This window comes from Achroia grisella, unplaced genomic scaffold (assembly GCF_030625045.1).
Source record: "Achroia grisella isolate CSIRO2021 unplaced genomic scaffold, CSIRO_AGI_Agris_v1 utg1455, whole genome shotgun sequence".
NCBI classification, from domain to species: Eukaryota; Metazoa; Arthropoda; class Insecta; order Lepidoptera; family Pyralidae; genus Achroia; species Achroia grisella.
In genome coordinates, this window is record NW_026712634.1 from 256,285 (window position 1) to 328,373 (window position 72,089).

The window sequence follows — 72,089 nt, forward strand, 5'->3', positions numbered from 1 at the left end:
GCTGCCAGAATGGATAAGGAGTGCGAGTCCGCGCCAAAGCCGGAGTTGAGCAGACGGAAGCGCGGGGTATGGGACGATATAGTCGGGGAATGGCAGGAGCGATGGCACTCCTCCGCGGATGGAAGAGAGCTCTATCGATACTTTCCGGATGTGGCTATTAGGTTGGCGTCTCCGTGGGTTGAACCCGATTACGAGACGTCACAGATCCTGACTGGACACGGCTGCTTCGGTAAGCGACTGCACGCCATGAGACTCTACGAGTCGAGCTGCTGCGGTTGCGGGGAGTCGGAAGAGGACCTCCACCACGTTGTGTGGGAGTGCTCGCTGTATTCCGACCTTAGGGGGAAGCTGCTGGAGGGGATACGTCGCGGTGAAGGAGAAGGAGAGGATCCGGTGTACCCGGACTTGGTGTCTACTGCGGAGAATTTTAGGAGGCTGCGGGAGTTCGCGCATCAGTGGCACCGGAGGCGGAGCGAGTACGAGAGGACTGCTGGTGGTACGCGTTCAAGAAGGAAGGACACCGCTGAAGACGGAGAGCTGCCCGGCACCGAAGCCGTTTTTGTTTCGTCCGCTGCCCCAGAAGGGGGAGAGTGCGAAAGAAGGGACAGGAGAAGAAATAATTTGTAGGGGTCAAGAGAATGCGTGCTTTTCAGCGCGCATTCCCCGCAGATTCGGCCAGTATAACCGAGAGGTTGGAATGGCCATGGGTTGGTGGAAGGTTGTCCAAGATGTGGGGCTCAAAGATGTGAGCCGACTACATGTCCTGCGTTGAATATTCAGTGTTACGTTTGTCATAATTATGGTCATTTTGCTAGAATGTGTCAAGTGAAAAATGTTAAAAAAATGTATGATATTGAAACATTTGAAAATCAATCGGACGATGATGAGTCATTTTTTGTTTCTGTAATTTCGAATTCAACTAATTCCAAATGCTATCCATCAGTGGCTGAGGATTGGTACGAATACTTGAGATGTGATGGTGGGGTTGAAAAGTTTAAATTAGACACCGGTGCGGACATTAATGTGTTATCTTATCGGAAGTTTTCTATTTTAGGTTTTAATGAAAGCATGATAAATAAAAAAGGAAATATTAAGTTGCAGTCCTATAGCGGTAATATAATTCCAATAAAAGGTATGTGTAATTTAAGTTTCTATTATAAAAACCAGTTATATTGTTTACCTTTTGCTATTTCTTATCTTAACTGTGAAAGTATTTTAGGACGTCAAACATGTACCGAATTAGGTTTAATAAGGCGTGTTCATGGTATAGACATATCCACCTATAACGATATATTTCAGGGTTTGGGTTGCCTTCCAGGTAAATATCATATAGTTGTAAATCCGCCTGTGATGCCCGTAATTAGTGCATCTCGTAAAGTTCCATTAGGTATACGTGACAAATTAAAAAGTGAGTTAAATAAAATGATGGATATGGGTGTCATACGAAAGGTATCCCACCCCACTCCATGGGTTAATTCGTTAGTAATAGTTGCAAAAAAAAATGGTGGTATCCGTTTATGTCTAGACCCACGACCTTTAAATACGGCTATACAACGAGCGCATTTTCAACTACCTACAGTAACTGAACTGGCTACTAAACTCAAAGGTGCCAAATATTTTTCTGTGTTAGATGCTAATTCTGGGTTCTGGGCCATACAACTGGACTCTTCCAGTTCTGACCTTTGCACATTTAATACTCCGTTTGGAAGGTTCCAATTTTTAAGATTACCGTTTGGTTTAAATTGTGCCGCCGAAGTATTCCATGCAAAAATTAAACAGTTATTTGAGGATTTAGAAGGAGTGGAATCTTTCATAGATGACCTTATTTGCTGGGGTCGCACAAAGCTGAACATGACACACGCTTAAAAGCTTTACTGCAAAGAGCACGTGAAGTAAATTTAAAATTTAATATTGAAAAATGTAAATTGTGTGTAGAAGAGGTATCATATTTGGGTCATGTATTTAATATCCATGGTATGAAGCCAGATCTGAATAAAGTTAAAGCTGTAAAGAATATGCCAGCCCCTACTGATAGAAAATCATTAGAGAGATTTTTAGGTGCTATTAATTATTTATCAAAATTTATACCAAATTATTCAACATGTATCACTCCTTTGACTAGTCTATTAAAAAAAAATATAATATGGCAATGGAGTCAGGAGCAACAAAATGCATTTGAAAAGTTGAAAGAATTAGTATGTAATGCGCCCGTTTTAGCTTTGTTTGATGTGTCACGCCCGGTAGTATTATCAGTGGATGCTAGCAGTACCGCTTTAGGAGCGGTGCTTATGCAGGATGGTCGTCCAGTAGAATATGCGTCACGAACATTAACTGATACACAACGTAGGTACGCACAGATCGAAAAGGAACTACTTGCTATAGTGTTTGCTTGTGAAAGGTTTAATCAGTATATATTTGGCAAGAAAAATATTATGGTGGAAACAGACCATAAGCCGTTAGAATCTATTTTCAAAAAAGCATTAGAATCGGTTCCCGTTCGATTACAACGTATGTTATTAAGATTACAAGGCTATGAATTAGTTGTAAATTATAAACCTGGAAAATTAATGTATATTGCTGACACCTTATCCCGCGCGCCTCTTGCCGATTTATGTAATAATGACATTAGTAGCCAGATAATATGTCAAGTTAATCTCCTTATGAGTAATGTGAAAATGTCAATCATGTTAAAATGTGTTCAACTTGTCGAGAGTACTCAAATTATCCTAGTAAAGAACCCATGATCCCTATTAAAATACCTAACTTACCATGGAATAAAATTGGTACAGATATTTTTGAATACCAACGAAAATATTACTTAATTTTAGTTGACTATTATTCGGGTTTCATTGAAGTGGGAAAACTAAACAACATAACCACAAACTCAGTAATAAACATAATGAAGGAAAGTTTTGCAAGATATGGTATACCGGAATCAGTCATAAGTGATAATGGTACACAATTTACAAGTCGTGATTTTAAACTATTTGCACATCAATGGGGTTTTACATATATAACGTCATCCCCTAATTATCCACAATCAAACGGGAAAAGTGAGAGAGCCGTCCAAACTGTAAAAAAAATTATAAAAAAATCAGTTCATAGTAATGAAGATTTCTATTTGAGTCTATTGAGTTATAGAAATACTCCCCGGGATAATTTGGGTTCTCCAGCACAGCTGCTGATGGGGAGACGCCTAAATTGTAAATTACCTGTACATCCAAAGTTGTTAAGGCATGATTGTAAAATATCTTATAATTTTGTTCATAAGAGTTTATTAAATAAACAATTGAAAAGTAAAATGTATTATGACTCGCATACAAAAACATTGCCAGAGTTAAATGTGGGTGATAACGTCATGATATTGGATCATAATAACAAAATGTATGGACAAGTTATTTCTAAGTGCACAACTCCACGTTCTTATATAGTGAAAAATAGACGAGGTGCAACATATCGACGTAACCGCCGACATTTAATAAAATGCGAGCCCAAGTGCAGTGCGACAAGCGACGGGGATAATACTCAGCAGGATACTTTAAAAAAAAATCATTTTGCCGTTCCATGTTCAAGTAATACTAATTATTTATCTAATTCATCTAATATCCATAAAAAACAAATTGAGGGCAAAAAACCCATATCCATATCCCCATCGCTTACTCGTAGTAAAGCTAAGGAAATGAAAATGAATATTGATAATATTAATTTACACTGTAACTAACTGTAAGAATAGGGGTGGTAGTGTATAAGTAGTTTTAATCAATAGTTTTTCTTTATTGTTTATTTCCATACGTAGACTTATACATACCAGTGTTAGAAAGTATATTTTGTTTATTTGTTTAAGGGAAAGATGTTGTAGGTAGGTCAACATTAATTATTGTATTCCCTACCTACTTATTTAGAATAAAGCAGTTATCGTCGTAACATAATGTTTCATTGACACAACAACTATCATCCCCTATTTTATTTTACCCCCTTAAGGGTATTTTTTTACAAACAATGAATGTCATATTTATTTATATTTAATCAACAGCCTCAAAAATAAGTTTCAAGCTTCTAGCTTCAAAAATGACGATTTTACATAAAAACTTGCATCCCCTATTTTATTTTGCCCCTAAAGGGTAATTTTTTTAAAAACAATGAATGTCATATTTATTTATATTTAATCAACAGCCTCAAAAATAAGTTTCAAGCTTCTAGCTTCAAAAATGACGATTTTACATAAAAACTTGCATCCCCTATTTTATTTTACCCCCTTAAGGGTATTTTTTTTAAAAACAATGAATGTCATATTTATTTATATTTAATCAACAGCTTCAAAAATAAGTTTCAAGCCTCTAGCTTAAAAAATGACGATTTTACATAAAAACTTGCATCCCCTATTTTATTTTACCCCCTTAAGGGTAATTTTTTTACAAACAATGAATGTCATATTCATATGTATTTATATTTATATTCAACAGCCTCAACATATAAGTTTCAAGCTTCTAGCTTCAAAAATGACGATTTTACATAAAAACTTGCATCCCCTATTTTATTTTGGCCCCCTTAAGGGTAATTTTTTTACAAACAATGAATGTCATATTTATTTATATTTAATTAACAGTCTCAAAAATAAGTTTCAATCTTCTAGCTTAAAAAATGACGATTATACATAAAAACTTGCATCCCCTATTTTATTTTACCCCCTTAAGGGTAATTTTTTACAAACAATGAATGTCATATGTATTTATACTTAATCAACAGTCTCAACAATAAGTTTCAAGCTTCTAGCTTAAAAAATGACGATTTTACATAACAACTTGCATCCCCTATTTTATTTTACCCCCTTAAGGGTAATTTTTTACAAACAATGAATGTCATATGTATTTATATTTAATCAACAGTCTCAACAATAAGTTTCAAGCTTCTAGCTTCAAAAATGACGAATTTACATAAAAACTTGCATCCCCTATTTTATTTTACCCCCTTAAGGGTAATTTTTTTACAAACAATGAATGTCATATGTATTTATATTTAATCAACAGTCTCAACAATAAGTTTCAAGCTTCTAGCTTCAAAAATGACAAATTTACATAAAAACTTGCATCCTCTATTTTATTTTACCCCCTTAAGGGTAATTTTTTTACAAACAATGAATGTCATATGTATTTATATTTAATCAACAGTCTCAACAATAAGTTTAAGCTTCTAGCTTCAAATATGACGAATTTACATAAAAACTTGCATCCCCTATTTTACTTTACCCCTTAAGGGTTATTTTTTACAAACATTGAATGTCATTTTTATTTATATTTAATCAACAGCCTCAAAAATAAGTTTCAAGCTTCTAGCTTCTTTCATCCCCCCTTTTAACCCCTTACAACCCTTTTTTCGCATTAAAAAGTAGCCTATGTCCGTTCTCAGGGTCTAGACTATCTGTATACCAAATTTCATTCAAATCGGTTCAGTAGTTTTGGCGTGAAAGCGAGACAGACAGACAGAATTACTTTCGCATTTATAATATTAGTTTTTGTCGCAGCACAAAAATATATTTTTATCGTTTCCGTACAAATAGTAATTTTACAGTATTAATCTACAAACCAACATTTTGTTTCTTACAATCAGCTAAATAATTTAAATAGTTTCATAATATATGACACAATGAAAAAGTCATTTATTTTATAAAAAAGGCAGTTAGTTTTTATTTTAGTGAAAAATCTATTTTGATATAACAACCATATATTTATTAATACCTATACTTTATTATTTTTGTGTTAATGCTTTTTAAATAAACACCAACACATTATTTCTGTATAACCTACAAAAATAGGTAAATAATTTAATTTCTGATAGTGCCACACCACAACACTCTTTAAAAAATGTAAATAATAAAATGTGAAGAAATTGTGATTGTTATTAAGTTTTTTTTTAATAAGTTCGTCAGAACAGAGAAACAACATTTGACATTTATTATTATTTGACATTTGACATTGACTTTAATTTTTGTAATTTATTTTGTAAAACTTTAATTGGGCTAAACAGGACTTGTATCCCAGAGCCGTAAAACAAATTAATAAAAAAAATCTCCAAATTTGACTCGCAATCGGCCAATTTCAGGTTTAAAGAAAAACACATACACACGATATACGATTTTATCATAAAAAAGTGTCAAAAAACAATATTTTCGCTAAACGTCAACGTCACGTTTTCGGCAAGATCTTTCGTTTTACATTATGTTTTCTGTGGTTTTGTTCTCTGTGATGGATACCTTATTGGCACAAACGCACGCGATATGTTGATTGGTTGTTGAAATGAAACGAAACGAAACGAAACGAAAAACGAAACGAAACGAAACGAAACGAAACGAAACGAAACGAAACGAAACGAAACGAAACGAAACGAAACGAAACGAAACGAAACGAAACGAAACGAAACGAAACGAAACGAAACGAAACGAAACGAAACGAAACGAAACGAAACGAAACGAAACGAAACGAAACGAAACGAAACGAAACGAAACGAAACGAAACGAAACGAAACGAAACGAAACGAAACGAAACGAAACGAAACGAAACGAAACGAAACGAAACGAAACGAAACGAAACGAAACGAAACGAAACGAAACGAAACGAAACGAAACGAAACGAAACGAAACGAAACGAAACGAAACGAAACGAAACGAAACGAAACGAAACGAAACGAAACGAAACGAAACGAAACGAAACGAAACGAAATGAAATGACATGCAAATACATATTTGAATTAATCTATTATTATTCTTTACACAATTCAATTAAATTACATCTTATACATTTATTATTATTATGAAAGTAATAAAATATTTTTTATAAAACTGTTATATATTCATTAGGAATGTTAAAGTTATGTCAAGTTCGAATTGTCAATATATTATGTTTTCTAATAATTAGTTAACATCGTTTATATAATCATTAACTGTGTAATAACTTTTGTCAACTAATAAATTAAATAATTGTATTTTAAATTGCGTCGATGGCAATTCGTTAGTTTGTTATATATCCAGATAGCCTTTGGATAACAACTTCTTTTATATAGGTCCGTTAACATTATAGGCAATATTAGCTTATTTGGATATCTTCCACGATAATTGTCAACATTATTACAATACTTTTCAAATAAATAAGTATGTGTTTTCACAAAGTTACATGTTTCATAAATATATAAGCAAGGTAGAGTTAGCAGTTTCAGCTTTTTAAAATACGGTACACAGCTAGTTCTGGGTGTGAGTTTGTTTATGGCACGAATACATTGCTTCTGTGCTATAAATGCACTTTCCAGTTCTGTTGAATTTCCCCATACTAAAATGCCGTATCTAAGATTGGAAGCATCATGTCCATGATACGCCAATAAAGCGGTTCTTTCATCAGCTATATTTACAAGACGCCATAAGACATAGGAAAAACTATTAATTTTACTGTTTAGATTTTTTATGTGTGGTTTCCACGTACAATGATTATCCAACATGATTCCTAGAAATTTCACAATGTCACATTCATTAATTAATTGATCATTGTGTTTAATCATTAAGTCAAATGTTTTGTTATTTCGTTGATTATGAAATTGAATATATTTAGTTTTGTCTACATTAACTTTTAGATTATTTTCTTCTAGCCAATTAATAACATCAGATACGGTTTTATTAATTTCTTCATTATATACATTCTCAGAGTCATAAATATTTGGTATCACAATGGCTATATCGTCCGCAAATAGAGTGCAAAAATGTCTGGTTATAGTCGGTAGGTCATTTATGAATAAAATAAATAATAATGGACCCAAAATACTTCCTTGTGGTGTCCCAATGTCATTTACTTTATCGTCAGATTTATACAATACTTCATTTAACTGTGGATCAAGATTTGCTACTTCAACTCGTTGGACTCTATGACTTAAATAAGTTCTTAACCAGTTATAAGCATTACCTCTAAGTCCGTATCTATCACATTTAGACAGTAATAGCTCATGTGGAACGAAATCAAACGCCTTGCTCATATCATAGAATACAGCTGTAACTTCAATAGATTTATCAACATTACTCAAAATGGTACTGACGAGTCTAAAAGCTGCTAGCGAAGTAGATTTTCCCTTTTGGAAACCGTTTTGATTTTCATTCAATATATTATGTTTATTTATAAATTTTGTCATTCTATTATGCATTGCTCTTTCAAAGATTTTAGATATAACTGATAGTTGTGCAATTGGTCTATAGTTATAGATGTGCTCAGTATTATGCTGCTTATGTATAGGTTTCACAATTGTAATTTTTAATCTGTCTGGGAATATACCGTGAAGGAATGATAGATTTATTAAGTAACTTAAAACGGGTGCTATAATAGTTTTGGTAGCTTTGATTATATTTATAGGTAGATCATCATTTCCTACTGATTTTGTGTTTTTTTGATTTTGTATTATATCTCTCATATCTCATTTTGATCTGTTGGAAATAAAAATATGCTGTCATTTATACGTTGAATATTTCGTAAATTATTATTTTTTATACAATAGTAATTTTTTGGTACATTTATGAAGTGCTCATTAAAGACATTAGCTATATCTTCTGGCTTGTCAATTACTTTGCAATTGTGTACTATCTGTTTTATGTATTGTTTTTTTATGGTATTATTATTCTTTATGAGTTTCCAAGATGTTTTACATATATTACTAGATTTACTGATGATTTTTTTATTCTGAAGTTTTTGCGCTACATATATACATTTTTTTTTACAGCTAAATAGTTCTTGTACTTTATCTTATTTCTTAAATTTCGTTTTTTATAATATTTAAATCTAAGGTAACGTTTTGTTGTACATGCCAAACGTATACCTTTTGTAATCCAAAAATTACTTTTCTGCTTTGAAACAATTTTTATTCTTTTGATAGGGATGCATAAATTATAAAACAATATTATCAAGTCTAAGAATATGTTAAAAGCTTCATTTACATCCTTTTTATTATAAACTTCAGTCCAAGATAGACTATTCAAACAGTTAATTAACTTTGTAATGTTTTCGTTACAAAAATCTCTTTTTTCAATAAAATAATGTTTTGATTTGTTAACAGTCTTATTTATTGGAACCTCTAGAGATTGTGCCGTATTATGATCTGATAAACCTAAGTGGTGCATCTTACTAATAGCGTCCGGAACATTGCTAATTATGAGGTCAATGCATGAATTTTGTCTCGTCGGTTCAGTTATATGGGATTTGAAACCATAGTTCTGAAGTAATCTGACAAAGTCCTTACATACATTATTTTCTTTCAACATATTAATATTGAAATCTCCCGTTATTATAATTTTCTTATTTATTTTTGATTTAATTTTATCTAATAATTCTTCCAGTTTCTGTATAAATGTAAAGGGATTAGATTTATTGCAATCAGGAATTCTATATAAGCAGATTACTAAACAATTATGTTTGGGTATTTCTATTCCACAACATTCGAAATATTTCTCACAAGTCATATCTTTTAAATATTGTATTTTTTGGTACTCCAAATTATACCTACATAGAATACATACTCCACCCCGCTTTTGATTTCTAGAATACGAATCAGCAAGCTCAAAGTTATTCAAGTAAAGATTTCGTTCATTACCAGATTTTATAAATGTTTCCGATAAGCAAATGACATCTATATCTCTATAGTCTTTTGATAATTCATCTAGAGTTATTGAAAATGTCTCTTGTTTATTGATAATGCCTGCAATATTTTGGTGTAATATTGCTAAACTACTCGTATTGTTTGAGGTCTCGAAATAAATGTAACTTTTCTATGTCATCAAGAGAAGTATGTTTTCTTTCGACCGATTTACTATTATTTATTGGGAAAAAGTCCATTATGGATTGGGTATGTGTTTTTTAAAGCAAGATTTTCCTGGAGTAAATTACAAATTTCGTTGTCCGCTATTTCTAGTTTTTTTCGTAAAATATCGATTTCACTTTCCATATGTTCTATTTCACTACAATCCATGACTCCTATAGCTTCTATTCATTATGTTTGTTGAATTAAGGGTGTGTCCTCCAAGTTCTTCACTATCATCAGACAATGTTTGGTATGAGTTTTCAGTTGTTACGTTTATTTTATATTTCTTATTCCGTAGTGTGACATTATCGTTATTTTCTGTATGTGGTGAGCTGAAGTATTTTATAAGAGGCGATGCTTTACAAGGATGATTGATGATTGATTTCTTCTGCAGTTTGCTTACACATTCATAACATTTCCAATTTGCCTTGTTTTCTGTCGTCATAATACGAAAACGTCCAAAAGAGACATCAGTGCAATCCAAGTGATATAGTGTTCTGCATACAGAACATGTCAATTTTTGTTTATTGTCTATTTCATTACAACATTTTCCGCATAGCAAATCCATCTTGAGGTTAGTTTTTGATTTTGTGAATAGTGTAATCTGTTTATGGTTCTTTTATAATAGTCTATTAGATAAATCAGTTCCGCTATTATACATTAGATGGAGTTATACTTCAAATGTACTAACATATCAAGTAGTTTTTGTAACAAAATATCAATCGTTTGTTGAGGATCGAACCACGGACCTCTTTGTCATCAACTGTTAAAAAGATTTCTAGTAGCAGTTGCGCTATCGGATATCTATTTTTAATTGTGAATTTATAAGTCTCTTAGGGTCAGTGTTGCATGAGTAACAGTGACGGTTAAAGATGACTTGCTATTTTCAATAGTTGAAACAGTAGGTGACTCACCAGGGCCACTGAATACGCCAATGCAACTTACTTTTTTCAAACTGTTTTTATAATATTTTTACTTTAAATCTTGTTTATGTTGCTTTTAATTTTATAATTATTTATGGCTTTGAATATTCTGCAACTATTGATATAAATTTCACTTCCAATTATTTATTATTTCTAATTTACCATTTATTTTAAGTTTTTTAAACTCTATTCGTCGAGACCTATCTAATGAGTCCAAACACGATATTTCTGCTGTAAGTTTTCGAAGAGTATGTTCATCATCTGATAATACTGGTGCCAGCATGAAGTCAAGGTTAACAGATAACTAATTACTTTTATTTCGTCAAAATCTTTAGATTACGTATGATAAATTCATAATATCGCTACCTATTCAAATCAAAACAAGTATTAGGTACTTCATGTACTAGTATATAAATTCATCACCACACAAGTAAACGATTTTTAAATATCTTCAGAGCCAAAAAATCATTGTGCATTTAAAAAATTTTGCCGATACGGATTCACTATTGCAGTAAATTGTTGAAAAAATATATATCGAGTATAGGTATCTACTACTATCGACGAATACATTTGGCAACAACGCATGGTCTCGGCCGGAACGGCAACATCGCATATTAGAATACAAAGATAGTGACAGAAAGAGAGAGACAGTGGAATCAGCAATATCTACGGATCATGGCTGGATCAACTAAGTGTGCAAGTGTATATAAATATATATATATATATATACATTTGTCTTTAATTCAAAGGAAATATAAATAATGAACGCATCACATTTAAAACAGTAATAAGTACGTACGTAATATTATCACATGGTAACAGCACGTATTATGGCAAAAATAAACATCGGCTGATTTGAAAAGATTTATTATAGTAATAATAGTAATCTCAGGACAATTCACACAGCTTCATCTAGACCAAAGTTAAGCTAGCTGAAGATTATGTTATGGGTACTAGACAACTGATATAAATACAAAGATTTTTTTTCGTAAATACATATATATTATCTATACATAGAAAACACCCAGACCGATACAAACAATCATACTCATGAATACAAATGTTTGTGCCGTGCGAGGAATCGAACCCTCGACCACCAAGCAGGAATCAAAGCGGTGTGCTAGATAAATCGCTAGACTACCGACAACTAGCTGTACACGCGACTTCGTCCGCGTGGAATTTAACTTCTTATATTTTAGAAAAATAAAGTGAAATTCCACACGGACGAAATCCCGTGTACAGCTACTCATCACTAAAAAAACACGTAGGTATCTCTAACATATTATACACTAGCTGTTCCCGCGACTTCGTCCACGTGGTTTTTAACTTTATTTTTCTAAAATAAAAGTAGCCTAAGTTACTCCTTGTTACATCAGCTACCTGCCAAAAAAAGTCCCGTCAAAATCGGTCCAGCCATTTCAGAGATTAGCCGGAACAAACAGACAGACAGACAAAAATTGAAAAATATGTTATTTTGGTGTATGTACCGTATTTATATTCATATGCAAGTAGTAAAAAACGGTTATTTCAATATTACAAACAACAGGCTTCAACATTCTCAAGTACCACAAAAAAGATGTTTTTTCTATCAAATAAACCGTTTTTATTAAAAACAAGCTGTTCCCGCGACTTCGTCCGCGTGGAATTTAACTTTATTTTTCTAAAATAAAAGTAGCCTAAGTTACTCCTTATAAATCAGCTACCTGCCAAAAAAAGTACCGTCAAAATCGGTCCAGCCATTTCAGAGATTAGCCGGAACAAACAGACCGACAGACAGACAGACAAAAATTATAAAAATTGTTATTTTGGTATATGTACCTTATATATATTCATATGCATGTAGTAAAAAACGGTTATTTCAATATTACAAACAGACACTCCAATTTTATTTATATGTATAGATTATTATTTATTTATTTATTTATTCATCCAAAATAATACAAATTGTGTAGAATAACGTAATAGTAACATTACAGTAAAATTTTGTCAACAACATAATAGCAACTTAAACATTAAATCTCGGTATATCTATAGACTAGTTGGCCCCAGCGACTTCGTCCGCGTGAAATTTTATTTTATTTTTCTAAAATAATAGTAGCGTAAGTTACTCCTTATTACATCAGCTACTTGCCAAAAAAAGTCCCGTCAAACTCGGTCCAGCTATTTCAGAGATTAGCCGGAACAAACAGACAGACAGACAGACAAAACTTGTAAAATATGTTATTTTGGTGTATGTACCGTATTTATATTCATATGCAAGTAGTAAAAAACGGTTATTTCAATATTACAAACAGACACTCCAATTTTATATACATGTGTATAGATGTATAGATTAAAAAAAAAAGTAACAGTTACAAGGCTAGCCGTATGCCTAATATATATAATAATGTAATAAATTCATTTAAACAGAAATTGCGGGAATATTATTTAAATTTGTAACTTTTTTACTGTGCTTGTCCTTTTTTGACATCTTTCTGTTATATGCCTATAATTCTCTCTATATTTTCTGCTTTTCTTACTTTCAATTTGAGACTGTACTTATAATTTGATTATCGGATCATTATGTATTTATTTATATAGAATATTTATACATTTATGGGTTATATTTACATATATATTTATGTATGTATATTGTTATTTTTTTATAAAAATTTATATTTTGCTTTGTATTTATATATCTTTTTTTGACATTTCTTATTTATATTAGTGCACCGCCAATAATCTTTCTCTGCACCACTCATAGTTACCTGGTAATTAACGCGGCAAGATATTAAGTCCACCACATGTACAAATTTTTTTGTGCATTAAAGTTAAATAAATAAATAAAAATACAATACTGTTTAATGAAAATGCGTATTGTCAAGTGCTTTGAGATGTATCAATATAAGGTCAACAAAAAAGTCCGTGATGGTATATGTCTATCTCTTAAGGATAACCAACAATAACCATTTTTTATCTTTTACATTTTACGGGAATTTTTTTTATCGTATGTTTCCCTTAAAATCATGTAAACTATGTTATTATGTCATAATCTAAAGAAATAATAATATTTTATAGTGAAATATCCACTATAAAATACCAAAAAGTAGCAATGTAATTCGTTACGCGCGAATCAGGTGTTATAAGGTCAAAGGTCGGTGCACCCCGCGTATTTGATAAATAGTGCTTCTCTGGATGTCTTTAAGAGAAAATGGCAGTATGTACGTGTATATGTACAAGTCATTAAGTGTTAAGTTTTTCAAATGTACAATAAAGAATAAATATTTTTAAGTACAGTACTTACGTACATTAATATAATACCTACTTTTTAATTGTATCTATTGATATCAAAATTAAATTATAAGTTCTTAACTTGACCACGACTATGTGACCCTCTTTTGGCGCCAAAACGAGTGAAAAAATGAACAGCATACGACGACGACGCAGTACCTATAGAGTGGAGCAACTGCTTATTCAGTTTTATTCAACTATTTAGTCCCTCCACCGTTACAATGAATGGAGGCGGATATTACAATGTATGTAGCATTGCGAATATAAAATATCTAGATTAGTAAATTAATAAATTCATAATTGATAGACCGTTACGGTATCAGAGTCAAAAAGTCTTCTTTCTTTATTTATGTACTGTTAGATGCGACAGCGATTTTGTTTTACAATACACTATGTAATGATTGATATATCTAAAATAAATAAAATATCTGAGGTTTGGACAAAAAGGTTAATCAAAAGGTACTTTATTTTAAAAAAGTATTTTGAAAATACCTATTTTGCATTTAGTATTTGAAATACAAAACACAAAACTATTTTTGTTTTTAGAGTGACATTTCTATGAATTCACTGTCGATAGCGAGCGGTGCGATGGAAAAAGATAACCGTTTATAAAAATATAATAAATAGCCCTGGACAATTAACACAGACTGATACTGAACTGATATAAATAGATCCCCCCGCTACCCTCGCGGTGAATAGACGGCTTAAAGAACGCTCCCTAGTTTTTAATTTTTATTCCTATTAAAAATGTCGAAATTGTCTATTTCGGACATTGAAGAAGTAGTGAGGCGATGTCTACGACCATTGGAGACGAAAGTGAGCGAGATGTCGGACAAATTGGATGAGCTACAAGCGAAAATTTGTGTCTTAGAAAAAGTACAGTGCGCCATGACACCATCTGTACTGGAGGGTATACCACCTAAGAAAAACGGAATGGAGGTACATTTAAAACATTCTTCAGCTCCATCAACGTCTCGAGGTATAACATCAACAAATCAGCGACCAATGGCAGACATTGAGCGACCAATGATGACGCGCAAGCAGCGGGCAAAGACTCCGGCTACAGCGTCACTGTTACCCCCCAACAGCGCGCAGCCACCGCGGACGTCCTCTGACTCATTGCTCGTGCGCCCCACCACAGGTACCGATCACACGGTTAATGTACAACGCGTTGGGGAAACAATATCGTCGCAACGTACACTGGCCGTAGAAGCCGCTATAGATGTTGAGTCAAATGAGTGGAACACGGTACAACGGCGACAACGCCGAAGGCGACCGGTGATCAGAGGCACTGGAGATGTAGATATGGAAGTATCTGCCGTAGAGAGATCGAGGCAAATACATTTATGGTCAATGAGATATAGCATAACGGTTGAGCAGATCAAAAACTATATGGATAAAAAAAATAAAATGCAGGATTTAAATGAATATAGGGTGGAGAAACTCGAACTGAAACACAGGGATTACGCATCATTTGTTGTCACTGTTCCAGAAAGCAAATTCGACTTTTTCATGTCTCCAGAAAATTGGCCTCCAAACACGGAGTTCAATGAGTGGTTTCGACGGCGAGAGAGTAAACGGAAGGTACAAGCGGAAATATAAAATATTTCCAAAATTAAAGAATAATACAAGATTATTATCGTTTTATTACCAGAATGTTCGAGGATTACGTACCAAACTGCATGCTATTTCGTCAACCATGGTAGCAGTGATAGCGGATGTATTCCTGATCACCGAAACTTGGTTAACACCGAGCATTCACGACTCTGAAGTTGTGCCAATTGGTTTTACGTTATTGCGAGCGGATCGTGCAGATGGGCGGCGAGGCGGCGGAGTGGCCGTCGCGGCCGGACCACGGTACCTACTACGTAGAATCAACGTGACGACATCACTAACAGACTCGGGTTGTGAACTCGTTTGCGGCGGACTGTATAATGACAATAATTTATTATTAGTAGTTTTATGTGTATACATTCCACCCAATGCAAAGGACGAAATGTATGAAATGGTATTTCAACAAATAGAATGTGTGTTACCGAAATACGATAAGTTTTTAATATGTGGGGATTTTAACTTAAATTCTGCAAGTGTTAATACACGTATTAGATTTGAATGTTTATTGTCATTCTGTGATCTTCAGCAAATAAACTGTGTGGGTAATAGTGCAGGCGGGATATTGGATTTGGTACTTGTGAGTGCATCGTTGGGTGAGGTCTCGGTGCGGAGAGAGGACGACTGGTTGGTACCACCAGATATTTACCATCCACCATTGAACATACAGGTAAGTGACACATTTGTTTATAGTAATTGTATGGGTTCGAATATGGATGTTGATGTTTTTACCGGTTGGAATTTCAAAAAGGCAGACTTCTACAAGTTGTATCATTCTTTGGAGAATATAAACTGGGATCCGATATATAAATTAAGTGACCCCGATGCAGGCGTGTCTTTTTTGTATGAAGTTATTAATAAGTGTATAAATAATTGCGTGCCGATTAAATCGCGTTTATCAGAACCACCTCGATATGTATTTCCTGTGTGGTACTCTGATCGTACAAAACGCAAAATTAAGTTAAAGGCTTATCATCATTGTCGTTATAAAAAAAAACGGTTCTGTAGACAATAGGCAAGAGTTTATGAGGCTTAGGGCATTGGTGAAATTGAACATCAAGGAGGATTTCGAACATTATAAAATAAAAATTGAACGCGACTTAAGACGGGATCCATCGACTTTTTGGAACCATATAACATCAAAACGTCAAGTAAAAAAGTCAGAAGTTTTATTGTCTAATGGAAAACCCATATCTAATACTGATGGAGCACAATTATTAGCTGAGTACTTCCGATCTGTTTACGCAAAGTATCCACCTATATTGAATGCGGATGAAGCGATTGCGGCGGCAGGATCGGAGAGCTTACGTATTCATATTGACGCTGTTACTCTCGATGATGTGGAGCTTGCATTCAGACGTCTCAAGCCAAAATGTTCAGCCGGTCCTGACGGCATTCCTCCTTACATCATAAAAGACTGCAGGTCGATTTTCTTAAAACCTATGCGTTATATTTTTAATTTGTGCCTCAATAAATCTGTTTACCCGGAAGTGTGGAAAATTTCACGCGTGGTTCCCATCCCTAAGGGTAATTCTAAGTCGGACGTAAGCGATTTTAGACCAGTGGCAGTATTGTCTGCCTTCGGTAAATTATTCGAGAGTATATTACATTTTCGAATAAGTAAGCAACTACAGAACCGACTTACTGACTGTCAACATGGTTTCCGGCCTGGCCGTTCCACGGCTACCAACTTACTGTCCTTTTGGACATATGTCACGGATGCAGTGGATTGTAGCAGCCAGGTTGACGCAGCATATTTCGACATAAAAAAAGCATTCGATAGTGTAGACAACGACGTACTTCTTCACAAACTTTCAGCTGCCGGATTTTCTCCATTGTTAATTAAATTCTTCTCCAACTACCTTCGCAATCGAAGGCAGTTTGTGCAGTATAATGGAAGCTATTCTGAGCCATATTACACGTACTCCGGGGTGAGTCAGGGAAGTAATTTAGGGCCCCTGGAATTTTTGATATTTATCAATGATTTGCCGGAGGTAGTCACTACGGCGTCCTGTCTGTTGTTTGCAGACGACTTAAAATTATTTTTTAAAATTAATAATTTCTCTGATTGCGAGCTCCTTCAGAAAGATATAAACAATATCTATGAGTGGTGTAAAACAAACCGCTTGATGTTTAATGACGCCAAATGTTCACTAGTAACTTTTAGTCGGAATGTGGACACCTATATGCATAATTACCAGTTAGGTAATACACCGATAAATAGGGTAAGGTCTATAAGAGATTTGGGGGTTTTGATGAGTGATGATCTTACTTTCCGAAGTCATATTATTACAATATGCACTCAGGCGTTCAGGACCCTTGGGTTTGTATTACGACAGGCAAACCAGTTAGATAATATACTGAGTATCAAAATACTATATAATGTCTTCGTACGCAGTAAATTAGAAAGCAACGCAATTATATGGAACCCTCATGAGTCAAAATACATACTCATGGTGGAGAAACTCCAAAAGAAATTTATACGATATATATATCAAAGGCAGTATGGTTATAGGGTAACATACCCTAATATATATCCTACTATGTTTTTGTTGGGGATGGTGGCATTTGACACACTCGAAGTAAGACGGAAGATTGCATTAATGGAATATGTAGTCAATGTCATGAGAGGTGAAAAATGTAACCAAGCGGTATTAACATCGGTGTCCATAAGAGCGCCCAATAATTACGTACAAGCACGAAGACGAAACTTGTTTGATGTTCCATGGAGAAGGACGGAGCTGGCCAAACAGGCTCCTATTTCTCTGGCATTGAGTCTACTCAACGGTGTTGTTAGTCGTTTTCCGGATCTGGACATATTTACTAGTAATTTGCTGGAGTTTCGTAGGATGGCAGTAGATTATTTAAGTAGTATGGAAAAGTAAGATTATTATTATTGTTATTATTTTTTATTTTATTTTTTTCTTGTGTAATTAGTGTATGTATTAGTAACTAGTATGTGTTTTATAAGTGTGTGTATATATATACAATCTTCCTAAGTGGGCATATTGGGAAACTGTAAAGCTCACTTAGTGTGACGTAAATAAATAAATAAATAAATATTTTTTATTTTGTAAATACATATATAATATACATATAAAACACCCAGATCGATGAAAACAATCGATGACCGATGAGTACAATTGTTTGCACCGTGCGAGAAATCGAACCCGCGACCATCGGATGTAAAGCGGTGTGACCACCGAGGCAGTCGAAATATATAACTAATCTTATGAATTTAATTTATTCTAATTTGTTTGTGTGCGTGGGGTGCGATGTACGGTGCTCCCCCTGCCTCTACCGTTGCTGGAGCTTGCATGTATGGAGCATTGCGAATATAAAATATCTAGATTAGTAAATTAATAAATTCATAATTGATAGACCGTTACGGTATCTATATATATTCGGATGAAAATAAGTATCGCAGTAAGGACGAGTATATAAAGTGATCAACACAATTAATTGATTTTTGAAATATATTCAGAACCAAAAAGTCTTTGTGTATTCAAAAAATATCTAATTTGTTTGTGTGCGCGGGGTGCGGTGTACGGTGCTCCCCCTGCAACGGTGGAGTTACTATGTATGGAGCATTGCGAATATAAAATATCTAGATTAGTAAATGAATAATTGATAGACCGTTACGGTACCTATATATATTCGGATCAAAATAAGTATATATATATATATATATATATATATACATACACATATGCACACACACACTCATATACATATATACATACATACATACACACTTAGAACAATTACAATAATTCATCTTATATTATTTCTACATATGGTTGGCAACATGGCTGACACTCAGCATATGCCGTAACAGCTATCTGTTACGGCGCTGGTATTCTATGCCTGCCATTAGTGACAACACGTACAGCTCGATGTCAGTTATTTTGATCTTTGATATCTGTCAGATGTCATTATTGTTACTAACAGCAAAATTTTTACAACGTGTTCGAGACCTGCCACGTACACAATTACAATTTTAAAATTAGTATCAAGGAAGGGAAAACAGAAAAAAATACAGTTACTAAAATACTACAAGCACAACAGAAAAACACAACACAGAGGGATTATTCTCCGCTACATCAAGCCACCATCCACCGCCGTGCCCATCGTGCAGATCCAAAAGATGATTTAATTAGACAATTTTTGACTATTAATGAGATGTTCTCTAAGATATTTACTAAAACTATATTTTGTGTTTTAGCACGTAATGGAGGCGGAATATTATTCCAGCAAGATATAGCGGAGTATCTGAAAGAGCCCCTGAAAGACGCAATTCTATGTGTTTGAGTAGTAAGCAGATGAGCGGAGGCCCTTGTGCGATAGTTATGACTATCACGAGACCACGACAACTTTTCAACAAGATATGAAGGTTCATTTGTTTTAATGATTCCAAATAAGAGAGTAGCAAAATGTAACTGTCTTCTAAAATTCATCTTCAACATATTTCCTTTGTTGAGATAAGGTGTGACATGTGCACGTGGAGGAACATGATAACAAAAACGTGCGCAAGCATTACACGCTGTATTAAGCGCTCTGATCTTGCAAGAAGACAAGGTCCAAATGTTGCATCTGCATAATTCAACTTTGATAATACAAGAGACTCACACAACTTTATCCTCAATTCCACCGAAAGATATTGTCTAATTTGGTACAAAAGCTTAAGTCGATAAAAACTATTCCTGGTGGCCTCAATTATACGTTTCTCAAAATTCATGTTAGAATCAAAGAGAACTCCTATATTCCTTGCCTCCGTTACTCTTTCAATAGATTTCTCATTTATAGAAACAGACAATGTCATATGTTCTATAATACCATTCACCTGTTTCTTTGTACCAAGAATTATATATTTTGATTTGGTTGGATTAAGCACCAGGCAGTTCTTATTTGACCACAGACTAACTCTCTCTAGATCTTCATTTAATTTTCTAATACTGTCCAGTGTATTCTTCGGGTGACAATCAATATACAATTGCAGATCATCTGCATAAAGATGATATTTGCAATGCTGCATGCAATCAATGATATCAGCACTGAATAATTTCTTGTTCCACAATTTGATTGAATCTCCACTAACTGCATTCGTCCAGTGAGATAACTATGGAACCAGGAGACTGCGCAAGAGTCAAATCCATAGTATGACAGTTTTGATAGCAACAATGATGAATTTATTGTTTTGAAAGCGCGAGAAAAATCTAACAAAGCCAAGACTGTCCCCCTACCCTGATCCTGCTCATTTATTGTATTGTCAATAACATCAAGTAAAGCGGTAGTGGTGCTGTGTGACTTACGGAAACCTGACTGAAATTTTGGGAGTATATTTTCTTTATCTAAATAAGTAGTAAGTTGACGACTTATAGCCCTTTCCAATAACTTGGAAATACAAGGGAGAATATTTATTGGACGAAGATCTTTATATTCAATTGAATTTGAAGATTTCGGTATTGGTTTTATTAGAAAACACTACCATAAGTCTGGGAAGATGCCTGAGGTAATTGATTTATTTACTATAGTAGTTATGACACTAAGTGTATATGGTAAAGTAAGCTTGATCATGTCAAGTGAAATAAGATCAGTACCCTGAGCATTCGAATTAAGTGTCCTAATAATATTTATGATATCCTGTTCTGAAACCGTGCTAAACTGAAATACAGATTTACTAAATCGGTTGAATTCATAATATGTAAGTTCAGACAATTCTACAGAATCTCTACCCGGTAAATTCAGGAAATGGCTGTTCAAGGCATCTGGGTTGTCAAATGACTCAGGAATACAGTCCCCATGCATTTTCTTTGGGAGAACAGATGTTTTAAGGTTGGACCATAACTTTTTAGGATTATGAATGTGATTGTTAATGTATTTGTTATAATAGGCAAATTTCTCTGAAACAATGGCTGCCTTTACTACTTTCCTTTCCTTTGGCTTTCATGTCTTTATAAAAAAGTTTATGCATTTCTAATTTTGTTCTTTTATACCTTTTATGGCTGTCGTCTCTGATCTTCATCATTTGTTGCAGTGTGTCTGTGAACCATGGAGGAGAAGGATGCTTAAATGTCAGTGTTTTCACTGGAGCATGGAGATCAAATAATCCAAGCATAAAATTATTGAAGGCTACAACCATTTCATTGACATCAGCTAGTCCCTCTATATACTTCCTATCTATGCTGTTGCAATCTTTTTTGAATTTTTCTATTATTATGTTCTTTAGAGGTCTGTATGTAGTACAGTATGGTTTAACTCTGTTTAAAGATAGCTCTGCTGATATCAATGCATGAGCACCTATTTCAGGTATATGATTAACTGTCACATTCTTAATTGTAGGAATATCAGAACAAATTACGTCAATCAATGTTTCACTGTGGTCTGTGAAGTGTGTTGGTTCATTTACATATTGATTAAGAGATGTGCACTGAAGAAAATTTTGAAAAAGCCTTACTTTGTTGTCATTGTTTAACAAATTTATATTAAAATCTCCCAACAGAAACAAATGGTCAAATCCAGTAAATGCAGTTATGGACTCCGTCAGTGCATCCAGAACAAGATTGATGTCTTGCCATGGTGGACGGTATGCAGTGCCAATTATGACTGTGGCCGTATTTATTTTAAAACGAATCCACAACTGCTCGACATTCCCATCACCCGGGTGGGGACACACCCTGGCATCTATGTTATTTCGTATAAAAATCCTACCCCCCACCACGTCCTCCGCGCACTGCGTCGGGTCGCGGGGCATGGCGCAAGCGATAATCTGGTACCAACGGCGCACGGGCCTCCTCCCCCTTCCTAATCCACGTCTCATTTATTGCCACAATGTCTAAAGAATATCGGCCCATGGCGGCAAATTCGTCCTGTCGAGTACACAAAGAACCTGCATTGAAAAGTCCCAACTTAATATGACGCGATTTGAACTCTATTTTAAGTTTTGTAGCAATCTATATATACATTGTCCGATATCTATATAATATGTTGCACAAATGCTATGACTTATTATAAAATGCAGGTAAATATATACTAGATACATTAGACGTAACAACCACATGACGTCAATCAACACAGCCGCACATCTACTCCACCAATTGACTAAAAAAATTAACATTATATAAGCCGACATTCCATAGTAATAATTCAGTACACTAAAATATATTTTTCCCCACCCATTCTTCATTATATTACTATACATATTACTACACATACAAAGAATTGTCCATATACTATATTTCATGGTGGTTATTCCTAACTGTTCTTTTACTAACAAATATAAGAGCCAATATATATTTCTACATTCCATGTACATACACATATAAACATTAATAAAATTAACCAAATTACAAGAGCAATGTACACATACTACTTGTGCAAACAATTTATAATTATAGCTTAAACCAAAAAAATAAAGAGAATTTGTTAAATAAATGTGATCCCTACTAATATTATAAATGCGAAAGTAACTCTGTCTGTCTGTCTGTCTGTCTCGCTTTCACGCCAAAACTACTGAACCGATTTAAATGAAATTTAGTACGCAGATAGTCTAGACGCCGAGGAAGGACATAGGCTACTTTTAATGCGTAAAAAGGGTTGTAAGGGATTCAAAACGGAAATACAAGGTTATCTTTATGCGGTTGAATACTTATTCGTCATCTTTACATTTCACTAGCTAACAACCAATCAACACATCGCGTGCGTTTGCGCCATTCGCCATCTTTTCATTTCACTAGCTAACAACCAATCAACACATCGCGTGCGTTTGCGCCAATAAGGTATCCATCACAGAGAACAAAACCACAGATAACATAATGTAAAACGAAAGATCTTGCCGGAAACATGACGTTGACGTTTCGCGAAAATATTATTTTTTGACACTTTTTTTATGATAAAATCGTGTATCGTATATCGTGTGTATGTGTTTTTTCTTTAAACCTGAAATTGGCCGATTGCGAGACAAATTTGGAGATTTTTTTTACGGCTCTGGGATACAAGTCCTGCTTAGCCCAATTAAAGTTTTACAATATAAATTACAAAAATTAAAGTCAATGTCAAATGTCAAATAATAATAAATGTCAAATGTTGTTTCTCTGTTCTGACGAACTTATTAAAAAAAACTTAATAACAATCACAATTTCTTCACATTTTATTATTTACATTTTTTAAAGAGTGTTGTGGTGTGGCACTATCCGAAATTAAATTATTTACCCATTTTTGTAGGTTATACAGTAATAATGTGTGGGTGTTTATTTAAAAAGCATTAACACAAAAATAATAAAGTATAGGTATTAATAAATATATGGTTGTTGTATCAAAATAGAATTTTCTTATTTTTCACTAAAATAAAAACTAACTGCCTTTTTTATAAAATAAATGACTATTTCATTGTGTCATATATTATGAAACTATTTAAATTATTTAGCTGATTGTAAGAAACAAAATGTTGGTTTGTAGATTAATACTGTAAAATTACTATTTGTACGGAAACGATAAAAATATATTTTTGTGCTGCGACAAAAACTAATATTATAAATGCGAAAGTAATTCTGTCTGTCTGTCTCGCTTTCACGCCAAAACTACTGAACCGATTTGAATGAAATTTGGTATACAGATAGTCTAGACCCTGAGAATGGACATAGGCTAATTTTTAATGCGATAAAAGGGTTGTAAGGGGGGATGAAAGAAGCTAGAAGCTTGAAACTTATTTATGAGGCTGTTGATTAAATATAAATAAATATGACATTCAATGTTTGTAAAAAATTACCCTTAAGGGGGTAAAGTAAAATAGGGGATGCAAGTTTTTATGTAAATTCGTGTTAAAGTTGATATCGATGCGAAATAAAAATACAGCGCTTTGTAGGAAGGTGTGTAATGGAATGAAATGATGGATGCAATTACAGAGATCGCAATATGCACGTAACACAAAAACTAGACGACGCGCGCCCCGCTCCCCGCCTCACCGCATCAGGAACCAGTTATTATTTATATTGTATTACGGTGAGGCGTTAACATACTGGGCCCCCTTGAAAGCTGGTCTTTCAAGGACTCAAGTGTCGCATCTTGATTCTTCCAGGCAACATACTTTAGAAACGGCTCTTCTCAGGATGCCCTTTTTTGTGATTACATCAATCACTCTCGTGATGCCATCTGATCCAGGATAGAGTTTTACAACACGACCAAGCAGCCATTTCATAGGTGGAAGTTGTTCATCTTTAATTATAACCAAGTCATCTGGTTTTATTTCTTGACATTTTGTACGCCACTTCACTCGTTCTTGTAATTCAGACAGGAATTCCTTGGACCACCTTTGCCAGAAGTGTTGTCGCAATTTTTCAATAAGCTGGTATCGTGTGACATTGTTCCTTTCTATAACTGGTGAAGGTAATGAAGTCAACGGACGACCAATTAGAAAATGCCCAGGAGTTAAAGGAGATAAATCTGATGGGTCCGATGATAGTGCAGTCAACGGACGAGAATTTAATATTGCCTCAATTTGTGCGAAAACGGTAGTAATTTCCTCAAAGGTTAAATTTGCATTGCCTATTACACGCTTTAGGTGAAATTTTGCCATTTTTACGCTGGACTCCCATATACCCCCAAAGTTAGGCGAGTAAGGCGGTGAAAATTTGAAATTAATGCCTTCTTTACATGAGAATTCGCTTACATCATTATTTGCCCTTGCTAAAAGTCTAACTAACTCTCCATTCGCTCCTACAAAATTTTTACCATTGTCGCAGTATATTGTATGTGGTTTTCCGCGACGTGATATGAATCGCCGCAAACAAAGTAAAAATGCCTGAGTGCTTAAGTCGGTAACAACTTCTAAATGCAAAGCTTTAGTGGCGAAGCATACAAATATACACAAGTATCCCTTCGTAGTTTTTGCGCCTCTACCCTTGCGGTTCAATATATAAAATGGCCCTGCAAAATCTGTACCACAGGTTTCAAATGGGAGCGCTGGAGTAACTCGTGAGCTTGGTAAACTTCCCATGAGAGGCTGTAAGGATTGTGCCTTGAAGCGTTTACAAGTCATGCATTTATTTACTGTCTTTGTAGCTAATTTTCGTCCGCCTAACGGCCAAAATTGTTCGCGGATCGAGCTTAATAAAAGTTGAGGACCGCAATGAAGCAATCGAAGATGCTCCCTTTCAAAAAGTAACTTTGTAAATTGATGATGAGGGTCAATTAATATGGGGTGTCTTTTTCCGTAGGTACATTGTAACGCATTTTGTATCCGTCCACCAACACGTAAAATGCCGGAAGAATCCATAAAAGGATTTAACGAAATAATGTTGGACGTTTTTGAAAGTGTTTTGTCTTTAGAAAGAATATTTATTTCATTAAAAAAGGAATCCTTTTGAGAGTGTTTGGCAATGGTAAGTAAAGATTCATATACTTCTTTATTAGTTAGTACCCCTGTCAACTTATTTTCAATATTTTTACAATTGTATAAAAATCTATGAATATATGCAACAACTCTCTGTAATTTGTATAACTTTGAAAATTTATTAAAAGGTATTATATTTTCGATAATTTCTTCATTTTGTACTAATAAAATTCTTTTTGTTTCAGGTACCGACGTGAGATTATTTGTACTATCTACTGGCCAATTTGTTTCAGGTTCATACAAGAATGAAGGACCCTTCCACCACAACGAAGATGTAATAAGCTGCTGTGGCGAGACTCCTCTAGAAGCTAAATCGGCGGGATTTAAATGGGTAGGTACATGCCTCCATGCATTTTGATCAGTAAGTTTTCTTATCTCTTCGATACGATTACAGACGTATGTTTTTAGTGTTTTAGGTGGCGATTTTAGCCAAGTCAAAACAATAGTGGAGTCACACCAAAAAAATGACTTAGATATTTTTGCTTTCAGAGAACTTATAACTTTAGAATATAAACGTGCGCCTAGAAGAGCTCCTAGTAGTTCAAGCCGAGGGATAGTAAGTTCGGGTTTAATTGGAGCTACTTTAGCCTTAGCGCAAAGTAATTTGATATCAGTAATGCCAGTTGTATTATTGTTTGACTTTAAATATATGCAAGCACCGTATGATGTTTGTGATGCGTCAGTAAAACAATGAAGTGTAATGTTTGTAGGCTGTTCGCACATTACGTATCTTGGTATTTCAAAATCATAAAATGTTGACAAATTGTGAGAAAATTCTAACCATTTTTCTTTTATTTCATCTGGAACAGGTTCATCCCACTCCAATTTCGAAAGCCATAACTTTTGTAAAAGTATTTTAGGTATTATTGTACATGCAGAAAGTAGACCTAAGGGATCAAAAACCTTACATGATGTAGATAAAATAGTTCGTTTAGTTACATTTGTATCAATATTTAACTGTGTATAAAATTTTAATTTGTCGGTACTTGGTTGCCATTTTAATCCTAGTATGGAGCTTTCCTTACAAAAATCCTGTGTTTGATCAATTGGAGTAATTTCTTTTAATAAATCAGGGACATTGGACCGAAATTTGTGTAATGAGAAACAGCCCTCATTTAATTTTTGCACTACTGCCTGCACCGATTTAGCTAATATTGATTTTGATGAGCTTCCCGTAATCAAATCGTCGACATAAAAATCATGTTTTATAACATCGGCAACAACTGGGTCAGTGCATTCTTCAGCTAGCTGAAGTAAGCATCTGGTACTAAGAAATGACACAGCGGCTGTTCCATATGTTACAGTATTAAGTTGTAAAGTTTTTAAAGGAATTCGATCATTATCTCTCCACAAAATTAATTGTAAATGTCGCTGCGAGTGGTCAATTTCGATTTGACGATACATTTTTGTAATATCTGCCGTAACGACATATTTATTGTATCTAAATCGCAATAAAATAGACAATAAGTGGTCTTGCACAACTGGACCTATCATCATTAAATCTTTTAGCGATTTACCTGTATCTGTTTTAAACGATGCATTAAATACTACTCTAAGTCGAGTTGTCTCACTGTTTTCACGTATAACCGCGTGATGTGGAATAAAATATCCGAACTTAGGTCGTTCTATCTGTGACAAGTGTCCCAAACTCTCATATTCCTGTATGAAGTTGGAATAGTCTATTTTGTGACCATTTCTTGCCAATCTTTTTTCTAAATTGTAAAAGCGTTTTCTAGCTATACTGTGTGATCCACCTAAAACGTTTTCGGGTGGTTCGCGAAAGGGAATTGTAACCGAGAACCTACCTGAAGGCAAACGTTTAGTATATTGTATAAAGTGGTTTTCACAATATTCTTCTTCCTTCGATAATATTTTTGTATTAGATTGTAATTCTTCTACTTCCCAGAATTTAGCTAAAGATTCTTTTATTTCTTTTGTAAAATGGCAATGAACTTTTGGAGTTGAAGAGTATGGATTACCACCAGTGGGGCCAGCAACAAGCCAACCAAATTTCGACTCCTGTAAAGTAGGATTATTTTTACCCAACTTAATTTGATTTGGCATAATTAAGTCCCAATAAATGTCTGCTCCTAATAAGAGGTCGATTTCAGATGGACAGAAAAATTTTGTGTCAGCTAATTGTATATTGGATGGCATATTTAGTTTAGCAACATCTACTAATACACTAGGCAATTTATTTGTAATATGTGGGATTACTAAACAGTCCACTTTTACTTGAAATGAATTTACGCAAGATTTCAGAAGCAAGTTACAACATTCAACTGAGTTAGTTATGCAGTTGTTTACGCCTAAAATCGGTATATTAGTTTTTCTACAGAGAATATTAATTTTGTTTTTTATTTTTTCAGATACGAAGGAAGACTGACTACCGCTGTCGAGGAGAGCCTTCACTGGGTGAGTTTTGTTATTTATCGTGTCTACTACCTCTATTTCAGCTGTGCATAATAACACCTGACCTGAAACAGAGGCAGAAAGAGAGACTTGCGACTCACGTGGCAAGAAGGAAGAACTAGTCGTTGATTCCGCAGGTAAGTTATTTTTGTTAGTATTTTCATTGCGATGTAATAATGAATTGTGTTTTCTGTTACAGATTTTGCAAGCACTTAAGCGGCAACGAGAATGGTGATGGCCAGGACGCAGACAGTTTTTACAGAGTTTGTATTTACTAATTGTAGTTGTTTTACTATCCATAGACATATTTTTGAACTGTTCACACTCGTATAATAAATGATTACTATTGCAAACAACACAATTTCTTTTATTTGTAGCTACTGAGGACGTAACAAAGGACCTTGACCTTAGGTTTGTTTTCTTTGTAAGTATTATGTTTTTCAAGTTTAATTGAATCAGTACGACCGTGTTGTATGGTTTCTAAAATATTAGCTCGACTACGTAAAAATTCAAAGAAATCAGCTAACGTAGGTGACAGATCCAATGAATTACGATGCTCCTCCCATTTGCGACCCGTGGCAGGATCCAGCTTCGAAGTCATAATATAAATAACCAAAGTATCCCAAAATTGAACAGGTTCTTTTAATTCCTCCAAGGATCTCAAGTTTTTTGTGTAATAATCTACCATATAACGTAGGGATTTGTGTGATTCTTTTCCTAATGCATCAAAACTAAATAAACATTTAATATGATTGTTTATTAATATAACTTTATTATTGAATCTATCACAAAGAATATTCCATGCTAAATCATAATTGCTAGAGGTGAAATTGATGGACTTAATAACAATACTTGCACTACCCTCTAGTGTCGAACGCAAGTAATGAAATTTATTGATTTTCGGGATGGAGTCGTTGTTGTGAATGAGAGATTCGAAGGTATCTCTGTATTCTAGCCATTTCAGGTTATTTCCGTCAAAGGAGGGTAGCTTGATGGTCGGAAGTCTAATATTACACAGGCTGTACTCATTGTTAGTTTTTATAGAATTATCTGAGCCTTGAGAGGGAGGTCTATCGGATTTACAAGCTGACTCCAAGATGTCCTGTGCTATAGCGATTGATTTACAGAATGAGCTTTCGATAGTGTCGCGTTCCTCTAATTGAGGGGATATATTGTCAGACGTGAGAAGCTCAATTTTATTTTGTATGTCGTCAAAAGAAGAGAATAATTCCTGTAACCGAGATAATTTTAACTGAAGCTCGTTTATTTGTAGCTTTGCTAAAGTTTTTGGTTCGACAAGTTTTACAATGTCTATATATTTTTGAAATATAGTAATTCTAGCTTTTATATTACTTCGTAGTTGTGTATATTCTTTTAACTCCTTGCCGTCTGCCATTATAAATTGTAAATTTAGCAGATTTGCAAAAAAAAATGGGCGATTGGAGAGTTAGCAAAAACAAACAAAAAAAAAAAAAAACAAATAATAATAAATGAAATTAAAAAGAAAATAGATGTAAATTTCAAACCGTAAGTCACTAAGTATGAGTGCACTGGCAAATACTCAGATATGATGCAAGCGAAGTCAAACGGCCGCGTCAGCACTCAACCAACAGCGCGGCAGGTGGCGCAGGGAATTTGTCAACAATATCAGGTAGTTCGTCTTACTGCGCCCATACAATGATTGTCGCCGATTACAAAAACCTGGAATTTACCATAGTACTAGCTTATATAATTGTATTGAAATGTTTTGTATTTATTGTAAATTAATTTTAGTAAAATTTACACTATATATACTATATAGGTAATAAACCAATTACACACAAATCTTGTATATTGTAAGGCCTGTATGAGTAGGTATTTGCTTGATTTTAAGGTAGATTAATATTTATGTATTGTATTTACAATACAATAAATGGTTATCGTTATTTATTTTACTAATATACCTATTGCTTATTACGTAGCAATATCCTATTTTAGTTATATTTCGCAATTTTGTAATGATATACTATAATTTTAATGAATTTTAATTGTAACTTTTGAAAATATAAATATGTATTTTAGAAATATATTCAATTCTACCCAAATAACACGATTGTTACTTAATTTTATCTTAAATAGTCACAAAGCTAAAAAAAATGTAGTTTTTAATGCTAAAATATGTGGGTGTTAATATTAACAAAATGGTGCAAGCGCGTTCGGTTTTACACTATAGTGATATTAAATACAAATAACTAAGTACGTACCTATTGAGGCAATATTAACTTGTACTGAAATTTAGAACACTAATTATGTAAATATAAATACTCAAACTGGACATAACTTCCCTTTTGATGGCGTCGATAACCACAAATTTCGTTCAATGCACACAATAGGCCGGTAATTGCGTAGTTGATTATTGCAATTTCTTATTTTTCAAATCTCCGTCAGCTCGTCGCGTCGTAATTGTTTATTTAGATGCTTGATTGAATATTAAAACCTTCGTCAGCCTGCACCGAGTCCAGAATATCACGTCGGGGTCACCAATGTTAAAGTTGATATCGATGCGAAATAAAAATACAGCGCTTTGTAGGAAGGTGTGTAATGGAATGAAATGATGGATGCAATTACAGAGATCGCAATATGCACGTAACACAAAAACTAGACGACGCGCGCCCCGCTCCCCGCCTCACCGCATCAGGAACCAGTTATTATTTATATTGTATTACGGTGAGGCGTTAACAATTCGTCATATTTGAAGCTAGAAGCTTGAAACTTATTGTTGAGACTGTTGATTAAATATAAATACATATGACATTCATTGTTTGTAAAAAAATTACCCTTAAGGGGGTAAAATAAAATAGGGGATGCAAGATATTATGTAAAATCGTCACTTTTTAAGCTAGAGACTTGAAACTTATTTTTGAGGCTGTTGATTAAATATAAATAAATATGACATAAATTGTTTGTAAAAAAATTACCCTTAAGGGGGCAAAATAAAATAGGGGATGCAAGTTTTTATGTAAAATCGTCATTTTTGAAGCTAGAAGCTTGAAACTTATTTTTGAGGCTGTTGATTAAATATACATACTTATGACATTCATTGTTTGTATAAAATTTCCCTTAAGGGGGTAAAATAAAATAGGGGATGCAAGTTTTTATGTAAAACCGTCATTTTTTAAGCTAGAGGCTTGAAACTTATTTTTGAGGCTGTTGATTAAATATAAAAAAATATGACATTCATTGTTTTTAAAAAAATTATCCTTAAGGGTGTAAAATAAAATAGGGGATGCAAGTTTTTATGTAAAATCGTCATTTTTGAAGCTAGAAGCTTGAAACTTATTTTTGAGGCTGTTGATTAAATATAAATAAATATTAAATTAATTGTTTTTAAAAAAATTAACCTTAAAGGGGCAAAATAAAATAGGGGATGATAGTTATTATGTAAATTCGTAATTTTTGAAACTAGAACGATGAAACTATTTTCATTGGTTCTTTTGGGGTAGATTTTTAAATACCCCACTAATGTTATAACTGTGAAAGTAACTCTGTGTGTCTTTCTGTCAGTCTTAGCAAAACAAAATAAAAATTTAAATGAAATTTGGTACACAGTTAGTTTACACCCGGAATAAAATATAGGGTACTTTTGAATGTGAAAAAAGGATTGTAAGGGGGTTGCAATTAATTTAATTTATTTTTTAGCCTATTGATTAAATATTTATTTTTATTTTTTATCATTTTTTAAGCTAAAATGATGAAACTTATTTATTTGATTTATATTGTGTTAATTGAGTTAAATATTTTTTCATTATTTACGCGGACGAAGTCGCGGGTACAGCTAGTACTGATATATACTTATCATTATTATTTGTACACAAATACAGGGATCACAGCACCCATTGCCTAACACTATGTAATTATTCCTACATTTGCTAATTCTTTGATTATAAATAACAAATATATTAAAATGCAACCTATACATTATTATTAGGACCAACCACTTCATTGCCAAAAAACTTAATAATGTCTGTTTCAAGCTTTATTCTATGCGCTATACTGTCCTGGTCCTGCGTGCAAAAATCTTTCCATTTCTTGTCCATATATATGTACCTCCAGCCCTTTTCACGACCAGCTCCTCGGGACTTGTAGAACAGATTTCTATTGTATCGAGTAAGTCTTTCATTCATATAGACTCTATGTGCCTCTCTCGATACTTCCAGGTCTAGTGTCGTAATTCCTCGTCTTACTCGAGCGCTTTGGAGCAGTCGGTCCCGCAATGAGCGTCGGGCGAACGTAACAACTAGAGGGCGCGGGCGGCCGGACGCCTGCTCGCCCACCGCCGCGCGGCGCCCCCCACTCGGGACACGGATACTATGTTGCGCTCCTCCAGCGGCACACCCAGCTTGGCTGCTACCACCGATGCTATGTGATACAGATTTTCTCCCTGTATCTCCGGTATGTTCACTATCTCAACATCGTTTGAGAGTAACTCCTGGTCTCGTTCATTTAACTGGGATTACAACGAATGTACCACTTCCTCTAGCTCAGCTGTGCGGCCCACACCAGCCTCCGAAACCTTTTGCTCGACGACGTCTAGCCTTCGCTCCATGTTGTCTATTTGCGTGTTACAGGCGGCGACCGAAGCTCTGTATTCTGCCATTTCCTGACGAAGAACCTTCATTTCTTCTCGCACACATTTCAGCTCACTTCTAAAATCTTTAATTTCCAGTGCCAGCTCTATTTTAAACTCCTCCGTGGTATTCAATGCCGTGCAATCCATCGATTCATCATCCGCCACATTCTGCCTCTCACGCTTGTCCATGGTATATGTGCTGCTCATACCCTTTACAGGTGTTTCGGATGAGTTATCTCTAGGCATGTTCATTGAGCACTCAGGATAAATCCAGCCAGGTCTAACTTTAGCTAAGTTTGGAAGCCCCAAACAAGCTGCGTGGTAAATATTTTTACATTTAGTGCATACAGCACCATCTGCCGGTGAGAGGAACTTTCCACAAGCACCACAATTTACAACCTTTCTTCTGTGTTTCAAATAAAATAGGTCGCTAATTGTTGATGTTAACGCGTGTCAACAGATTGCACTGTTATCGATCGATACTTGTTGATGTGAACGGGTGTCAAAAGATGGCACTGATAACTATTTACTTAGTATTGTAATGCACTGAATTTTTAAAATATACCGTCACCAACGAACTTCCAGATCGCCACTATCACAAGGACAACTCTGCAATTACTGTATATTATTATTAGATAACACTCAATATTAAGTACTGTATCACTGCTATTAAAATAAACAAATTTTCACAACAATTATAACAATATTTTTATTTTTAACAAATACTGTGAACTTTTAGTTCAAGTCGTGCAAAATCTTTAGGTAGGTAATGATTTATTCCAACTTACGACCTTTAGTATCTATGGCCGGAATTTATTTTTAGGCATGATAATGGAATGGTGCACCCGTCTGTGCTAACGGTTTACACTGGCGGGACACCAGTGGAGGATGATAAGATGAACATAAGGTCAGGTCAGTTAGCCCATCGTGACAAATTCACCAGAAATTTATCACGATGGTTTCCAGGGTGAACCGCGTGGGGGTCAATCTGACATAGTGCATTGCTTGTAATGGGGTCATTAGTCCACATTACTAACAATCCCCTTCCCCTTATAGCAGGTAGTAAAACAATAAATGTCAGAGTTCTCGTGTAGCAAACGCTAAATCCGACCTGTTTTAAACGTGATTGAATTATAAACATCCGGACAACTCTCCCATCTCATCACATTAGCAGTATTAGTAAAGTTATTTATTCCCACCACACTATTCCAATCAGGTACTCAAAGGTTGATTGGTACAAGTTACACTACTGAGGTAAGTCCGCCATTGTACTAATTCTTATTAAGAAATGTTTTTTTATCGTACGATAAATTAATCAATAACGACTACGGTGGTGTCGTGGTGTAATATACTGTTTTACTACCAATGGTTGCGGGTTCGATTCCTCGCATGGTGCAAATATTTTTATTCATAGGTATTGTATTGGTTGGTGTTTTATATGTATATTATGTAAGTATTCGCAAAAAAAGTATCAATTTATTTATTCACTTGTCTGATGTCTATAACAAAGGCTCGGTTTAGCTTGGGGCTAGGCGGCGCTGTGTGAATTGACCAAGTACAATTTTATTATTAACTAGATGTACCCGCGACTTCGGAAGGAATGATGGCGCTGTCATCTTATAAACAAACGTCTCCGTAAAAATATTGTCAAATAAATATATAATCCAATTAGTTTTAGTCGAAATTTATACAAACTGAACTACTACCATCTAAATATACCGTGGTAATGTTATCAAACAATTTAACCGTAAAATAAATATAAAATCAGTGAAATAAGTGACGGAAACAATATATGTACTCAAATGTAACGAAACTGTGAGTGACTTGTAAATAGTGACAATTGTGACAAATGAACAACGTATTTCATTAAAGTGTAAAACAGAATAAGAAATTATTTTTCTATCACCTAACATTATAAATCAGTGTTAAATATAAAAGTGCAAATTATAATTTCTAAAAGTGACGGTCATTACAATATACTGAACAATTTAAAACAACAATTTATAACGATCTTTTCTGTATGGCGATTACTATAATACGATTTTTTATTAAAATGTTTAAAGATCACAGTGGCTCAATGGTTACATGTATAGTTTTTTAAACTTCACCCACCCGAAAGTCCCAAGATCGAACCTCACTGAGAGGCATTATTTTTCATTATAACACATTGACTTCAAAGATATAATAATTAAAGAGAGCCACCTATAAATTATTGTAGAAAACATTAGATATCTATACTACTTATATGGATTTCAAAAATTGATTCTTTGAATAGTAGTTAATAGTACTTGCGCTTCCCAATAGAGGGCAGCATAAAATGTCAGCAACAAACAGATGTAAACAGTGTAACAGAATACTACGAAATCGAGAATATTTAAATTGCCAAAAATGTAAATACAAATATCACATTGAATGCATAAATGTTTCGCAAAAGCGTTATAATATAATAATGGATAAAGGGAAAAAAGATTCATGGTCTTGCAAATCCTGCATAAATTACAATGAAAAAATGCAATCTATATCGAGCAATATTACAAGTACGCCATTGTCTTCAAACAATCAAAATAAAAACAATTCGGACATACAACGTAGTGAAGATATATTGAACTCCAAATCGTTAAATAAAAAATTAAATATACTCGAGAAGACCTTAGATATTATAGCACCATTAAATACAGATGTGAAAAACCTTAATAAAACTCGTTCTCTTTCTTTAGAAAATATTGAAGTTGAAACGTCTACACTATCAGAATCAAATATTTCCCCTTATCATAGCCTTCCTGATATATCCATTAGAGTGAACAATTTAAAAATACAAGAATTAGAAACTGAGCTAACAGAAATAAAATTTAAACTAAAAACTGCAGATACAGAGATAGAAAACTTAGTACACGAAAACCATAAACTAAAGAAAGTAATAAGTGAGTTAGAAAACAAAAGCAAACAATATAAAATACTACTAACCGACCCTATAAGTTCCACAAAAAAGAAATATGATAACAAAATTAGAAAGACCCAAAATAAGAAATTTAGGAAAATAGAATTCTCCCCGGATAATCTCCAAACAAAACAAAGCAGTCTAGACAACACAATAAAGGACCAGAATGAAATAGTAAATCAGAATAGACCAGAAATCGTTTGTGAACAAAAAAATAATAATGATGATTCTAATAAAACAATAGATAAAAACATAGAAGATAAAACAACTGCTATAAACATATTAGACAACACCAATAAAAATGGAAAACTACACATTACCTAGTATGTGTGTACCCAACAAATTAAGGGATTATCTTCACAATTGATTCGCTCACGTTTAAATACGTGTTATGACACATATACCGTATCAGGACTAATAAAACCGTTTGCAACTTCCGATGAAATTGTCAAGGGATCAGACAACTTAGTGATGTATAAAAAAGATAAACTTATCTTATGTATTGGAGAAAATGACCCAAATCCAATAAAACTAATGACTAACTTATGTATAATTCTACAAAAATACAAAAATAATACTATCCTGATACTAAATATCACCAAAAACAACTACCTAAATGAAAAAAAACTGAATGAACAATTATATATTATTTCTCGCAACTTTAATAATTGTCATCTCATAACGAAAGAAACGACATCACTGACGGAATTGTGTATGCATTTAAATATTGTCATTGACACTATTGACTATAAAACAAAATTTTTGACATTTACTAAAAAAAGGACATTAAAAACTTCAATCATCGACAAATTACAAGAAGATACAAATTCAAAGGCTAAAAAAACTCTACTCGACTATTTTCCTATTATTAAAAGAAATCAATTAAACGTGCACTCTAAAATAAATATAGACACTGATACACGAACTAATGACTTTTTTCGTGAACAATAATAATATCCTAAATATACTACACCAAAATATAGCAGGCTTTCTAAGTAAAAGAGATATTCTACAGATAACACTCGAAGAACTGGCACAAAAGCGAAAAAAAGTAGATGTATTATGTTTGAGTGAAACTTTTATTAAATGCGGTACAGAAGCAAATATTCAACTTCATGGGTTTCAACTCGCCGATCACTATTCTAGACAAAAGAAACGTGGAGGTGTATGTATTTTATGTAGAAATAATATAGAATACAAACAAATCCTATTCTTAAAAGACATTACTAAAGAATTCATATTTGAATGTTGTGGAATAGAATTGATACAGTATAATATATTAATTTTTTGCATATACCGGATTCCGGATAATCAAATGTCAAATCCCTACGAATTTCTGACACAATTGGACATATTAATGGCAAAACTTAGAACTAAAATAAACAAAAAAGTCATAATAACAGGTGATTTCAATATAAATATTTTAAACAATAACGAAGTCACACAAAATCTACATCGGCTGATACAAAACTATAACTATAACATCCATATAAATAATCCAACTAGAAAAAAGTCTTGCTTAGATTTAATAATAAGTAACATCCCTCAAGCAATAGGGGAACTTCTTCCTTTGGGACTATCTGACCATGACACAGCTCAACTGCTATCATTACCTGTAAACGATCAAAATCATGTACCGAAACACTGGATAAGGGAATATCGTGACTTCAGTTCAGAAAATATAAACAAGTTTTATGAGTACCTAAACAGTTTAACATGGTCAGAAATTTATGAAGAAGATGATCTGGATAAAAGCTTTAATCTTTTTCATGAAACCCTTTTATTGTTCTTTAATCTTTGCTTTCCTGTGTGCAAAATGAAAGTTCACAATAAAAGACCATCTACGCGCTGGATTACAAAGGGAATAAAAAAGGCAACGATCACTAAAAGAAATTTGAGATTTACGTACTACAAAACTGGTAGTTCAAAAATTAAAACAAAATACCGTAAATATACACGTGTTCTTAAAAAGTGCATAAACAACGCTATACAAATGAGTAATGAAGCATACATTACAAAATCTCAAAATGTATGTAAATCCTCTTGGAATGTCATAAAGGGCAATATAACAAAAAATAAACCGAAATCCAGTGTCAATAAAATCTTAAATAATAATAAAACAATAACTAATCCTAGTGAAATTGCGAATACATTTAATGATTATTTTATAAATTTAACTAATGACATCTCAAATATGACCAGTAATAAGTATAACATTATATCTAATGATAACAGTATTTTCTTACTACCTATTGACCGTTACGAAACTATTAAAGTCATCAATTCGCTAAAGAATACAAAATCAGTGGGATATGACAATTTTCCTATAAAATTATTAAAATTGACATCATCAATACTAGCACCTATTCTGTGCTACTTAGTAAATAAATCGTTTATACAGGGCGCATTTCCACAAGCATTAAAAATCTCTGTGGTCAAACCAATTCACAAAAAGGGTGATAAGTTACATGCGGAAAATTACAGACCTATTTCACTATTACCAACACTTTCAAAAGTATTTGAAAAAGCAATGTACTCTAGAATAATGTCATTTTTTGGAAAATATGAAATATTAAAAGATGAGCAAAATGGATTTCAGAAGGGTAAATCCACTACGCTTGCTGCATACAAATTAATTACTACAATGATGAATTACATTGACAGCAAAGTGCCACTTACTGCCATTTTCTTTGACATGAGCCGTGCATTTGATTTCGTATCGCATAAAATATTACTAGAAAAATGTGAAAAATATGGATTAAGAGGTTTAGCCCAGAAATGGCTACAAAACTACCTAAATAACAGAACCCAATATGTAGAAATAACGACAATTAATCAAAATAAGGAGGAAAAGACATATAAATCTAATATAAAAGTAAACAGTGTAGGAGTACCACAAGGTAGTATATTGGGACCACTTCTTTTCCTGATTTATATAAATGATCTGCCAAATGTAACTAAACATATGTGTAATCTCTATGCTGATGACATTGCTTTAATAATTCCTGACTCTGCGAAAAATCTGACATTATATAACAATGACATAAATAATACAATAAATGATATTATAAGTTGGCTGACAAACAATAATTTAAAAGTAAATGTAAATAAAACACATATGATACAATTTCATAATCAATATGCAAATAATACTCATGATCTCGTCATTACTCATAATGGTCAAATTATTAATGAAACAAAATCAATAACCTTCCTGGGAATTGTTTTAGACAAAAATTGTACGTGGAAAGAACATGTCGAAACAGTCTGTAATAAAATAAACAGATTCAGTTACGCTTTATGGCGGTTAACAAAGGTTGCTGGTAGCAAAACGGCTATACTTGCTTATCACGGCTATATTGCTTCCAGGCTAAGATATGGATTGATTTTGTGGGGTAACTCTGTAGAAATAAACAGAGCCTTTGTCTGTCAAAAAAAATGCCTACGAGCTATTTTTGACGTTTCGCCTAGAACAAGTTGTAAGCCATTGTTTCAAAGACTCAACATATTGACTTTGCCTTGTATGTATATCTATGAAATATGCCAATTTGTAAGACTGCATCCTGAACTGTTCAAACGGAGACAAGATATTCCTAGTAAATACACTACAAGACACTTAGACAAATTGATGTTACCATCTATAAAGACGTCATTATGCAGTTCAAACTGTCACGCCATGGCGATTAAAATATATAATAAATTGCCAAGTGAAATTGTAAATTTATGTCGAAATAAATTCAAGAAAGAACTACATAGATGGCTAATCAGCAAATCTTACTACAGTGTTCAGGAGTACTTACTTAATTAAAAACGTTGACATGTATAATTTATAAATATTTCATTAATACGAAGTTGACATACTCATATTATAAATAATGTACGTACTTAATATTGACTAACGAATAATAACCAAAATTGACATCTGTTTTGTCTGTTGCATGTCAGAAATGACAAAATGTGTGAAACTAGTTCTAAAGATCTTAAAAACTACATATGTACCACATTTTAAGCAATAAATAAATATTCATATTCATATTCATATTCGTCCGCGTAAATAATGAAAAAATATTTAACTCAATTAACACAATATAAGTCAAATAAATAAGTTTAATCATTTTAGCTTAAAAAATTATAAAAAATAAAAATAAATATTTAATCAATAGGCTAAAAAAGAAATTTCAAGCTTCTAGCTTTAAACATGACGATACATCTATATGACCTTGGATATACCCTTTCAATCCTCTTGTAACACATTTTTCACATTAAAAAGTAACATATGTCCTTTCTCAGGATCTAGTCTATCTATGTCTGTTTCAAATTTCAATTTAAATCGGTTCAGTATTTTTGGCGTGTAAGCGAGACAAACAGACAAAGTTACTTTCACATTTATAATATCAGTAAGGTATTTAATAAACTAACCCTAAAAAGACAAAGAAAAAAGTTTAATCGTTCTAGCTTCCACACAAACAGCAAATTTCCACAATAACTTTCATTCCCTATTTTATTTTACTAACCCCCCTAAGAGTAAAAATTTTACAAACATTGAATGTCATATTTATTGATATTTAAACAACAGCCTAAAAATGAGTCTCAAACTTCTAGTTTTAAAAAATGACGATTCTTCCATACAGCGTACCATTGCAACCCCCTTACAATCCTTTTTTCACATTCAAAAGTACCCTATATTTTTTGTCCGGGTGTAAACTAACTGTGTACCAAATTTCATTTAAATTTTTATTTTGTTTTGGAGCGTAAGACTGACAGAAAGACAGAGTTACTTTCACAGTTATAACATTAGTGGGGTATTTAAAAATCTACCCCAAAAGAACCAATGAAAATAGTTTCATCGTTCTAGTTTCAAAAATTACGAATTTACATAATAACTATCATCCCCTATTTTATTTTATCCCTTAAAAGTTATTTTTTTTACAAACAATGAATGTCATATTTATTTATATTTAATCAACAGCCTCAAAAATAAGTTCCAAGCCTCTAGCTTAAAAAATGACGATTTTACATAAAAACTTGCATCCCCTATTTTATTTTGCCCCTTTAAGGGTAATATTTTTAAAAACAATGAATGTCATATTTATTTATATTTAATCAACAGCCTCAAAAATAAGTTTCAAGCTTCTAGCTTCAAAAATGTCGATTTTACATAAAAACTTGCATCCCCTATTTTATTTTGCCCCTTTAAGGGTATTTTTTTTAAAAACAATGAATGTCATATTTTTTTATATTTAATCAACAGCCTCAAAAATAAGTTTCAAGCCTCTAGCTTAAAAAATGACGATTTTACATAAAAACTTGCATCCCCTATTTTATTTTACCCCCTTAAGGGTAATTTTTTTACAAACAATGAATGTCATATTCATATGTATTTATATTTAATCAACAGCCTCAAAAATAAGTTTCAAGCTTCTAGCTTCAAAAAAGACGATTTTACATAAAAACTTGCATCCCCTATTTTATTTTACCCCCTTAAGGGTAATTTTTTTACAAACAATGAATGTCATATTTATTTATTTTTAATCCACAGTCTCAAAAATAAGTTTCAAGCTTCTAGCTTCAAAAATGACGATTTTACATAAAAACTTGCATCCCCTATTTTATTTTGCCCCCTTAAGAGTAATTTTTTTACAAACAATGAAAGTCATATTTATTTATATTTAATCAACAGCCTCAAAAATAAGTTTCAAGCTTCTAGCTTAAAAAATGACGATTTTACATAAAAACTTGCATCCCCTATTTTATTTTACCCCCTTAAGGGTAATTTTTTTACAAACAATGAATGTCATATGTATTTATATTTAATAAACAGTCTCATACATAAGTTTCAAGCTTCTAGCTTCAAAAAATGACGAATTTACTTAAAAACTTTCATCCCCTATTTCATTTTAGTCCCTTAAGGGTAACATTTTTACAAACAATGAATGTCATATGTATTTATATTTAATCAACAGTCTCAACAATAAGATTCAAGCTTCTAGCTTCAAAAATGACGTATTTACATAAAAACTTGCATCCCCTATTTTATTTTACCCCCTTAAGGGTAATTTTTTTACAAACAATGAATGTCATATGTATTTATATTTAATCAACAGTCTCAACAATAAGTTTCAAGCTTCTAGCTTCAAAAATGACGAATTTACATAAAAACTTGCATCCCCTATTTTACTTTACCCCCTTAAGGGTAATTTTTTTACAAACAATGAATGTCATATATATTTATATTTAATCAACAGTCTCAACAATAAGTTTCAAGCTTCTAGCTTCTTTCATCCCCCTTTTAACCCCTTACAACCCTTTTTTTCGCATTAAAAAGTAGCCTATGTCCGTTCTCAGGGTCTAGACTATCTGTATACCAAATTTCATTCAAATCGGTTCAGTAGTTTTGGCGTGAAAGCGAGACAGACAGACAGAATTACTTTCGCATTTATAATATTAGTTTTTGTCGCAGCACAAAAATATATTTTTATCGTTTCCGTACAAATAGTAATTTTACAGTATTAATCTACAAACCAACATTTTGTTTCTTACAATCAGCTAAATAATTTAAATAGTTTCATAATATATGACACAATGAAAAAGTCATTTATTTTATAAAAATGGCAGTTAGTTTCTATTTTAGTGAAAAATAAGTAAATTCTATTTTGATACACCAACCATATATTTATTAATACCTATACTTTATTATTTTTGTGTTAATGCTTTTTAAATAAACACCCACACATTGTTTCTGTATAACCTACAAAAATGGGTAAATAATTTAATTTCGGATAGTGCCACACCACAACACTCTTTAAAAAATGTAAATAATAAAATGTGAAGAAATTGTGATTGTTATTAAGTTTTTTTTTAATAAGTTCGTCAGAACAGAGAAACAACATTTGACATTTATTATTATTTGACATTTGACATTGACTTTAATTTTTGTAATTTATTTTGTAAAACTTTAATTGGGCTAAACAGGACTTGTATCCCAGAGCCGTAAAACAAATTAATAAAAAAAATCTCCAAATTTGTCTCGCAATCGGCCAATTTCAGGTTTAAAGAAAAAACACATACACACGATATACGATTTTATCATAAAAAAGTGTCAAAAAACAATATTTTCGCTAAACGTCAACGTCATGTTTCCAGCAAGATCTTTCGTTTTACATTATGTTATCTGTGGTTTTGTTCTCTGTGATGGATACCTTATTGGCGCAAACGCACGCGATGTGTTGATTGGTTGTTAGCTAGTGAAATGTAAAGATGACGAATAAGTATTCAACCGCATAAAGATAACCTTGTATTTCCATTTTGAACCCCTTACAACCCTTTTTACGCATTAAAAAGTAGCCTATGTCCTTCCTCGGCGTCTAGACTATCTGCGTACTAAATTTCATTTAAATCGGTTCAGTAGTTTTGGCGTGAAAGCGAGACAGACAGACAGACAGACAGAGTTACTTTCGCATTTATAATATTAGTAAGGATTTATGTAGGTACCTGTAGATGTGTATGGAACAGTGATGCTTAAGTACAAAATGCCGTTTGACCATTTTATCAAACTCGGGAGTACAGTGAGAAACTTTGTTACCGCCATCTCCAGTCTTGCCAGCAATGTTTGGGAGAGTCCACTACGGAAACTACCGAAAACCAAATTCTTGAACGTTTGTTAATCTAATTACATTTTTCATAAACATATTGATTTAAAAAAATATATGAATATTGAAATATTGTGCACAATTCAGTCATGCTTCATTAAATGGAAGTATTAATACAGTAACCGTTCTAAAGTTAAATTATTATCCAAAAAGTTAAGTTAAACACTTCACTTTTTAGATAATATTTAAACATTGGAATAGTTTAGAAATGCTTAAAAAGCATTTAGAAGAAAATTGTTATTTATATATTTAGTCACATAAATAATATAATTTTCTACGCGTTTCAAAACCGAATTTTAGATTTTATATGTTTTTTTTATTATTATTCTTTATTGCACTTTAAAAGAGTGTACAAGAGGCGAGCTTAATGCCATATGGCATTCTCTACCAGCTAACCTTTGGGTAGAACTAGAAAGCGTTGTAGGGCAGTAATGGCGAAAATTTGTGATATTAATACTGTAATAAATAATTAGCTAAACAAAATCTATGTACATATATAATTTATGTTATATAAATATAATATATACTTTAAAAATAAATATATATTCTTTATTGCACTTTTAAATACAGTTCTAAACTTAAACATATACAAAGTGAGCAAAGGTGGACTTATCTCTAAGAGAGATCTCTACCAGTCAACCCAACAATGTGGCATAGCTAGTAGTGAGTAGGTAACACCTGTGCAATTAAAACTATTATGTTAAAATCTCCAAAAGTTGAGAAAAATAAAATATTTAAAATTCAACATATTAAATAAAGTTCTAATTATATTATAATTATAATAAAATATACAATAATAAATAAAATAAACATTAATAAAAGTTATATATATATATATATATATAAACACCTCTTTGGGCACTTTGTTGATCACGCCACAAGCGAAACACTTGCTGATTCCACCTTTTGCACTGAATAACTTCACACCTATCGCGTATATCTCAGGCGGTATGGCAACGTCGCATTCTATTTTGCGATGCGGCCATATATATTCGTCGATAGTACGATATACTCGACACTTTTTTTACTAATAATTCGTGACTGAATGGCTCCGAACGGCTAAATTTTTGGTATACACAAAGACTTTTTGGCTCTGAATATATTCCAAAAATCAATTAATTATGTTGATCACTTTATATACTCGTCCTTACTGCGATACTTATTTTCATCCGAATATATATGGATACCGTAACGGTCTATCAATTATGAATTTATTAATTTACTAATGTAGATATTTTATATTCGCAATGCTCCATACATGCAAGCTCCAGCAACGGTGGAGGCAGGGTCCCCCCTGCACCGTACACCGCACCCCGCGCACACAAACAAATTAGATATTTTTTGAATACACAAAGACTTTTTGGCTCTGTATATATATTTCAAAAATCAATTAATTGTGTTGATCACTTTATATACTGGTCCTTATTGCGATACTTATTTTAATCCGAATATATATAGATACCGTAACGGTCTATCAATTATGAATTTATTAATTTACTAATATAGATATTTTATATTCGCAATGCTCCATACATGCAAGCTCCAGCAACGGTGGAGGCAGGGGGGAGCACCGTACACCGCACCCCGCGCACACAAACAAATTAGAATAAATTAAATTCATAAGATTATTTATATATTTCGACTGCCTCGGTGGTCACACCGCTTTACATCCGATGGTCGCGGGTTCGATTTCTCGCACGGTGCAAACAATTGTACTCATCGGTCATCGATTGTTTTCATCGGTCTGGGTGTTTTATATGTATTTACAAAATAAAAATATCTATTTATATCAGTTCAGTATCAGTCTGTGTTAATTGTCCAGGGCTATTTATTATATTTTTATAAACGGTTATCTTTTTCCATCGCACCGCTCGCTATCGACAGTGAATTCATAGAAATGTCACTCTAAAAACAAAAATAGTTTTGTGTTTTGTATTTCAAATACTAAATGCAAAATAGGTATTTTCAAAATACTTTTTCAAAATAAAGTATCTTTTGAATTTTTGTCCAAACCTCAGACATTTTATTTGTTTTAGATATATCAATCATTACATAGTGTAGTATAAAACAAAGTCGCTTTCGCATCTAACAGTAGATAAATAAAGAAAGAAGACTTTTTGGCTCTGATACCGTAACGGCCTATCAATTATGAATTTATTATACCTAATCTAGATATTTTATATTCGCAATGCTACATACATTTTAATATCCGCCTCCATTCATTGTAACGGTGGAGGGACTAATTAGTTGAATAAAACTGAATAAGCAGTTGCTCCACTCTATAGGTACTGCGTCGTCGTCGTATGCTGTTCATTTTTTCACTCGTTTTGGCGCCAAGAGAGGGTCACATAGTCGTGGTCAAGTTAAGAACTTATAATTTAATTTTGATGACAATAGATACAAGTAAAAAGTAGGTATTATATTAATGTACGTAAGTACTGTACTTAAAAATATTTATTCTTTATTGTACATTTGAAAAACTTAACACTTAAGGACTTGTACATATACACGTACATACTGCCATTTTCTCTTAAAGACATCCAGAGAAGCACTATTTATCAAATACGCGGGGTGCACCGACCTTTGACCTTATAACAGCTGATTCGCGCGTAACGAATTACATTGCTACATTGGTATTTTATAGTGGATATATCACTATAAAATATTATTATTTCTTTAGATTATGACATAATAACATAGTTTACATGATTTTAAGGGAAACATACGATAAAAAAAAATCCCGTAAAATGTAAAAGATAAAAAATGGTTATTATTGGTTATCCTTAAGAGATAGACATATACCATCACGGACTTTTTTGTTGACCTTATTTTGATACATCTCAATGCTCGAGACAATACGCATTTTCATTAAACAGTATTGTATTTTTTTTATTTCTTTAACTTTAATGCACAAAAAAATTTGTACATGTGGCGGACTTAATATTTTGCCGCGTTATTTACCAGGCAACCATGAGTGGTGCAGCGAAAGATTATTGGCGGTGCACTAATATAAATAAGAAATGTCAAAAAAAGATTTATAAAGATAATAAAGATAAGCAAAATATACATTTCTATAAAAAAATAAATGTCTAAATAAATACATAATGATCCGATAATCAAATTATAAGTACAGTCTCAAATTGAAAGTAATAAAAACAGAAAATATAGAGAGAACTATAGTGATATAATAGAAAGATGTGAAAAAAGGAGGACAGTAAAAAAGTTACAAATTTAAATAATGTTCCAGCAATTTCTGTTTAAATGAATTTATTACATTATTATATATATTAGGCATACGACTAGCCTTATGACTGTTACTTTTTTTTTAATCTATACATCTATACATGTAAATAAAATTGGAGTGTCTGTTTGTAATATTGAAATAACCGTTTTTTACTACTTGCATATGAATATAAATACGGTACATACACCAAAATAACATATTTTACAAGTTTTGTCTGTCTGTCTGTCTGTTTGTTCCGGCTAATCTCTGAAATAGCTGGACCGATTTTGACGGGACTTTTTTTGGCAAGTAGCTAATGTAATAAGGAGTAACTTACGCTACTGTTATTTTAGAAAAATAAAATAAAATTTCACGCGGACGAAGTCGCTGGGGCCAGCTAGTCTATAGATATACCGAGATACTATTATGTTGTTGACAAAATTTTACTGTAATGTTACTATTACGTTATCCTACACAATTTGTATTATTTTGGATGAATAAATAAATAAATAAATAATAATCTATACATCTATACATATAAATAAAATTGGAGTGTCTGTTTGTAATATTGAAATAACCGTTTTTTACTACATGCATATGAATATATATAAGGTACATATACCAAAATAACTATTTTTATAATTTTAGTCTGTCTGTCTGTCTGTCTGTTTGTTCCGGCTAATCTCTGAAATGGCTGGACCGATTTTGACGGTACTTTTTTTGGCAGGTAGCTGATTTATAAGGAGTAACTTAGGCTACTTTTATTTTAGAAAAATAAAGTTAAATTCCACGCGGACGAAGTCGCGGGAACAGCTTGTTTTTAATAAAAACATCTTTTTTGTGGTACTTGTGAATGTTGAAGCCTGTTGTTTGTAATATTGAAATAACCGTTTTTTACTACTTGCATATGAATATAAATACGGTACATACACCAAAATAACATATTTTACAATTTCTGTCCGTCTGTCTGTTTGTTCCGGCTAATCTCTGAAATGGCTGGACCGATTTTGACGGGACTTTTTTTGGCAGGTAGCTGATGTAATAAGGAGTAACTTAGGCTACTTTTATTTTAGAAAAATAAAGTTAAAAACCACGTGGACGAAGTCGCGGGAACAGCTAGTGTATAATATATTAGAGATACCTATGTGTTTTTTTATTGATGACTAGCTGTACACGGGATTTCGTCCGTGTGGAATTTAACTTTATTTTTCTAAAATATAAGAAGTTAAATTCCACGCGGACGAAGTCGCGTGTACAGCTAGTTGTCGGTAGTCTAGCGATTTAGCTAGCACACTGCTTTGATTCCTGCTTGGTGGTCGAGGGTTCGATTCCTCGCACGCTGCAAACATTTGTATTCATGAGTATGATTGTTTGTAACGGTCTGGGTGTTTTCTATGTATAGATAATATATATGTATTTACGAAAAAAATCTTTGTATTTATATCAGTACCCATAACATAATCTTCAGCTAGCTTAACTTGGGTCTAGATGAAGCTGTGTGAATTGTCCTGAGATTACTATTATTACTATAATAAATATTTTCAAATCAGCCGATGTTTATTTTTGCCATAATACGTGCTGTTACCATGTGATATTATTACTTACGTACTTATTAAACTATTAACTTATTATTAAATTGTTTGTAACGGTCTGGGTGTTTTCTATGTATAGATAATATATATGTATTTACGAAAAAAATCTTTGTATTTATATCAGTACCCATAACATAATCTTCAGCTAGCTTAACTTGGGTCTAGATGAAGCTGTGTGAATTGTCCTGAGATTACTATTATTATTAATTGGTACACAGGTAAACTACTAACTAGGCCATATTGGTGTTGTTTGTTATGGTGAAAAAATTAGTATATATATAAGTTACACGTACAATTTCAAAGACTTATTTCTTGAAAACTACTGGCTATTCTGAAATAAAACTTTAGGGTTTGTATATGTAATGTTTGCATATAAAATATGATTAAAGGTTACCAGTGTATTTACACTTTTACTGAACAAACAGAGTTGTTTAATACTGAAAATATTGTGTGGAAGGCATCAATTACTTTCAGTGCATGTATAGCTTTTCTCTTTTCCTAATTATTATTATTATTAAGTTTAAAGTGGTTGAATTTTACGTAAGGGGTATTTATACATTATTTCTAATTTACCATTTATTTTAAGTTTTTTAAACTCTATTCATCGAGACCTATCTAATGAGTCCAAACACGATATTTCTGCTGTAAGTTTTCGAAGAGTATGTTCATCATCTGATAATACTGGTGCCAGCATGAAGTCAAGGTTATCAGATAACTAATTACTTTTATTTCGTCAAAATCTTTAGATTACGTATAATAAATTCATAATATCGCTACCTATTCAAATCAAAACAAGTATTAGGTACTTCATGTACTAGTATATAAATTTATCAACACACAAGTAAATGATTTTTAAATATATTCAGAGCCAAAAAATCTTTGTGCATTTAAAAAAAATTGCCGTTACGGATTCACTATTGCAGGAAATTGTTGAAAAAATATATATCGAGTATAGGTATCTACTACTATCGACGAATACATTTGGCAACAACGCATGGTCTCGGCCGGAACGGCAACATCGCATATTAGAATACAAAGATAGTGATAGAAAGAGAGAGACAGTGGAATCAGTAATATCTACGGATCGTGGCTGGATCAACTAAGTGTGCAAGTTTATATAAATGTATATATATATATATACATTTGTCTTTAATTCAAAGGAAATATAAATAATGAACGCATCACATTTAAAACAGTATAAATAGTTAATAATTTAATAATAAGTTAATAGTTTAATAAGTACGTAAGTAATATTATCACATGGTAACAGCACGTATTATGGCAAAAATAAACATCGGCTGATTTGAAAAGATTTATTATAGTAATAATAGTAATCTCAGGACAATTTACACAGCTTCATCTAGACCCAAGTTAAGCTAGCTGAAGATTATGTTATGGGTACTGATATAAATACAAAGATTTTTTTTCGTAAATACATTATATATGTATTTTATCTATACATAGAAAACACCCAGACCGTTACAAACAATCATACTCATGAATACAAATGTTTGCAGCGTGCGAGGAATCGAACCCTCGACCACCAAGCAGGAATCAAAGCAGTGTGCTAGCTAAATCGCTAGACTACCGACAACTAGCTGTTCCCGCGACTTCGTCCACGTGGTTTTTAACTTTATTTTTCTAAAATAAAAGTAGCCTAAGTTACTCCTTATTACATCAGCTACCTGCCAAAAAAAGTCCCGTCAAAATCAGTCCAGCCATTTCAGAGATTAGCCGGAACAAACAGACAGACAGACAAAAATTGTAAAATATGTTATTTTGGTGTATGTACCGTATTTATATTCATATGCAAGTAGTAAAAAACGGTTATTTAAATATTACAAACAACAGGCTTCAACATTCTCAAGTACCACAAAAAAGATGTTTTTATTAAAAACAAGCTGTTCCCGCGACTTCGTCCGCGTGGACTTTAACTTTACTTTTCTAAAAATAAAAGTAACCTAAATTACTCCTTATAAATCAGCTACCTGCCAAAAAAAAGTACCGTCAAAATCGGTCCAGCCATTTCAGAGATTAGCCGGAACAAACAGACAGACTAAAATTATAAAAATAGTTATTTTGGTATATGTACCTTATATATATTCATATGCATGTAGTAAAAAACGGTTATTTCAATATTACAAACAGACACTCCAATTTTATTTATATGTATAGATGTATAGATTATTATTTATTTATTTATTTATTCATCCAAAATAATACAAATTGTGTAGGATAACGTAATAGTAACATTACAGTAAAATTTTGTCAACAACATAATAGCAACTTAAATATTAAATCTCGGTATATCTATAGACTAGCTGGCCCCAGCGACTTCGTCCGCGTGAATTTTATTTTATTTTTCTAAAATAACAGTAGCGCAAGTTACTCCTTATTACATCAGCTACTTGCCAAAAAAAGTCCCGTCAAAATCGGTCCAGCTATTTCAGAGATTAGCCGGAACAAACAGACAGACAGACAGACAAAACTTGTAAAATATGTTATTTTGGTGTATACCGTATTTATATTCATATGCAAGTAGTAAAAACGGTTATTTCAATATTGCAAACAGACACTCCAATTTTATTTACATGTATAGATGTATAGATTAAAAAAAAAGTAACAGTCATAAGGCTAGTCGTATGCCTAATATATATAATAATGTAATAAATTCATTTAAACAGAAATTGCGGCAACATTATTTAAATTTGTAACTTTTTTACTGTCCTTCTCCAATTTTCACATCTTTCTGTTATATCCCTATAGTTCTCTCTATATTTTCTGTTTTTCTTACTTTCAATTTGAGACTGTACTTATAATTTGATTATCAGATCATTATGTATTTATTTATATATAATATTTATATATTTATGGGTTATATTTAAATGAATTTAATCGATAAAATCGTCGTTAAGTATTAAATAAATAATAAGTGATATTAACTATTATATTATGCATAAAAAATATTTGTAATAATAAAGAAAATACATTTAAAATGTTTTACTTGTTGTGTTAGTTATTTATAAGATCTTACTATAATTGTTAGCTGCTTTACAATTTAGAAAGTACAATAGGTAATGTAAATTAAAATTAATTGAATACTTAACAACGTTTTGTTCGATTAAATTCATTTAATTATTAAAATAGTTAATTTAAAATTAGAATAAAGACAAAAAAAAAGTAACAAAAAAAATAGGTGGCGAGAATCGAACCTTGAGCGTCGGTTTGGTAAATTGATTCAAAGGCTTATTACAATCAAAATTCTAAATTCAAAGGCTTATTTCTTCGAAATTACTGGTCATTTTGAAATAATACTTAGGGTTCGCATACCCTTATCGGATACTACTACTACACGGAGTTTTGTCAAAATAAAATATCTAGGTTAGGTATAATAAATTCATAATTAATAGACCGTTACGGTATCTGTATATATTCGGATCAAAACAAGTACTATGAAATAAGAACGAGTATATAAATTGATTAACACAAGTAATTGATTTTTGAAATATATTCAGAGCCAAAAAGTCTTCTTTCTTTATTTATGTACTTGTTAGATGCGACAGCGACTTTGTTTTATACTATACTATACTATACTATGTAATGATTGATATACCTAAAATAAATAAAATATCTGAGGTTTGGACAAAAACTCAAAGGGTAATTTAGTTTGAAAAAGTATTTTGAAAATACCTATTTTGCTTTTAGTGTTATAGTACTTTAACTGTTATGTTTTAAGTAACAATGTTTAATTATAATTAATACTACTGCACCAACACTCCGATCGTGCAAAAAAATTTGCTGTTTCATTATTTTTTAGTTCAATTAGTGGTCTACCTAAGTCCTGGGCTAAGGGGGGGGGAGTCATGACGCCCCCATGACTCCCATGACCTCCATGACCTCCATGACGCTCCCCCCTGGATCCGCCGTTGCGTCTATTCTTTATTCGCTCAGTAACGTTGTTACAAAAGAAAAGATTCCCGTCCAAAAAATAACAAGTATTGAGGTTGGATCTGGAGTCCGTTACTCCAGACTGAATTCTATAAATATTTAGATTAGATAGACTATTATTCTTGAAATACTAGCTAGACATTATTAAGTTACTGTAGCCATAATGTAGTAGCCCAAACGTGCCAATGAGGAAGCCCTTGGCAAATGCAGCACCCTGATTGGCCCGTTTGAATTGGATCAAGAACTGCTCGTATGCCAAAAAGGTGGATTTGTATAAAATCGTGTATAAATCGCTTAATTATTATTATTACTCGTCGTGACAGTTGTGGCTCAAAACGGAGCAACATTTACATATGGTCATCTGGCATTAGATCAACAAAAGGCCTCCGGATCAACAAGTGAAAAAGGATCAACAAAAAACTACCTATACGGCACGTCTGAGCCACAAAGTGCCCAAGGGGATATTTATATATATATATATATATATATATATATATATATACATACATATACAATTACTATAGATATCTACATATATTACACAAAATACAAATAATAAAATACATGATGAAACGAATCATACTAAGGTCGATAAATAGTACGATTTCAACCTTTTCTTAAAACAACCGATTGATGGACTTTCCTGTATCTGTACTGGTAGTTTGTTCCATAACCGAGCAGCGCGAAATGAAAAGGAATTTCCTAAGAATTGAGACTTGCCAAGTGGAAGTTTTAACATTTTGGAGTGGTTTTGGCAAAGACGTCTCGGTCTAGTAGGAGGGGGCAAGAATTGAAAGCGGGACTTAAGGTAAGCAGGAGCATTGGGATTATTAAGGATGTTATAGAGCATGGTCAGGATGTGCATATTATGTCGAAGGCGGATTGGGAGCCACTTTAAACGAGCGCGAAATTCAGAGACGTGATCGTATTTACGTAAACTGAAAATAAATCTGATGGCTAAATTTTGTAAGCGCTCGAGTTTATTGAGGAGCTCCTCAGTCACGTCTAAGAAACAAACGTCAGCATAATCAAGAATGGGAAGTAAAATGGATTGTGCGAGCATAATTTTGGTACTGAAAGGAAGAAAATATTGAAGTCGTTTGAGAGAGTGATATGAATAATGCATCCGTTTACTGATTTCATTAACATGAGGTGTCCAAGACATTGTGCCATCTAAGATAAGCCCTAAGTTTTTAACTTTGTCAGTATACGCTAACTGTACACCCTCATATACAAGTGCGGGTATAGTAGACCAATCCAACCGGCTCCTCAGTCTACTGCTACCAACAATCATAACTTGGGATTTGGCAGGATTTACAACAAGACCGAAAGACCTAGCCCATGCTTGTATTGCCGAGAGATCACAGTTCAAATCTGCAACTGTTTGTGCCACCTCCGACAATGTAAAGTGACGGTATAATTGCAAGTCATCTGCATACAGATGGAATGGAGAAGTAATGATACGAGATATATTGTTAATAAACACTGAAAATAGTAATGGAGAGAGAACACCGCCTTGAGGTACACCAGCAGTTAAAGTAATCCAGTCTGAGGAACCCTCGCTAGTTTTTACACACTGCTGGCGACCGAAAAGAAAAGAAGAGAACCATTCTATAACAGAAGCAGAAATGTTAATAGCACGGAGAGCACCAAGAAGGATGTCAAAATCTACAGAATTGAATGCGCTGCTGAAATCTAGCAGAATTATAGCAGTCAACTTGGTGTCCTCCATAGCCTGCCTTATATCCTCAGTAATATTAAGAAGTGCCCCAGTAGTGCTATGGGAGGGACGAAAGCCAGACTGGAAGGGACATAACAGGTTATTAGAAGAGAGAAACATGTAAAGTTGACTATGAACAACGGATTCGAGAACTTTGGAGAGCAAGGGAAGTATGGAAATGGGTCGAAATTGGGAGAAACAAGTAGGGTTTGACGTTTTAGGGAGAGGTATAACATAAGCCCTCCTCCACTGTGATGGAAAGACATTTTGCTGCAGAGAAAAATTAACAATGTGAGTGAGTACACGCAAAATATCTTCCAACACAGTAAGAATCATCTTAAGGCTAATGTCGTCGCTACCGATAGCTTTAGTGGATAGGAAAGGATACACTTTCTAACGGCATCTTCTGATACAGTACTGAAAGTTAAGGAAGGACAATTCTGTGGGAGAAGGTTAGAAAGAATGGAAAGGGAATTGGCTTTAGTGGAATTGCTAAGAGTAACAGGAGTAGAGGAAAAATGTATGTTTAGCGCATTGAGATCGAGACCACTCAGCGAAGAGTCGGAGGCCTTGCCCACTCCTAGCGACTGGAGAAACTTCCAAATTTGAGGCTGTCTAAGGTTTTGTATAGTATTATGGATATATCGGCGTTTAGCATCCCTACACATTCTGTTGCAGACGTTGCGTAGCTTTTTATACAATTCAAAGTTAACCTGTGATCTCTCGTGCTTGTACTGACTTTTAGCTCTGTCACGTTTGGCCATGGTTCTCCGAATAATAGGAGTAAGCCAAGGAGCAGGAGCGTGTTTAACGCGGACTGGACGCACTGGTGCATGGATGTCAAAAATTTTAATGATCTCTTTGTTAAATGTTTCAACCATGCAATCGATATTATCAGCTAGCAGTAAGTGAGACCAGTCAATATTCCTCATATCCTCTCTCAAACGATCTAGATCTATATGCCGAAAATCGCGAAGTAATAAAACCTTACCCTTATTCTTCGGAGGGCGCATGTTAAATGATAGATAAATTAAATCGTGTTGAGAAAAGGGAGAACACATTTGACCATGAGATATAACTTTGTCGGGTTGTGAAACAAGAATTAAGTCAATAAGGGAAGGTCTACAGTTATGGAAGTAATGTGTGGGTTTAAGCATAGGCAATACCTGGAGATTAAGGCCAGAAGCCAGACCCATGAGGTTATCAGTCCTATAGTCATTTTTTAAGATACATGTATTTAAGTCACCCATTAGAATGACATGATCAAAACGTGGAATTAAGTCTTCCAGAGTATTCTCTAATGCACAAAAATAGTCAATTTTGTCGTTAGGACTATACAAAACACCCAGTAAGAGTTTTTTATGATGTAATGTTATAGAAAGAAATAAATATTCAATGGAGGCAGTGAGCTGAGAGTGTGATGCACTCACCGATTCCGCCGAAATTTGGCTACGTAGATAAATCGCTACACCGCCACCCCTATAAGTGGTACGGTCATTTCGATAAAGTTTATACCCAGGAATAGAGCAACAGGTGGAAGGAAGGGATGGTTTAAGCCAAGTTTCAGAGACAAGAATACAGTCGACTATGCCGGCGCTGAAAGACGTGAGAAGATCAGTATGATGAGCTAATAAACTCTGAGCATTAATATGCACTAGGGAAAGATGTTTGGAACGATAAGCAAAGGTTGTTCGTAGTTTGTCATCAAGAGGAGCACAATCAGATAAAGAAGAATTATGGCTCGAGGCAGTGTCGAAATCGTCTGAGGATGAGCAAGAAAAGTAATCATCATGTATGGACATAATAATATAAAGACACGTAAAATAAATACAAATAATAAACAAATAATATGTAAATAAATATTAAAATTAATAAAATACCAATAATATAACCAATTAAAAAAAAAAAAACACAAACAAAAAAACAATATATAGCTGAATGCATTAACTGCTTAGGTTGACTTGACGAGATTCATTATGGAACACTTACTTACAAATTAAACACTAGCAATATATTCACAATAACAATAGTAAATCGTATAATAAATTAAAAAAAAATAAAAACTAAAGGTACCTAAAAAAGAAAATACAAAAATAAAGACTACTTCATTATAATGTCAAAGTTAAGTAACACGAGAGTTACCATGGCATAACGCCTGGTAAATTGCTGTGTGTGGCACAATAAGCTGACACCGCTACCAGGAACAGCAAATTACCACGAATCGGCACCTAACACCAATTATTAATTGTTATATTTTTACAGCAGTCTTGATCGATCTTTAGACATAATTATACAGTTTGTACCTTAAATAATTTCATTTGTTTTAATTAAATAAAATATATTTTTTAAAAGGCAAATATCGCCCGCCGTAACATAAGTGGCGCAGTCGGTAGGATCGCGGCACTCTAGGACTTTGTAAATAGAAGTCCTCGCGCGAATAGACTCTTCGTGTGTTGAGAACTAGAGTGAACGGTGCTAATCGTAACTATCCGCGATATCATAATAAGAACTATAACGGCGGCATATTGAAGACTTGCGGGAATCCGGAAAATTGGAGACCTGTGATCGACGAGACCCGAAACGGAGATGCAGAAGATGCTGTGTTGGTGAGTACTCTATTACTTTCCAAGTACATCCTATGCTCTATTTCCTTTCGTATTTAATTATAAGTGAACTTTAATGTGTATCTGTCTATAGGCTCGTATCGCTATAGATTTCACAAGTCAATTTAAAATCAATTGAATCCTGTGTGTATACACGTATTAATAGTAATATAGTTATTATCATAAATATAAAATATTATTAAAATGGAGTTCGCAGCCGACTATAAGATGATTACTGACCTCATGCCCAAATACGATGGGAACCCTAAAAGATTAAACTTTTATTTAAGAGAAGTTGATAATTTAATGGGACTTATCCACCCAACAGCGGATGCAGGCTCTCTAGCTATAGTTTGTCTTATAAAAAGTCGCCTTAGTGGTGCGGCGATTGACGCGATAGCTTATGAGGAGTCATTAAACAGTTGGCCCGATATAAAACGCGTTCTACTAACACGTCTAGGAGAACCTAGGAACGAGATTCAAGTTATGCAAGAGCTCACACGTATCCGTCGGAATAAAAACGTGGATGCGGAATCCTTCGGTAAAAGGATTAGGACCTTTTAGATACTCTGTATATGGTTGGGCAACACACCGACACATCGTACTATGAGAAAATGGCTATTGAGCAATATATCAGTCAATTGGACTTCCATATATCAATAGGCGTAAGAATTATGATGCCAGGTACATTGGAACTTGCAATAGTAACCGCACGACAGGAGGAGACGAAATCAGTTACTTATAAGAATAATTCTAGTTTTAATTCCCAAAACCAACAGCAAAAAGCTACAAAAATAGATAATTATAAACCTAATAATTTTCCACGTCAATTTCATGGTCAAGTAGGTACACCATTCAATTTTTCAACGCAGCCACATTTTTCACGACAAATGCCATTTAATCAATATGTACCTCAACAAAATAATCTCAGCCCGGAACAACGGCAACAGTTAGTTAATTCATTATTACCCTGGAAGAATAGACCAATCCCCGGTAATTTTAAGCAAAACTCAGGCAACTTTAGGAGTAACAATAACCATCAAAGACAGCCGAACGTTCCACAACAACAGGTAAGTCCGACTCAACTTACATCTGACGTCACTATGCGATCGGTTAACAAACCGACACCTCCACAATATGCATATGAGGAATTATTCTACACTCCGTACGAAGATAAGTCCGACACACCTCAGTATTATTGCAACCCGTTAGATTATTATTCCCCTCATGATGAACAGCATAACAATTACTACCCTAACACTAACTTAATAGAAGAACAAATTGAAACATCTCAGGATTTTTCCGAAACTCAGGACGAAGACGACCAGAGTTGATAAAACTAAACCACCAAGATAAAGATCATCTCCCGTACATAATAATCCCCGAGTTTAATGGAAAGTTTCTCATTGATACTGGCGCCTCACGTTCTATGATATCGCCCGATGTCATTCAATACGCGAAACTCGAACAATGCATCGATTACGAACCATTCGAGGTAAAGACAGCTCACGCGGTGACGCAACATGCATATGTCGCTCATTTGCCCCTACCATCAGTCTTTAACTCGAACATCACTCACAAATTTCTCATTTTCGAGTTTGACAATAAATATAAAGGATTAATTGGATTAGACCTATTAAAATCACTCTCGAGTAATATCGATTTAAAAAATAAAATACTTCGCACCCATACTACTGACATACCAATTTATTTCGATTACCCCAAAAAGAATATTCGATTAGAACCGATGTGCCAAAAAATAATTAAAATTAAATGTAACTACACAGACGGACAGTATATCCATGACGAGTACAGTTGGACACCCGGTTTAGTATCTCCCGCGGCGATAGTTAAGGTTCATAATGGGACATTCCTAACATCAATCATTAATTCAAATACAGAAAAGAAAATTATTACAAACAAATCCCCAATCGAATTACAACCATATAAGCAAAATGAAAAACCGATTCATTATTCATATTCAATGCAAAGTAATATAAATATTGATAAAGAACTATGTGAAAATTTAAAGAAAATTCGATCTAGCCATATGAACGAAGAAGAGGAACGCGAGATAACTAAATTGTGCTATCAGTATAGAGATCTATTTTATTCCGAAAACATCCCTTTAACCTTCACTCACGCTGTTAAACACGAACTAAGATTAACTGACGACACCCCGATTTTTGTACGTAGTTATAGACAAGCCCCACAACAAAGATTAGAAATTAAATCCCAAATCGATAACCTTATGAAACAAGGCATTATCCGTGAAAGTATATCACCATGGTCATGCCCTGTTCACATAGTCCCTAAGAAGCTTGACGCTTCTGGCAAAGTCAAGTGGCGATTAGTCATTGACTATAGGCGACTTAATGATAGGATTATTGAAGACAAATATCCTTTGCCGAACATTAGCGATATACTCGATAGACTAGGACGTGCACAGTACTTCAGTACAATAGATTTAGCAAGTGGGTACCACCAGGTAGAAATGCACCCTCGTGATATTGAGAAAACAGCATTCTCAACAGAAAGGGGACATTTCGAATTTTTAAGAATGCCGTTTGGTCTCAAAAATGCTCCAAGTACATTCCAGAGACTAATGGATCATATTTTACGTGGACTCGATAACGTCTTTACATATTTAGATGACGTCATAATAGCTTCTACGTCACTACAAGAGCACATGAATTAATTAAAACAAGTATTTGATCGTTTAAAAACTCATAATCTCAAAATTCAACTCGATAAATCAGAATTTTTACAGAAACATGTACAATTCTTAGGACATGAACTAACAGCCGACGGACTTAAACCTAATAAAGATAAAATAAAAGCTGTTTTAAATTTCCCTATCCCAAAAACACAGAAGGACATTAAGTCTTTCCTCGGTTTAGTTGGTTATTATTTATTTATTTTATTTATTTATTTATTTATTTATTTACATCGTACTAAGTGAGCTTAACAGTCTCCCAATATGCCCACTTAGGAAGATAATATACAAATACACACAATTATAAACAGTAATTACACAAGAAAAACAAAAGAGAAAAAAAAAACAATAATAATAATAATACCTAATCTCCATTTAACATACTACCTAAATAATCCACTGCCATCCTACGAAACTCCAGCAAATTACAAGTAAATATGTCTAGATCTGGAAAGCGACTAACTACACCGTTGAGTAGACTCAATGCCAGAGAAATAGGAGCCTGTTTGACCAGCTCTGTTCTTCTCCATGGAACATCAAACAACTTTCGTCTTCTTGCTTGTACGTAGTTATTGGGCGCTCTTATAGACACCGATGTTAATACCGCTTGGTTACATTTTTCACCTCTCATGACTTTGACTACATATTCCATTAATGCAAACTTCCGTCTTACTTCGAGTGTGTCATATCCCACCATCCCAAACATAAACATATGTGACTCTGTAACCGTACTGCCTTTGATGTACATATCGTATAAACTTTTTTTGGAGTTTCTCCACCATGAGTATATATTTTGACTCATGTGGGTTCCAGATAATTGCGTTACTTTCTAGTTTACTGCGTACGAAGACATTATATAGTATTTTAATACTAAGTATGTTGTCTAACTGGTGTGCCTGTCGCAATACAAATCCAAGGGTCCTGAACGCCTGAGTGCATAGTGCACTAATATGACTTCGGAAAGTAAGATCATCGCTCATCAAAACCCCCAGGTCTCTTATAGACTTTACCCTATTTAGCAGTGTATTACCTAACTGATAATTATGCCTATAGGTGTCCACATTCCGACTAAATGTTACAAGTGAACATTTGGTGTCATTGAACATCAAGCGATTTCTTCCACACCACTCAAAGATATTGTTTATATCTTTCTGAAGGAGCTCACAATCAGAGAATTTGGTAATTTTAAAAAATAATTTTAAGTCGTCTGCAAACAACAGACAGGACGCCGTAGTGACTACCTCCGGCAAATCATTGATAAATATCAAAAATTCCAAGGGTCCTAAATTACTCCCCTGACTTACCCCGGAATAAGTGTAATATGGCTCAGAGTAGCTCCCATTATACTGCACAAACTGCCTTCGATTGCGAAGGTAGTTGGAGAAAAATTTAGTTAACAATGGAGAAAATCCGGCAGCTGAAAGTTTGTGAAGAAGAACGTCGTTGTCTACACTGTCGAATGCTTTTTTTATATCGAAATACGCTGCGTCAACCTGGCTGCCACAGTCCACTGCATCCGTGACATATGTCCAAAAGGACAGTAAGTTGGTAGCCGTGGAACGGCCAGGCCTCTATATACTCTCGAATAATTTACCGAAGCTAGACAATATTGCCACTGGTCTAAAATCGCTTACATCCGACTTAGAATTACCTTTAGGAATGGGAACCACGCGTGAAATTTTCCACACTTCCGGGTAAATACATTTACTGAGACACAAGTTAAAAAGATAACATATTGGTTTTAAAAATACTGACTTACAGTCTTTTACGATATAAGGAGGAATGCCGTCAGGACCGGCTGAACATTTTGCATTGAGTCGTCTGAATGCCAGCTCCACATCATCGAGACTAATGGCGTCGATATGAACGCGCAAACTTTCTGAACCTGCCACCGCAATTGCTTCGTCTGCGTTCAAAATAGGTGGATTGTTTGCATACACAGATCGAAAGTATTGAGCAAACAATTGTGCTCCATCCTCATCAGATAAAGGTTTTCCTTCTGACAATATCACTTCAGACTTTTTAACTCGACGTTTGGACGTTATATAACGCCAAAAGGTCGACGGATCTCGCCTTAAGTTACTTTCGACTTTGTTTTTGTAAATCTGAAAATTCTCCTTGATGTTCAATTTCACCATTGCCCTAAGCCTCATAAATTCTTGCCTATTATGTACATTGCCATTTCTTTTATAACAACGATGATGATATGCTTTCAACTTAATGTTGCGTTTAGTACAATCGGAGTACCACACAGGATATATGTATCGAGGTGGCTCTGATAAACGCGATTTAATCGGCACGCAATTATTTATACAATCTTTAATAATCTTATAAAAAACAGACACGGCTTCATCTGGGTCAGATATTTCATATATAGAATCCCAGCATGTATTCTCAAAAATACGATATAAATTGCAGAAATCTGCTTTTTTGAAGTTCCAACCGGTAAAAACAGCAGAATCCACATTCGAGCCCACGCACTTATTATGAACAAACATGTCACTTACCTGTATGCTCAATGGTGGATGATAGTCATCAGGTGGTACCAACCAATCCTCCTCTTTCCGCACTGTGATCTGACTCAACGATGCATTCACCAGTACCAAATCCAACATACCACCCGCACTGTTACACACACAGTTTATTTGCTGAAGATCGCAGAATGACAGTAAATATTCAAATCTAATACGTATATTAGTATTTGCGGAATTCAAATTAAAATCACCACATATTAAAAACCTGTCATATTTGGGTAATACACTTTCTATTTCGGTAAAAACTGTTTCATACATTTCGTCCTTGGCATTGGGCGGAATATAAACACATAGAACTACCAACAATAAATTATTGTTGTGGTACAGTCCCGCGCAAACGAGTTCACAGCCCGAGTCGGCAAGCGATGACGTCACGTCAATTCTATGCAGTTGATATCGTGGACTAGCCGCGACGGCCACTCCGCCGCCTCGCCGCACACCTGCGCGATCCGTTCGTAACATTGTAAAACCGACTGGTACAACTTCCGAATCGTGAATGCTTGAAGTTAACCATGTTTCAGTTATCAGGAATACATCTGCCGTCGCTGCTGCCATAGCTGATGAAATGTTATGAAGTTTCGTACGTAACCCTCGGACATTTTGATAATAAAGAGATATGAATCTTATATTATTTTTTGAATTCGATGTTTTTTGTTTCTTTTTATAATTTCCGCCTATTTTCTCGCCTTCGAAACCACTCATTGAATTCTGTGTTTGGAGGCCAATTCTCTGGGGACATGAAGAAGTTGAATTTACTCTCTGGTACAGTGACAACAAAAGATGCGTAATCACTGTGTTTTAAATTGAGTTTCTCAACTTTATATTCATTCAGTTCGTGCATTGGATTTTTTTTATCCATGTACTTTTTTATTTGCTCAATTGTTATACTACATCGCATTGACCATAGATGTATTTGCCTAGTTCTTTCTACTGCAGATACTTCAATGTCTACCTCTCCAGTGCCTCTGATCACAGGTCGACGACGGCGTTGCCGACGTCGTACTGTATTCCACTCATTTGAGTCGTCGTTTAGAGCGTCTTCACCGTCCAGTGTACGGTGCGCCGATATTTGTTCAGTTTGTTGCACATTAGCAAACTGTTCGACATCAGTAGTGGGGCGTCCGAATGACGAGTCCGTGGATGATAGTGGTGGCTGCGCGGGGGTGGGGGGTAGCACAGACGTTGCAGTCGTAGTCTTCGCCCGTTGCTTTCGCGTCATCATTGGTCGCTCGCTTGCCACTATTGGTCGCTTAGTTCCCACCGTTATACCTCGTGATGTTGATGGGAATGGAGTACGTTGTAGTTGTACCTTCATTCCAGTTGACATTTGTGATGTACCCTCTTGCTCTGATGATGTTATGGCGTATTGAACTTTTTCCAATACAAAAATTTTCGTTTGTAGCTTGTCCAGTGTTTCGGAAATTTCGTTAACCTTTATCACTAAAGGTTGTAGACATCGTTGAACTACTTCTTCAATATCCGATATAGACAATTTCGACATTTTTATCAACAAAATTAAATAAAAACCACAGAGCGTCTTTCAAGCCGACTAATTACCGCGGGGGTAGCGGGGGTATTATTATAGAAAGTTCATTAAAGATTTTGCTAAATTAACAAAGCCTATGACTATTTGTTTAAAAAAAATCACAAAGTTACACATACACCTGAGTTCATAGATGCTTTTAATAAATGTAAACAAATTCTAACCAACGACCCACTCTTGCAATTCCCCGACTTTGACAAGGACTTTATACTTACCACAGACGCATCAGACTGCTCTCGGAGCAGTCCTCTCTCAAGGCCTGTTAGGTTCAGACAAACCTATTGCATATGCATCTAGGACACTTTCTGAAACAGAAACCCGCTATTCAACTATTGAAAAAGAGTTGCTAGCTATAGTATGGGCGGTAAAATACTTCCGACCATATTTATACGGCCGTAAATTTACTATCTATACAGATCATCGACCATTAACATGGCTGATGTCCCTCAAAGACCCAAATTCAAAATTAACAAGATGGAGGTTAAAATTAGCTGAGTATGATTATAAAGTTATATACAAAAAGGGTAAACAGAACACTAATGCGGATGCTTTATCCAGAGCAAAAATATTTCATAATAGCATTGAATCCCTGTTAGTAAATTTCGATGACAACGATGACGACGAAATTATCCCACGTATATTTGAAAATGCACGTAGGGAACTTGAATCTGAAGCTGCTGAAGCTGATCCCCCTGAAAACCAAGTAAACCCTTTAAATGTACAGCCTACAATAAACCCACCTACAGTACAAACACATACATCAACCGATAGTATGAGTACAACTTCATTTGAGCCAGGTCACCTCATATCTACCAAACACACCCAACCAGATAACGACAATATAGGAATTCCAATTATAGAAGACGCTATAGAAAGTCAGCAAAAACAATTCTACATAAGGTCCACTCCAGGATCTGTATATAGAGTAGAGGATAGGTCCACAAATTCTAAAACAACAATTAAAGATGTATTTATACCAATTAACAATACTGAACGCGAAATAATAAATTTTCTAAAAGAGCATACTGTAGCAGATAGAGTTTTTCACTGTTACTTTCTCGACGAAAACCTTTATTTAGAATTTTCAAGAATATACACCACAGTCTTTAATGAAAGAGGCCCAAAGTTATTTAGGTGTACAACCCGTGTCACATTAGTAGAAAATAAGACAGAACAACAAAATCTTATAAAAAAATATCACGAAGGTAAAAATATACATCGCGGTATTCAGGAAACGTATAAACATCTACGTAGAAATTATCACTGGCCGAACATGCTCCTATCAATTCAGGCTTTTGTAAATAAATGTGACATTTGTTTAAAAGGTAAATACGAACGCAATCCTTTAAGACCAACATTGATGAAAACGGAAACACCTACTAAACCTATGCAACACTTATTTATGGATCTATATTCTACTGGCGGAGGAACATTTCTCACTATCATTGATAATTTCTCGAAGTTTGCGCAAGCTGTGCCCTTACAAGCCTCCAGCAGCGTACACGTTGCAGATGGCCTACTACAGATATTTGCTATACTAGGTTTGCCCCTAAAGATAACGACAGACTCAGACACTAAATTCGACAACGACATATTAAAAGAAATCTGTGCATCACATAATATAGACATACACTTCACTACCCCATATAACCCCAACTCAAATTCCCCTATAGAAAGATTCCATTCAACAATCGGCGAAATTATACGCATTCAACGCATGACTAACAAAGATGACACTATACAAACACTTATGAGATATGCAGTTATCGCATATAACAATTCCATTCATTCCACAACAGGTTATACTCCACACGAATTACTTTATGGACATACAGCGGCTAGAAACCCATTAGAACTCTACTATAACAAAGAGTTTTACCAAGACTTTGTACTTACACATAGGACAAATGCAGAAGCAGTGCAGCAGTCTGTGGCAGCCAATCTGTCTAAAAATAAAGAACAGGTAATAAACAAGCGAAACCAGGAAGCAGAGGAAATACGTCTGAAGGTAGGTGAAACCGTTTATAAGCAGGTGGCAAAAACAGCAAGAAACGACAAAACAAAACCAGTTTTTAAAGGCCCATATAAAATTATTCATTTACACCCTAACAATGTGGCTGAAATAATAGGTAACCACCCTAATTCCAAATCTATAAGAGTACATTTCAAGTTATTACGAAGACCCCACCTTGTTCCAGGACGATCATCTCCGGAGCCCTCATGCTCACATCAGCAACCACCGTGAAAATCACTCCCATCGATAACTCTAATGGTATACTTTTGCTAAAGCAGGGGTCAGTCCTTAGACAAATAGATACTTTTAACTTAGTATGTGCCTACAACATTAGTTATTTATATACAACTACATTAAAGCTGAGTTCTCTATATGCAAGTACCAAGTTTTATGATGATAAGATAATTCCAGGAGAGTTGCATAAATCGTATACAGATCAAATAGAGTATAAAATACAGATGATACAAAGCAAAATAATAGCTATTATACCCCATAGTAGAGTACGACGCGGAATTTTTAACGGATTAGGTTCTTTAGTAAAAACAGTTACAGGCAATCTAGATTACGATGATGCAGTAAAAATAGAGCAACAAATTTCTAATCTCAATAATAAAATACATTCTATACAAGAAAAATCTATTGTAATAGCTCAAAAGACTATTGCAGAATTTGCGAATCAATTAGATAAGATAAATCAAAATCAAAATAGGTTAAGTTTAATTATACAAAATATAACGCAGCATTCTAATATAGTATTTAGGCAGTTTAGTTTATTACAAGTTCATATACAAATAGATTTTAGTTTACAGTTAATATTAGATAAGCTAATGATCTTAGAAGACGCTATGGCTTTCGCACAAATAGGTATCATGCACCCCAGTGTAATAAATACTAAAAACTTAATTATTGAAATGTTAGATATGAAACGTAAATATAGCTTCAATCCCGTGGCACCGATCTATCTAGAAAATATTCACGAAATAGAAAAGTCTATAGAGGTTAAAGCTTATAGTACAGAACAATCATTAAATTTCATTTTAGAAATACCCTCAGTAGAAACAGCTACCTATGACCTTATCCATATGTATTCTATTCCTAACAAAGACAACCTTACCATTATTCCCAAATCCAAATACCTAGTACTTGGAAAGGGAGAGTACACGTACATAGATGAAGATTGTCGCAGCATCACCGAAGACGTACACATCTGCAAGCAGTTGTTACTGAAATCCTTACAAGACGCTGGAGATTGTATCACAGCAACAATAGAACATAAAATCAACCACGAATCTTGTCCATACGCAAAAATGATGATAAAGAAGGGAAAGTTACAAAATATTAGTCCTAGTAGCTGGCTTCTTATCACCAACACTCAAGAGGTCCTGAAAGCAACATGTGGTACTGAAATAACGTATCACACCCTCAACGGAGTACATCTCATCGCAATCCCCAACGAGTGTTACGTGCAAGTTTTAAATAAAACTCTACAAACTCATAGCAATACTGTAACCATTGAAGACATTATTCCATTACCAAAGCAGGAGGCAATAAGAACAAATGAAATTCAAGCAAAAATACAACTAGAAGACATCTCCTTAGACAATATACATGAACTCATAAAAACAGCGCATTATATACAAGATGATGTGGATAATAATGAGACTTTCATATCACTAAACCCAAGTTGGACTACCATCGCCCTATACCTCCTTGGGTTAGGCTATTTGAGCTGGAAATTAATTACATATATAACTACCCGAAGGAAGAAGATGGCCGCAGACCAGATTGCTAGACCATCCCCGCAGAAGAACAGCGAGACGCGGTTCTATCTAAAGGAGGGAGGAGTTACCATGGCGTAACGCCTGGTAAATTGCTGTGTGTGGCACAATAAGCTGACACCGCTACCAGGAACAGCAAATTACCACGAATCGGCACCTAACACCAATTATTAATTGTTATATTTTTACAGTAGTCTTGTTCGATCATTAGACATAATTATACACTTTATACTTTAATAATTTTATTTGTTTTAATTAAATAAAATATATTTTTTAAAAGGCAAATATCGCCCGCCGTAACATAAGTCAAGCCGTAAAAAAAAAAAACAAAATTGGTTGAGACTTGACAATGACGGAACCGAACGCAATATTGACACATTGACACAAACTGACAATTTGACAACAACGCACAGATTACGTTTATTGTTTATGTCGTGACGTTTAGTAACACATAAAATTTAATAAATTATATACCCTAAATTATACTATTATAATATACCTTATTTATATATTAAGTCTGTAATCTAAAGAAAGCAAGATCTTTGTGTACCCCAAATAAGACTAATTATAAAACTTGACAATAAACCAACCAAATCAAAGAATATCACATAAAATATATCGCACCAATAAATATGCCGGATATTCAGATATTTTTAGGATGCTGTGAGATAACAACTTTCAATTCTGCCATGGAAGTTATCTTCTTGCGGTCTTTAGTAGGAAGAAGAATGACAATATTACCGTCAGCAGACCAACATTTCTTCAAGCCGAAGTGATTACGTGCCGCAACAAAAACACATTGCCTAGATTTTGTAAGGAACTCAGATATGGATATTTTTGAGCCCTTTAATATGGTTTTGGCATTCCATATGGTCGATCGACATTGCATTGTGGTGAACCTCACAAGAATAGGTCGAGCAGATTCCTTTTTAGCCCCCAATCGGTGACAGGATTCTATGGCTTCCGGCTCAATACTGTTCAACTTCATTTTGACGCGTAATATCTCCAAAAGTTTTTTAGAAGTTTCCTCTCCAGAAGTCTCTTGAACCCCATGGAAAAGTAATACCTTTCTGCGTGTGTGGGTATCAAAACGGTCCTGTGCAAGTTGTAGAATCTCCACCTGTGACTTGATTAAGCCGAAACACTTCCAGACTAATGCCTTGAATGAAGCATAGTCGGCAGATAGGCCTTTTACTGTGGTACCTGAAGATACGGGAGCTGGTTGCTGCATGCCCTTTTCGAACTCCTCCATTCGGCTGCTAAACATTGACGACAGATCCTCCATATTTTTCAAAAGTTGCTCAGCAGTGGTATCCATTGCAGTAAGTGGTGAAAATTTAGTGAGAGAGTGTGTAAAAATAGTCAACCAAATGCAGATCAGATAAAATTTAATACATAAGATTATTTGTATATTTATAAACAATTAAAAACTAGAGCACAACAATATAGGACTTTCTTTATCTGTGTCTACCCACCGAAATAAATATACATATATATGGGAGAATATCGTGGTTTTCTACTATTCCAACTTAGACATAGACATAAATACCTAAATAGTTCAGGAATGGTTAAAATATAATCTTTCAATTACCTAAAATTAATTACATTAATAATTACATTAATACATACAATAAAAAAAAAAACAGAAAAAAAAACCTAAAAGTTAATTGCTATGATTGTCCCGTATCATACCCGGCTTAAAGGTTCCCATAACGCTCGCAGCATTTCCACGTTGAATTGCTAGGGAAATCCTTTGCGCCAGATACAATCCGGAACGTCGATCATGGCCTCTGTCGACAATGCGCCGCCCCAACTCGTTTATAAATACGTTTGCCTCCGCCCCCCACACCCCTGTAGCTTCGAAAGCCACCGGTACGAATAAGTACGTCGTCTCCAAGACCCCGTACTTGACGTGTTTCTGCCTGGCTGCGGACTCCGCCGCTGAACCCACCCGACTAATGGAGTCCCGCAGATGAGAAGCAGCAAACGTACTTACGCACGTGTGCATCCCACAGCAGGGAGCGACCCTTATGCCATGGGATTAAAGTTAGACCATCAGGTCGCTTTCCATCTGTACGACATAACCCTGCCGGCTCCAAAACAGCAGGGATGTTTGCGGTGCTCATGGCCTTATGAATAATATCATTAAGAGCGTGATGCCTTGGAAATCTTCCTGCACACCTCAAGCAGCTCAGTCCATGATGTCCCTTGGAATCCATCTGTGCCCCACATATGCATTGATGCTGCTCGCAGATATTACATGCCAGTCTAAGCCCTATCGCTATACGCAAGGAGTTATTATCTAATAAAGTGCCTATTATACATATATATATATATTGAAATATATAAATTACACAGAATAAATACATAAATACGCTAAATATAGTTGAAAGTACCTACTTAACTCAACGCCAAACAGTTAAAGCTCATTTTGACGACTCAACAGGTAATTAAAGTTTTTTTTTTAAAAATGGTCTTACTCGGTGCTCGACGCAGGTCTATAGGCATTGTATTCCAGAGGTTAATTGCCGTAACTGTGAAGGAGTTTGACATAAAGCTTGTATGATGGGAAGGAGTAGAGAGAAGGAGGTTAGGAACTGAAGGAGGTTACGTGAATGAGAGTCGCTAATGAACTGAAATCTATCTTTCAAATAAGTGGGAGAGGAAGAATCGAATATGATGGAGAAGAGTGTGGAAAGGATACGCAAGTTTCTGCGGTTACGAATTGACAACCATTTACCTAAGTTGTGAGCGAAATTTAGAGACGTGGTCATACTTTCTCAGCCCAAAAATGAACCGAATACAGTTGTTAAGTAATTAATTTTAAACTTTCGTGTTTAATATACATTATTTAAATTATTAACCGGGTCTTAACACGAATAATTTTATGGCAAATAAAGGTATTTACCTCTCTCGACGTTTCGACTAGGTTGCACTAGCCGTGGTCACGAGCTGACTGGAGTAACAGCGATGTCAATGTAGATAGGTGACAGCAGTTTTTTCTTCATCTACCGTCACTAGATTGTTTAACGAAAGTTCGCGACACACAGCACTCACGGTATCCGTACACTTATTGACTATTGATGCTACTGAACTTTGCTTGAATTTATTTATGACTGGATTCCACGCAGATGATAATTTTAAGCCATCCTCTCTGTTGAAATTGGGATGTTTTTTAATTTCAATCGCCTCCCGGACCATTCGTGGGTAATAGTGGCGATCAGTAGAGAGGACCTTAGGCGCATGTAGTTCAATCCAGTGATTTGTTCCTGCGTTCAGTAGATGATCGGCAATCGCTGATTTGTGTGGTTGTCGATTTTTAACCGCTGCGATGTGCTCTTTGACTCTCACGGCTATTGATCGTTTTGTTTGGCCAATATAAGAGCTACCACAACTACAGTCAATTTTATAGACTCCTGGAGCTTCGTAAGGTAGCTTATCCTTTGGTGAATGTAAATTGTTCGTTACTTTTGAGGGCGGATAATATACAGTCTTAATGGAGTATTTATTTAGTGCTGTTCCAATTTTGTCCGTTATTCCTCTTAAGTAAGTCATGTACGCTGGCTGTCTGTTCACTTCCGGTTCTTTAGCTTTTGTTACGCGCTTATTTTGCCTTCTACTCTTTATGTAACCATTTTTCTTGAGTACTTCTTGAACGTGGGATAGTTCTTGTTCCACAAATTCAGGGGCACAGAGATCTTGCGCTCTGTTTGTGAGAGTGGTGACGACTGATTGTAAATGTCGTGGGTGATGATGTGAGGAGGCATGTAGGTATCTACCTGTGTGTGTTCGGAGGATGGTCAGTAGCGAGAGATCGTGGCGGGCGGCGAGCTCCTTCTGCGAGGAAGTTATCTCGCGGAAGGAGGCGGCGGAAAGGGAGCGGGAGTCAGCTCGTCCCGCTTCCCTCCGCCGCAGAAGAGCCAGGCCTAGAGGTGGGGGCGTATCCAACTCCGCCCCCCTCTATCCCCCACTGGGGCCGGGGTGACTGCCTTGAGGGAGGCAGTCCCCCCAATCCAAAGGCCCCGGAGGTGTGCGCGTGTACCCACACGCCTCCAGAATGGAGTAGGGCGAAATAGGTCGCCCTAACCACATAACGAGATGGGGCCTGCCCTACAACATCTACAGGGCGGGCCGTCGCCGTCGGAGCTGGGGTAGAATGCACTTGCGAATCCCCTGGCTCCGGCATAGGCGCTCGTAGGTACACCGTGTGGTTTTTTAGTGGGTACAAGTCCCACACACCACCTCGCCATCCCTCCGGGGGGGTGACGGTCTTTTGAAGATTTTTCCACACGTTAAAAAAAAAAAAAAAAAAAGGTTATGTAGGGTTAGGGTTAGGGATCGAGGGGATCCGCACTGTCGTCGGCCCGCGGCAATGGCCGCCGGGGAGAGGCTGAGGTGATGGACACCGGTTAATAATGGCAGTCCATCGCCTCCTGCAGGGGAATCTGAACCACTGCGCGCGCGCCCAGGATCTGCTTCTGCAGAGCGCGGTGCAGTGGGGAGTTGACCTTGCAGTGGTCGCCGAACCAAAACGCGTCCCACGAAGCGACCATTGGTTCGGCGACCCCACTGGCCTGGTGGCCATTGTCGGCGCGGGCAACCCCGCGACCCCGCTCGTCAGCCGCCTATTCGGCGGAGCGGGGTACATAGGTGTGCGTTGGGGGGAAACCGTCGTTGTCGGGACATACTTCTCTCCGAACAGGACTCTCGCCGAGTTCGAGCAGTTCATGGACGGGCTGGGGGCCGCTCTGGAGCTATACTCGGCCCGTCCAATGATGGTGATGGGGGACTTCA

General features: G+C 34.5%; 2 protein-coding genes across 2 annotated transcripts; one reads left to right on the top strand and one right to left on the bottom strand.

Annotated features, from left to right (window-relative positions):
- Positions 1-32,704: 32,704 nt before the first annotated feature.
- LOC131855513 (uncharacterized) lies at positions 32,705-54,871 on the bottom strand. The gene is made up of 4 exons (XM_059206790.1): positions 54,821-54,871; positions 53,522-54,188; positions 32,981-33,351; positions 32,705-32,914 (listed from the first exon to the last, which is right to left on the bottom strand). The coding sequence occupies exons 1-4, from the start codon at positions 54,869-54,871 to the stop codon at positions 32,705-32,707; spliced, it is 1,299 nt and encodes a 432-aa protein (XP_059062773.1).
- A 2,043-nt stretch (positions 54,872-56,914) lies between these two features.
- LOC131855514 (uncharacterized) lies at positions 56,915-57,274 on the top strand. Its single transcript, XM_059206791.1, has one exon. The coding sequence runs from the start codon at positions 56,915-56,917 to the stop codon at positions 57,272-57,274; it is 360 nt and encodes a 119-aa protein (XP_059062774.1).
- The last annotated feature ends 14,815 nt before the right edge of the window (positions 57,275-72,089 follow it).

Coding starts and splice junctions, on each gene's coding strand:
- LOC131855513 (XM_059206790.1), bottom strand. CDS start 54,871: ATGGCCAAACGTGACAGAGCTAAAAGTCAGTACAAGCACGAGAGATCA. Junction 54,189..54,820: donor ACAAGCACGAGAGATCACAG/GTTAACTTTGAA, acceptor TGTCCCTTCCAG/TCTGGCTTTCGTCCCTCCCA. Junction 33,352..53,521: donor ACCTCATGTTAATGAAATCA/GTAAACGGATGC, acceptor TTTACCACGCAG/CTTGTTTGGGGCTTCCAAAC.
- LOC131855514 (XM_059206791.1), top strand. CDS start 56,915: ATGGAGTTCGCAGCCGACTATAAGATGATTACTGACCTCATGCCCAAA.